General features: G+C 41.5%; 2 protein-coding genes across 4 annotated transcripts; one reads left to right on the top strand and one right to left on the bottom strand.

Moving 5' to 3' along the window:
- Nucleotides 1-8,305: 8,305 nt before the first annotated feature.
- On the bottom strand, nucleotides 8,306-20,925 carry SDE2 (SDE2 telomere maintenance homolog). The gene is made up of 7 exons (XM_054997228.1): nucleotides 20,799-20,925; nucleotides 18,640-18,757; nucleotides 16,962-17,073; nucleotides 15,841-16,010; nucleotides 12,033-12,141; nucleotides 10,993-11,350; nucleotides 8,306-8,906 (listed from the first exon to the last, which is right to left on the bottom strand). The coding sequence occupies exons 1-7, from the start codon at nucleotides 20,904-20,906 to the stop codon at nucleotides 8,691-8,693; spliced, it is 1,191 nt and encodes a 396-aa protein (XP_054853203.1). The 5' UTR covers nucleotides 20,907-20,925; the 3' UTR covers nucleotides 8,306-8,690.
- Nucleotides 20,926-53,501: 32,576 nt separating this feature from the next.
- LOC129329823 (histone H3.3A) lies at nucleotides 53,502-59,919 on the top strand. 3 transcript variants are annotated; one of them, XM_054979513.1, is made up of 5 exons: nucleotides 53,512-53,615; nucleotides 54,902-54,989; nucleotides 55,152-55,306; nucleotides 56,295-56,448; nucleotides 59,266-59,919. In XM_054979513.1, exons 3-5 carry the CDS (start codon nucleotides 55,179-55,181, stop codon nucleotides 59,392-59,394), a joined length of 411 nt encoding a protein of 136 aa, XP_054835488.1. In that variant the 5' UTR covers nucleotides 53,512-53,615; nucleotides 54,902-54,989; nucleotides 55,152-55,178; the 3' UTR covers nucleotides 59,395-59,919. The 3 variants fall into 3 exon arrangements, with proteins under 3 accessions (XP_054835467.1, XP_054835488.1, XP_054835478.1); XM_054979503.1 differs by having other exon boundaries at nucleotides 54,902-55,015; XM_054979492.1 differs by lacking the exon at nucleotides 54,902-54,989 and having other exon boundaries at nucleotides 53,502-53,615.
- The last annotated feature ends 12,170 nt before the right edge of the window (nucleotides 59,920-72,089 follow it).

Genomic DNA, 72,089 nt, shown 5'->3' with positions numbered 1-72,089 from the left:
GAAGGATTAGGTTTCTACAGTCTCCTCTTGTGATGGTGTCCTAGTTGGAGAGTTCATGAATAAACAAATATCAGAAAACAACTGGTGATTCTTTATAAGACTGAAGAATAACTAGCATTCTTTATGGCATATGGTAGGACAACTTAATAATTTAACACACACACACCCATTCATATACCCAGCTCATGACTGGATTGAGATTCTGCCTAGGATAGAGAGTCGGAGTACTGTTGGAACAGGGCACATGAATGAACAACCTTGCTGAAGCTAAGCAGGTCTGATTCTCTCCAGCCTGTACCTAGATGGGAAATTCTATAAATGCCATCTATGCTACCCTTGAGTTCCATAGGGAAGAAAGGCATGAGCTAAATCTGATAATGCTTCTGGTTGTTGTTTTCATATTATTGGTACATTGTGAATATTCAGTATTAAAGAATAGTAATACTACATGAAATATTAAGATGGCAATGATTTTAATGGATGCATAATTTTACCAGGATTTAGGGAACTACTAGACTTCTCTCTTTGCACTGTCTTCTTATATTATCATTTCCTATCAATTACATTATATTCCCACCTCTCCTGACAGGAGCTCATGGTTCTTATGTGCTTTTCCTCTCCTCTGTCTTATACTCATAACACAGTGAGTCACTCTGGTGACTTCAAGGCTGAGTAAGGAATGGGATGCGGGGCTCCTCCATGCAAGTCCAATGTTCTAACCATTACACCCCACTGGCTCTTTCTTGGATGTAATTAGTTAAAGGATTATATTGTTGCCCTTGACAGGCTGCCCTATTTGGAGTGGGTTGCTAGTTTGCTTCTTGACTTTACCACTTCTATGACAAAAGCATACCCTTCCGGCAAGTAAGACTCGACACTATTTGTCTCCTCCCTGCCCACTTTCCACTCCTCTTCATTTAGCAAGGTCCTCCAAGGGTTGTCTGGCACTTAGCTTTCCCAGGCTGCCCTTAATTGGTAGTTGAAACAGAAAAACAAATGCCCAATCCACATCCAGAGAAGATGGGAATTAGTGCAGCTTCATTTGGTTGCTGCCTAATCCATCTGGAATACTCAAAGAACGAAAGCCCCACCAAGAAGGTGGTCTGTATGTACAGGTTTCAGGCCCCACAGTTTAGCAGCACGTGCTAACAAAATACATTGTTTGTATTACTGTACATTAGGTATTTAATTTTTAAAGTGCCTCTATCCACAGAGCATTTTCTGAAAGGTGATTCATTCCAGATTTGGGCTTTTCCCAAATGATTTTTAGCATAATAGTTATGTGGTTGTGGGAATATCTATGCCATTTTTCTTGGCCCTCCAGGGCAACTGGTTGGCTGCTGTGTGAAACAGGATGCTGGACTAGATGGAGCACTGCTTATATCTAGCAGGGCTCTTGTGTTCTGATATTCTTAATATCAGAACATAAGGAAAAACTTATGCTGGACATTAGGAAAAACTTTTTCACGGTCAGAGTAGTTCAAAAGTGGAATCAGCTGCCTAGGGAGGTGGTGAGCTCCCCCTCACTGGCAGTTTTCAAGAAGAGGCTGGATGAATATTTGTCAGAGATGCTTTAGGCTGATCCTGCACTGGGCAGGGGGTTGGACTAGAAGGTCTGTATGGCCCCTTCCAACTCTGTGATTCTATGATCACATTTCCCCAGCACTCTAGCCACAATATGTTCTCACTTGGAAAATGCTATTAAATAATTTTAAAACATCAGATGCCAAATGCTCCCAAATAATTATCTTTCAGCACAGAAGCACTCACAGTAGGACTTTTATAGGGAAATAATCCAGCTTGGGATCAAAATTATACGTCTGCCGCCATCCACTATATTAAAGAGTTAGCACAATATACTCTCTCTGTGATTTGATTAAGAGGACCAAGGAAAACGGTAGCAGGGAGGGTGGTGGTGAAATAAGACTTAAGTAGAATCAGAACATACAGGTTTACTTTAATGGCAGTCAAGGAAATAAAAATAGCAAAAAGCTAATTCTAATAATTGGGTTACGCAGTTTACCAGCTATCAGGAGAACTTTCCCTTCACTGAAGAGTTGAGATTGTTAGTGTTAGCGCTCCCCTGAAGGGGCATCTCAAAGATGAGGAGAAAGCTTTGTCATTTTGCATTTGTGTGTGTGTGTATGTTTGTTCCAGAGCTTTCTGTTGCTCTGGGATTTGTCTGTGATGAAACTCTAATTTTTAGATCTTATTTGATCACTTTAAGGGAATTTTTAAATGTAATTCTTATGCTTTGGCATTTGTTACAAGTGATATTGGGTCTTCTGAAGGAAAAGCTGGATATAAATAGTTTAAATAAACAGATTGCTTTTGCAAAGTCTGGGCATACGTAAGATGCTATAAAAACATAAGAATATGAGCTGCCTTGCCAAATCAGGCCAGTGATTCACCTAGTCCAGCATGATGGCCGAGAAGTTGTCCTGGAGGGCCAAGAAACAGAACTTGAGGCCAAGGTTTACCAACACCCCTGCCCCATCAATGGTATTCAGAGGTTTACTGCTTCTGGTTGTCGAGGTTCATTTAGTCACCATGCCTAGTAACCTCTAATAGACCTCTCCTCTATGAATCCCCTTTAATGCCATCTATGCTGGTAGCCCTCACTTCATTGCAGGAAGTACTTCCTTTTGTCTCTCTTGAATCTACAGCCCATCAACTTAACAGGATTTCCCTGAGTTCTAGCATTGGAACCTGGAGGAAAATGCCTTTTTCTCCACCCTCTATTGTGTCTCCCGCCACTATCTTTTCCCTAAACTGAAGGTCCCAATTTCTTTTTCTATTAGTGCTACAACATGTTGAGGGCTATGACAATGGCTAGAAAGAGTCAAGCGTGAAATTGACAAGATTGGCCTCTACAAGAATCCAAAATCTCCTTGAAGGTACAGGAACACACAGAACAGATGAAGTTTCTTCCAAAGAAACGGCCTCTCATGTCCAACATGCTCTGTTTAAAACTTCTGAAAACTTTGCAACAATGCCATATAATCCTGTAAAATTTCATACTGAAAATTACCTCAAATGTTCACTCTCACCCTGAAAACATAAAACAAATTTTAAATGGACATAAGGAAGGCAATGGTAACCCAGGAACAGCAGCAAACATTAGCAAGTAACTTTTACTGAGAACCTTTTGTCCTGCAGGGCTGTAGCACAGCGGTTAAGTGGTTCAGTTGCAAATCAGCCTTCTACTGGTTAGAATCCCACTACTGCCATGAGCTCAGCAGGTGGCCTTGGGTCAGCCACTCCTCTGTGAGCCAAGCTACAAGTGACGCCTTACACAGGTTGGACACTTGTCAGCTTACCTCAAGTTTTGATGGGAAATGTAGGCGTTCTGGCTTTACAGCTTGGCTCTCCATTACAGCTGCAAGACCAGGATGCCTACATTTCCCATCAAAACTTGAGGGAAGCTGACAAGTGTCCAACCTGTATCAGGTGTCACTTGTAGCTTGGCTCAGTCTCAGATCCCCAGCTATATTGTGGGGATAATAATAACGCTAACTTGTTCACTGCTCTGGGTGAGGTATTAATCTGTCTAGAAGAGCAATATATAAGAGCAGTTATTATTGTGATGATGATGATGTTGATGATGATGCAATAACAGATCAACTGACACTGGACAATGTTTTATTTTTTTGTTTAATTTACTGCAGGCTGTTCCATAAAATGGGGGCCACAACGAAAGCATATGTACAGTTGCTGATTTTGCCTATTTGCAGGTTGGCACCTGCAGAAAGCCCTGCTCACCTGAAAAAAACCATTGTGGCAGGAGCACAAAAAGAGAAGTGGTCCCACAGATACGAGGGACCAAACCCATGAAGGACTTTGAATGTGATAGCCAAAACCTTGAGCCCAGTAACCAATGGGCAGCCAATCGAGTGTGCATTCATTGGCTGCTACAGATCCCATCACATAGAGCAGGAGTACCCAATGTGGTGTCCATGGGTGCCATGGCACCCACCAAGTGTTTTAAGGAAGTGGCTGGGGCAAGGTGGGGTTCTTGCCCAGCACAGTGTCTAATTGGCTAGAGGAGATCTGATCAGTTGTTATGTCCCAGTATATCTTCTCTCCTGTACTTGGACTTCTTCAGGGTTTGTGTAGCAGCCATTTTGTGGTTGCACCTATCGCTCTATGTCAAAATTCCAAAGGCACCTACTGGCTCAAAAAGATTAGGGACCCTGAAATAGAAGCCCCCCACCTCCCACCCCACAGTCAGGCAGTGGTCTGTGGTACTGAACAACAGTAAAACACACACAGAGGAAGAATTTTTTTAATTTTTAAAAAATCATGAAAACAAACCAATCCATGCGATACTTCTGTGTAAAATGACTTACTAATATGTAAAATGATTTGTCCTAAACAAAATAGCCTTTTTCTTCACAGTCACTTCCTGCGACTGTGGTAGAGTGTTGGATCAATAAGAGACGCCACAACAGGGTAAATAAAACTTTCTGCTTGACTCTGAGGCAAGCACTGTAAAACAAGAGAGATGTGCATCTGTAAACACGGCAAGCATGGATGCAGGAGATTTGGCCAACTGCATCACATCTTTTTTTAACAAGTTTTCAAACTTGCATCTCCCATCCACACGTTGCAGTTGTGCAGCACCACTGAGAAACAGTCGGGCCACTGGGAATGACTTTCCAGTAGCATACAAAGTATATCTATGAAACACTTCCTTCTCTCTCTTTCGTAATTTGATCACTTGCGTTAATTATGTTCATTTGTGTCCTTGTGCTCAGTTTGTGGCTGCAAAGTAAAATCTCTTCCATTCCTGCTAAATAAAATCTCCTTATTCACCACAAATATTGATTGATCTTTGTACTTAGTACATTCTCTACTAAAAGCATTCCTCTGTGTGACAATAGGAATGCAAATAATATTACAACACTGCACACCTTTAATTTTAAGACACAAGTATAGGTAAAAAAATTAAAGAGACATATGATTGACTGAAAAAAAATATTCAGAGAACACTGAGAACCTTTATTTGGAAACTGCCCTTGTTCCAATAATGCCACAGCAAACAAACAAAGCGATCAGTGATGGGCAGTTAGGGTTAGTGAAAATTGGTGCATTTCCATTTCCTACCTCACTGAGGTGTCATGAATTGTAAAGAGGGCATGTTTGCAAGAACACACAGGGCTTCTCAGATGAAAGGCCCCCTCTTAGGTTTCTATATTAACACTTTCTATGTTCACAGAATTACTAAGTTACAAGCCAGATCAAGGATCTCCAAGTGTGGGGAGATTTCTCCAAGGTATACAAGACTGCTGTGTAATAGAGCTACCAGATCCTCTTCAACCAGAGTTTTGGAATGGATGTGAGTGGGAGGCAGAACTTCAGCCATACCCTACTGCAATATGCCCCTTCCCACATTCTCTCCACCAGTTCACACATGAAAATAGGGGCCTGCTTGAATCACCCCATTCCTTAAACTAAGAATCACAGCCTGAGCCTGTCCCCCTTATTCCCCAAGGCACTATTTTGTCTACTGTTATGTGTTTTACTTTGGAATGGCCTGTCTTCCACTCACTAAAAGACAGGAGGGGTGTTTTTTCAGTTAAGGATACATATGAAAAACATGGACTACTCAACAGCAGGTTATCTACAGCTGCAGTACATGAAATGGCAGGTTCTGTAATGCATGGTGCCTGGCTTTAGAGACCAGATATTACCACCGCACGCTCAAATATAATTTCTAGAGAGCCTAGGGAGGCAGGAGAACTTTGCAGAATGGCAATTACAGGAACCTCACATTACAAGATTTTAACAAAATATCCACAGAAATAGAAATAATGGCTGGGATCCAACCACAGAGTTAAGAAAACCTGACTGCCTTTTAAGTTTTCATCAGAGATGGTTATAATTGTCACTGATTCCTCCCTTCTACTGCAGCTTACTAAATCCCCTTGAAATTTTGTACTGGAGGGCATAAGACCATCAGAAACAACACAGTGGGGGTATGCAGTAAGAGGAAGAAAGGAATTATTTACTTACACGGTTTTTATCCTTTTCTGCCTTTACATGGCCATCAAGGTGGCTAGCAAATTAAGACATACAAATTAAAATATCATCTTGAAAGTCATTCAAACCAACACAAATATATCATTAGGACAATTTTAAACCAGAATTTTAAAAACGTAAGTTAAAACATTGAGGAGGGAGGATGGATCACTGAGGGAATGCTAAGTAAAACAAAAAACAAGTCTTCACACTGGCAGAAGCTAGCAACAGAAGGGGACAGGAGAATCTCCCTGGAGAGAGTTCAGAGTTTTGGTGCCACTACTGAGAAGGCCCTCTCCTAATCTTAGAAGGTGGGGGTACCCAAAGAAGAGCCACTGAAGGTGACTGCAGTGGTCGGATAGGCTCATAAGGGAGTAGGTGGTCCTTAAGGTATGTTAGTCCATAACCATATAAAAGATTTAAAAGTCAGCATCAGCTTCTTGAATTGTGTCCAGAAACAGATTGGGGGCCGGTAAAGATAAACTTGTGACAAACTCCAGCCCACATCCTGGCTGCAGCATTCTGCATCAACTGAAGTTTCTGGACACTTTTCAAGAGCAGCCCCATGTACAGCACACTGCAGTAATCTAATCTAGATGTAACCAGGGCATGTACTACCAGGTCCAGGAATCATTGGGATATAAACTGTGCAAATGAGCGCAACAAACAAGCTTCATCTAAGCCAGAGCTCATCAGAAATCAGCCCTGGAACTATTTTCCTAAGTTGAGCCTTAGCCCTGGGATGCATCTATGACAAGAGCACCTTGGAGCAGGAGTATTCTACTGCTCCAGTGGATGGACTAACCTAAAGGCTTCCCATATCAGAAAATTTTTAATTTAGGCTGGCACCAGAAATGGTTTGATTTTAGGCTGGCAGTGCTAGAGACATGAAACCATTCTTGTCACTATGTAAGATGTGGCTGCTTAACACTCATGGAGACCTTATGGCATACCATGCATTAAAATTCATGTGTGCAATAACACACCATATATACACACAGGGTTGTTGTGAGGATAAAATGGAGGAGAGAATAATCTATGTCACTTTGGGACTCCACTGAGGAGATCAGTGGGATATAGGTAAAGGTAGTCCCCCTCCAAGCACTGAGTCATTACTGACCCATGGGGGGATGGCAGACTTTTGTTACAGGGTGGTTTGCCATTACCTTCACCAGTCATCTACACTTTACCCCGAGGAAACTGGGTACTCATTTTACCGACCTTGGAAGGATGGAAGGCTGAGTCAACCTTGAGCCGGCTACCTGAACCCGGCTTCCGCCAGGATCGAACTCAGGTTGTGAGGAGAGCTTGGGCTGCAGTACTGCAGCTTACCACTGTGCGCCACGAGGTTCTTCTGATGGGATATAAATGAAAAATAAAAATGGTATTTAAAATAAATTTATCCCCTTAGGAAGCTGGACAGCCTTTACTAATCTGGTAACCCATACATTTGTTATATACAAGTTTCCAACTTTTGTTCTTTTTATTAGTTTCTATTCCACTATGAGCAAAAGGTATTGAATACAAATGAACTTCACCTGCATCATGAAACATTCATGCAATCAATGGGAAATGAAATACAGTGTGCTTACAACAGTAGACTGTATCAGCTCCCAATCTACCCAAACTTCCTCCCTACAGCCTTAAACACAAAAAGGGCTGGCAGGGCTGCTACACTTCTTATTGCTGCATGGCCGGCAAAAATCCAACTAGTAAATTATTTCCCAGGTTGAACAAGGGTTATGAACTCTTCACTATGTACTGTATTTTGATCCTACTTCAACCAAGGACTGGCCTCCAAAGCGACTCTCAGGGAATACAAACTGTTTTTCTGGGAGGGGATTCTAAAATGACCTGGATTCAAGCATGGAGACAAGATGCCTTGCTGCGAATGGAGAAAGGCTTGGATGCTCTGCATGTCTACTTTTATACTATTTAAAGAAAGAAGCTTCCATGAAATAACCTCTACAATAACATCACACATTAATGCACAACAAAACCATTGTAAAGTATCTTTGGACTTTGTAATTGAAGCTTCAAGAACTATTCACGGGTTTTGCTGGTGCATAGTGTCCTCTAGTGGCCTTCCCATTTGAAACTCAGCTCAAAAATCAAGGGAGAATGTTGGAGGCGGAAAAGCAAGACATATCATTTGGTATAAAGCTAAGTAGAAGACCATAACTAGTGATTTTTAATTTCAGCATTTTTAAACAGCAGATAGATCTAGTTGTCAAAGAGATGCAGATGGAGAAGGCTAATGGGTTGATGATTCATCACAAAATCAAAAGTTTCAGCTTTGCTTTTATTGAAAATGTGTGGTATTACACTGCATCTTCTCTCCACATAGCAGTCATTCTCTTTGGTGACTAATATCATCCATAAGAGTTTATTTCCTCCCAATATCATCTTTCAGATTTCACCACTTAATACTTTTTAGCACAGTGCTAGAATTGAACTATCTTCCTGGTCAGTATCATCTGACCCTGGTCTTCCAGTGCAAAAGGGTGCAGGCAGAAAAGTCAAGGATGAGACAGATGTGGGGAGAAGGATTACTAGTCCTCACTTCATGTAAGATGACAGCCGTTTCCAAAACATTCAGAGAGGTCATTATACAAATATCAGTATGAAAAATCTTGAAACCTCTATATCAAATGAAGTCCAGCACAGATTTATTTCTTTTTTCCTTTGGAAGGCTTTGCAAATAAGGCAGGGTCAATCTCACTTCTAGGCAGCCCTCTCACTGAGAAAAGTCTTGCTGCTCTTTCCTGCAATGTGCCCCCACATTTTAGTCCCCGAGCCATCAGTTCAAGCTTCAGCTTCTCTAATCCAAGAGCTTCCAGTTCAGTCACAGACTTGTATTCCTGCAGATTTATTGTTGCATTTCCCTAAAAATGAGAGAAATGCAATGTTGTAAATGTGCTTCTACAGACCCCAAAAGATAAAACATTCACTTTTCAGCAAAGTTGCTGGGTATGCCTGTTAGGGATACAAATGTTCCTGGGGCTCAGACTGGTTCCCAAAGAAGCAAGGCAATCCATCTGCCTTGTTTAGGTTAAGAACAAGCAGACAGACAGCTTGATTACTATTGATCTGGGCCATTAGTCTAAATCTCTGAGCTTCAGCAACCACTAGATGCCTCCTCAGGAATCCTCAATCATTTGTTTTAGTTCTTTGCATGACTTGTTTCCTGCAGAAACAGATCACTTACTAGGTTTTCGAGTTAAGCAAGGAGAATCTGGATTCCTAGAGAGACTTACTCCTTAAGCACTGGAGAATTCCTTCCCTCCCCTCCCCCAGTACCTATGTGCACACACCCCTTTCTCTGTCCTCCTTAATTTTTTGTTTCTTTAAACAAATCAGGAGTAACCCAAAGGGAATCTCTCTTGCGGGGGGGGGGGTGTCTTATGGAGGCTTTTAGAAAACGTTTCAGTGTATGTGTAGAAAATCCCCAGTGTAAATGTGGAAGATGATTTGGTTGCAGTGATATGAACATCATATAATTTTAATTTACGAGGGTCCATGATTATGACACTATGGCTGTATACCATGGGCAATGAAGCACCAACATGGTTGCCAATACTATCTGCAGTATTATCTCAATAATGGAAGAAAATCTGCAGTAGATCCTTTCAGCAAGTTCATTGCTTCGTGAGGCAAAATTCCTTTCTAATCATATTTTGATCATGTCTATATGAATTGCCTTGGACTCAACATATTCGTATTTGCCATATTCGTTATAAGGCTAATCCAGGATGGGGTGTCCAACTACTTTGTTCCTCAGTATATTTTACATTAAAATGATATTGAATTTGGTCCTAGGTTGGTAGCCATGTTTGTCTGCAGTAGAAAAGCAAGATTTGATTCCAGTAGCACCTTAAAGACCAACAAGATTTTCAGGGTATAAGCTTCCAAGAGTCAAAGTTCCCTTCATCAATCTCAAAAAACTGGCAAAGGAGTCTGAATAGAAAAATGCTTCTTTTCATAGAGGAATGAAAGCTCTGTGTAACAGCAGATAGGTGCCTTTAAAACTAAAGTTCTACTACTAATATTTTAATCCAAAGTCCTCTAATTTGAAATTGGGTACCACTGATTTTAATGGGTTTCCTTCCCAGGTACATAAGGATCACAGTTGTAACACTATATAAATATTTTATCTACCATAAGATACACAATGGTATAGGTGTAAAGTGCTGTCAAGTTACAACTGACTTATGGTAACCTCAGCAAGGGGCTTCCAAGGCAGGTGAGAAGCAGAGGTGGTTTGTCATTGCCTTCCCCTGCAGGGTCTTCCTTGGTAGTCTCCCATCCAAGTACTGACCTTGCTTAGTTCCTGAAATTTGATGAGATTGGACTATACTATGCCACCTTCCCTCCAAAGATATACAATACTGTGCCTAATATTAGGTATAGAGGTGTGACTGTGAACTTAACAGTAAATCAAAACCAGCATCCTTAGGTGCTTTAGGCAAGGGGGCATTTGGGGAATACTTGTGTTAGTTCCTTCCTTCTGAAAGTGGAAACACACAGCAGACAAATGAACATGTATGATTTTAAACAAACATTCAATATAACTGCATTTGTTTAGACTAGCCTGAACTCATAAGAATTTGGAAGCAAAGCAGGGTCAGCCCTTATTAGTACTTGGGTGGGAGACCAGGGAAATCCAAGATGACTACACACAGGCAGATAATGGCAAACGACCTCTGAATCTTGTCTAGAAAAATCTACAGTGTCACCAGAAATCAGCCTGATGGTAAAAAAGTGAAAGTGTCATTCTGCAAGCCATATTAGTTACTATATTCAGCCTTTGGCATAATATAGCAGTGCATTCATGAGGGTAAGTTTGTTACCAGGGTGAATCACATATTACCCCCCCCACACACACACACACGTCTCTTTTTAAAAGAAGCTCAAAACATTGAAATAGCAAAAGAAGTCCTTTTCCAGTTAGAAATATTTGATCATACTTACAGGGTCTGGTAACTGGCTCACAGCTTGCTGACAGCTTGAGTTTGCCTGCTCTAAGTCCATCAGTGTCTTGGCTGCTTCATGATTCTCATCAGCTGCAGTTTCACCAGTAGGAAAATCTTCTACCAAATCTTTCTCAGCAGGCTCCATTTCCTTGTATGACTTCTCAGCAGTGTCGGAGACTGAATTGCAACTTATGGAATCCTCTGAACCACCAGGCCTCTGTCCTGTGCTTGGAGCCATTTTGCAATAGCTGCTAGTTGAGGTCTTGTAGCTTTTTGATGAATTAGGGGATTCATCACCTTCACTGTCACTGCTGTCTGGAGAACTATCAGGATCATCCAATCCTTCCACTCCCAACCTGTCACAATCAACAGAAATCTATTTTGTAAGTGTATGAATATTTACTAAATGTCTTGATGAGGCACAATAGACTTAAGTGATGTGGTCAATAGCCAAGAGCATGCTTGCGCCACAGACAAGGCTTGGGAGCCTATGACAGCTGAGAAACTTTTGCTTTGATAAGACAGAAGTCATAATTCTTGGTAATGTTAACAGGAACATAACCAAGATCTTGTACACTAAGAGGCACAGGGCTATCAAGACAACTTTATAAATCTGATGCATCAACACAGTTCCCACACAACTACAAGTAGCTTACGAAGAGGCAAAACTCAAATTACACTTTTATTTAATCTTTTCAGCCCAACAATTGGAGTATTTATATTGCAGAGCTTTTTTGGTTTTTGGCTAATAAGTTATCTTTGACTCTCAAAAGCTCATACCATGGAAATTTAGTTCATTCTACTGGACTTGAATCTTGCACTTCTACTACAGTCTAACATGGCTACCCGCCTGAAACTAAATTCTTCTACTGAATGCTACACTGAATAGAGAATTCAGTGGCTGAAATTCGGATGATTCTATGAAACAGTTATTATTTCATAGATCCTTGCCCTTCACTTTAAAAAGAGCAATTCTGATCTTTTGTTTTCTTACAAAATTCTCCTCATATTGTAAGTAATTAGCACTATAATGCTTACCAAAGACATCTTTTTTTCTCAAATGGCATCTCATTCTCAGACTCATGTGGACACTTTTCACTTTCACAGCTTTCAGGTGACACCACCTTGCTGGAAGATGCCTGCATTCCTGAAGAGAAGTACAAACCTTCAACTCTTCATTCAGTTCTCAGCACTTCAAATGACATTTACAGAAACTAACCATAAAGAGCCCATAAGGATTTATGAGATTACATTTCCATTTCTTAAATCTAATCCTCAATAAAAAGTTTGTTTAACATGTTTATTTTTAATCTTGAATCATTTCTGTCTGGTGTCAGATCCTCTTATGATTAGGCATAAGCCTTTTTATATCAAACTGGCCTGTGATTCGCCTTTTTAAATCCAGCACCAGGGAACAGGACAGGAAGGAGAGCAGCAGGGCTAATAAATGCTATCTGCTCAGCCAGTCACTTTCTGGGAGAGATTCCTGGAGATGCTTGCATAACTGACAACTTCAGATAAATAACTGTAGTGTTGTTCTAACCTTTGGTACCATCATAAAACTGACTCCATGGCCTACAAGTGCCTACATGATATGAAAGCCAGTTAGCCATGGCAGCTGAGAGAGAGGTTGGACTTAGTGAACTCCTCCCACCCCCATATTGGGGAGAGAGGGTACAAAAGACCATACAGCCTGCACAGATAGCTGCCCCAATCCTCCTAATTCTGGGAACCGAACACAGCAACTCCAGCAATCAGGCAGGTGGGACACACTTACTTTAGTTTGTGAGGCTGAAAGCTCTACCTTCCCAAGGCCTTGGCTTTCCAGTCTCTGGGGTGTACCCATGCCCAAGTCATAAATTCCAGACTCAGCTTAATTAAAAAAAATATTTTTAAGGAGTGTTTGCAAAAGCATGAAGCACTAACACAGGCAACAGACATAAAAAAGAAAATCTCACTGTTGCTACATAAAAATCTGTCTATCTAAAACTTAAGAGCTTGCTACCTAGGATCTCTGCTTGGCATCCATGCATTGCTTATCTCACTAGTCCATTAGAATGCGAGCCTTCTCCTATGTCTGGCTGATCTGGCATAGGGACACGCTGAGGTGATGAACATCATATAGCTTCCAGCTTCTTTCTGGCATCCTTGTATGATGATTTCAGAAGGGATACTAGGAGCTGGGAGCTGGGTGAGCTGAGAAGCTATCTTTTTTAGGACTCAGTGCATCACTCAGCAACTCAAGAGCAGATCAAAGTCAAGCTATTAATTTGTGTTTTAGCTGTGTAAAAATCTAGGGAGGACATACAGAGCCTTTCTGAGAACAATCTCCCAAGGCCAAATCACAAAGGAACTTAGAGACTGCTCTGCAGGTGTTGTCAATTAGCTTAGCCAGTACATTATAAAGTCAGGCCAGAGCCTGAAAACACAGTTCTGAACCAAAGTCTAGCCATTCTTACTGAAACCCTGGCTTTAACTGGCAACTTCCTGACACACCTCTTTGGTATATGCTGCTCCAGTGAAGTTCTGGCACTAGGGGATGGAGGATAGGGATGGCTGGCTTGCTCTCCATCTCCCAGGTATCAGACACCCATCCTAAGGAGGATGATCAAGGTACTATGTGGGATCGCTAAACGTGGTAATTAGATAGTAACCATTTCTTTTTCTTTATTTTACATTGCTGCAAACATTGTGCAAGGCATACTTTCTAAAACCTGTGTGCTCTCTATAGTCTGTAGTCTGCAGTAGTTCAATAAAGACCTTTCTTGGTTAAAACAAACTGTGTGAAGCCTCACCTGCCTGCCTACTGTTCAGTCACTTGACAGAACTCTGCAGATGCTTAGAGGCTCATCAACTCCCCATCAGCTGGTGAAGGGAAAAGCCTCTTTAGTTGGGTAGTGACAAAAAAGAGCTTCTTGGGTGAATTTAGTAGATATATGAATTTGTCCAGAGGCAATCATCAGAATGAACACATTGAAATTTAACTCTGAATCATCAATGGAAAAGCTTTTCATGCTTGCAAGTATGCAATCTTTGTGCTTTCACTACAAGGCAATGAGACCACTGAGCTAATCTACCAGCCAACAAACACGATGCAAGAACCTCCTGGCATGGATGAAAAGTTCAATGTTGTATAAACTGCTTGCAAACCTCTGGATTCAGATAATTAAAAAAGTTCCCATAAGCAAGACTCCGTGATACAAATGCAGGAACTGGCAGCATGCGGCACCACAGCAAAGTAAGTGAGGGCCTCTAATAAAGTAGATCAGCCATTCAGAAACACAAATTCTATGGGATTCGGTTTCGTTTTCCCGGCCATGTTGGACGCTCCTCTCCGTAGGTCCGGGAGGAAGCGCCCGAGCAGCCTGATCGGGTGGTTGACCTGCGAGGGTTAAACCCCAGGACTCCCAGTGAGGGGGTCAGGGTCCGGAGTGCTGCGGGAAGAGCCCCCTGAAGTCGATGCAGGGGGTAAATTGCCCGTTTGCTCCTACGGAGGCCGGCAGACTTGTGCAGCACATCACGTGCTGCCAGGCCATGGAGAACGGCAATAAGCAGATTTAAGGTGAAAACCTGTAAGTAGCGAATCCCTTCTGTCATTCCAAGCGTATGCGAAGGATTGGTGGGAGCTGAAGCTAAGAAGGTTCGGATATCTTCCCCTTCATTGAGTTTTGGAACTTAGTTTGCAGACTCCCCCCACCCCTAAGATGGCGACGAAAAAGCAGAGCCCTGCTGTGGGCAAATCTGTTTCGGCTGCTTTGCAGGGGAAAGGAGAGTCTCTTGAAGAGGTGGTTAAACGGTCGGTTGTTGAAGCTATGAAGCCCTTTGTTGATAAGCTAAATGAAATCGGTCAAAGGGTTGGCTCAGTTGAGAACGAAGTGAAAACCATCAAAGACGTAGCGTCTGGGGCAGAGCAGTCTGCTCGGGAAAACGCAGTACTCATGAAAGCAACAAACAAAGAAGTAAAGCTTTTGGAGAATCAATTGATAGGATCAATTACAAGTGGATCGTGCTCAGACGGTATTGCGTCTTCAGAATGTGAAGGAGGAGGAAAGTGAAAACTTAAAAGGATTTGGTGTCAGAACTTTTGGCGTCATCCGCAAAGGCAACTAAAGAAGAGTTAAAAAGTGATATTCTGGAAGTCCGCCGGACATCTTCAAAATATGCAACGAAGCATCAGCTGCCTCGTGAGATTATTATCGATTTTTCATCTAAGAAGACTCGGGACACCATCTTATATAATTCGTACAATGTGGACTTGGACTTTCTGGGTAACAAGGTTAAGATATTGAAGGACATTCCATTTTTAGCTCGGAAAAGAAGATTCAAATATAAAAGGTTTGCAGCTCTTCTGAGGAAGCGCAAAATAAAATACAAATGGTTATTTCTGGAAGGTATCTGGTTCAGTTATAAAGACCAAGCCTACAAGATAACATCAGAAGTACAGCTGAGGGACTTTGTGTTTAATCATCAAGAGTTCCAGCAAGGAGAGGATTTAGAAGCTGAAGGGGGGGAATGGGGAGGAGGGAGTGAGCGCAGCTACTGTAGCTGTTCAGAGAGAGCTGCGACCGAGACGCAGGGGGCGGGGGGGAAGAAGACCTGATCCTGACTGTAGTTCGTATTTTATAAGATCTACCAATCTAATAGCATATTAGAAAGTTTAACTTTAAACAATTGTATTATGAAGGGAATGCAATACTTGTAGATGTAGTGTGTGTGTTTTTATATGTTGTTTCTTCCCTTTCCCCCTGTTCCCTTTTCCCCTTTTTTGTAGTTTTTGAGGTTAGTAATTAAAAATTTTAAAAAAATTTTAAAAAAAGAAACACAAATTCTATGTCTTCAGTACTACCTTTAAGGACAGAGTCCTCCAGCCTCTCTGCCATCTCATGACACTGCTGCTGGTAGTCTGGATTAGTGAAAAAATGCTTTGGCTCAGCAAGTTTGCGTTTCAGCCTTTCCAGACGCCTTTGTTCCTTTTCTGCTTCACGTTCTGCTTGCTGCTTCACCCATTCAGCCATTCTGGAAGGAAAGAAAGAGAATACTTTTCATTATCTCAAATAGTCACTAATTTTTGCCACTTAGTGCTGGTACAAAAAATCCTCAGTACAAAAGGAAAGCCTCCTCCACCTACCTACCTGTATAAACTTTGAAAACTTACTACAGAAAAAGTAATTCAGTGAAACTGGGCAAGTGTCTCATAAAAAGAGGTGGGGGGAGCATAATTCTTAAAACTTGTGGTTTTCACACAAAAATTTGGACGTAGGACAGGCCTGCCCATTAAAATCATTCTCCTCATACTCTTCATACTCTTCTTAGTTTCACTCCTTTCAACTCCTTGCATGTTACTAAATACCATGGAAAATGCAGACTGATTTATGAATGTAACCAAGAAACTACAATCCACTAAAACTGAGTTGCTTTGTAATGATGCCATATATGCAAGCTCAAGGCAACATGGACATTACTAGTGCCAGGCAACTACACCGAAACTGGAAGCACAATATTTTAACCAACCCTTTAAAACCAAAGCTGAGAAAGGACAATTGTTTCTGAGGCTTAGGTAGATTAAGACGAGATGATTGCGATCCAGTGCACTGAAATTTCATACCAGTTACAATCTTCTCATCTGAATGCTTTCATTTCACAGAAACTGAAAAATTCTCTTCTTCGCCAAAGAAGTAAAGTTGTGACAGTGGGAGGTGGGTATTTTGGAAGTTGGTCCATTGCAAACAGTGAGAATGTAGAAACAGTTTTTACAACCTTTGCTTTCTTCAAGCAGTCTCCTTGGCTCCCTTTCACCAAAAAGCCACCACTAAGCATGCGTGGGGCCCTCCAGAACAGTTTGCCCTGAGCACATGGGAGCTCCAGCAAGAAAGCAGAATCTGTCAAAACCACCTCCCTTCACTTTTGCAAAAGTGTTCAGGGAAGCCTTGGATCAACCCAGTATGTTCAAGAGAAAGAAATGCTCACGCTTTTTCATGGTTGACATCACGAAGCCTCCTTCCACTAAGATCTCTACAAGCTTCTCGATTGGTTGTTTTTTCAATCTGAGCACCAAGTGCTCGCAGCATAGATCCAAAACCTGGAAGGACCAATAACAGATATCAGCAAGAGAAATGAAAGAATAAGAAAACCCTCCAGAGGATCAAAACAGTGTTCAATTTAAAGAAAATTGAATGAGAATCAGTAATGAGAACCCCAGCTCTTTAACAGGCAGACTATTAGAACTTGATATTAATCGTATTATTAATGTTTACCCACACTAAGTTAAGACCAAAAGAATATAGATTTCAAACATCATGGTCTAAATTACATTATTTTGAGCTGCCCATGAACCAGCTCTCTGGATCAAGTCCAACACTCTTCTGGAACTCTGTAATAATTGTATGTAAAGCTGAAAGAATATTTACACTACACTTTCAAGTAAACTTATTTTAATCTGTACATCTGTTGAGTTCTTCCTACAGACAGATTAAGTAATTAGAGTCAGGTAGGCTTGTATTTGATTAGCTTGTTAAGTTCACTGCATTTACTTTAAAGAAAATATGCAAGACACCTGGTCACAGGGGATTATGTGGTCTAATGTACACTCAAGTAGTATGATGGAGGCACCAAAGGACTTCTGTCAAGTAATTTAAATTTGTCTGTTTTGCCATTGCCAGTACTTTGCCTACATAATACATACCTCAGAAACCTATAGTAAGTGTTAGTATCAGCAAAGTGTTTAGCAATAGCCAATTAATCCTTCCTATAGCAATGGAATCATACTGGAATGCTTTAAAGGAGTATAAAAGCAGTTTGTAGAGCCTATAAAAATGTATCAGAGAAAAAAATTATGAACTGCAAAGAAGTTCTGGCTCTTATAAGTGGGCAAATTTTTGCAAAGCTTCTTGCAAAAAAAGTATATGTGTACTTGATCACATATTATTGACTCAGTAGAGGTAGTTAACCCGGCACATTGTTTTTAAGCTTTAAACTTTCTGGTTTTTAGGTGGTGTCTCAACATCAAACTAAACAAGGAATATCGGATTTCCTCCTTCTGATGACATACATATGCTTATGTTTGTTTTAAACCAATTATATTTCAGCAGCTAAATAAAATTATTTTTTAAAGAACCATTGAAACAGTTGATTAGTTTCTAATGACGTCTCAGTGCCAAGTATGACATCACTGGGCCAAGTGAACTGCTTGGTCTACAAACAAATGATAATGAAAGAAGCTCTATCCTGGAAAGAAATTTCATCTGGTCAAAAGCTAACATTTAATGTACCTTCAGATTATAAGCACAAGTTTAAATACACCGTGGAAAACCAGCCTTAGACTTCAATAGAAAGGAACTAGAGCTAGTAATTAAATTCACTAAGTGTTTTTAATGCAACGGACATCATGTTTTTCATTGCAAGAATCAGCCTACTAGCCTTTTCCCAATAATTCACTCCCTGTTGCATTGGGTTCACTGAGCATAGAAGGCGCCTTGATATAATTTTAAAGGAAAAACATTTCTGGCACTATAGCTATAGACTAGCTGAAAGCCAGCCTTTACATTTCACAGCTACAGGTGTGAGTTACTTGCAGCCACAGCAAGAAACCAAACTTGTTTAAAAGTTTCAGCTCTTGTTTAGCAGAAAGTAGCAGCAGTGAACCAACCTCCCTTTCCACCACACAATTTGGGTTCCAGACTGTAGACAGCTCCATCCTGTAGCACATCCTCAGGATCAACACATCTGCCATTACACTTGACATAGAAGTGTTCTTCTTGAAAGCCCTAGACAGAATTTTTTGAAAAGGAAATGTGGTTAGAAGTGTTTGGTTTTAGTTTACAATAGTACACTTAGAAAAGAGCAAGATACCAGTAGCACCTATAAGGCTAACAAAATTTATTGTAGGATATGAGCTTTTGTCAGAGACACCTCACTTTTTTGGATACAGCTAGAATGTAAGTCCATCTGTCCTTATATCTTGGAGAGCAGAGTGATTTCAGAAGCTGAATTACAGTAGCAGGTAAATGTAAATAGTCCACTGTAATTGCTATTTAACTTACTTGTAGTGCAATCCAATGCAGTCACTCTAATCTAAATCCACTGATTTAAACAAGTTTACACTGGAATAGAATAGCACAGCTATTTAAACTAACATTTTAGTAGTCCTCTCAATGGTATTAGAAAAGTTTGGGACTTTTTCTGCTTTGAACGTAAAAGCACAATCAATTATGCAGCCTAGACCTTAAAGTAAAGTACAGATAAATTACACTAGTACTAAATTGGGAATGAAATATTCTGCTAGCAGTGAAATACACGAAAGAAAAAAAATTAGATTGATTATATGAAAGCAGGTATGAGTTAAATGATCACTGATAGTGCCTTGGCAGGACATAATTTAGCAATCCATATATTTAGGTCCTCTTTCACTGACTTCTGTATGTGACTTTGGAATATTCAGTTAGGATCTCCTTTTTCCAGCATCTCTGTAAGCTTTATTTGTTTAGTAACCAAGCTCTTTGGGAATTTTGCTAGGAAACCTCCCATCCAATACTTCATATGACACCAATCAGAGACCAACTGTATTAGATCAATAGTACACTTTAATAGTGTAATCCTAAGCAAAATTACTACAGTCTAAACCCATTAATTTCAATTGCCTTAGACTGGAGTAACTCTGTTTAGGATTGTACTATAAGTCACTTAACTGTAATACTCCATTACCTCAGAAGCCCAAAGTTGGCTGGTGTACTTTCTGGAAAAACCAGTACAAAAATAAATGGAACTTTCCACATTCACCTGGCATTCAAAAACTAAAAGATATATAAGTGTGAAATAATATAACTAAATAGTTTGTTTTATTGTGAATGTTTGATTTTTAACAGTTGCTATATGTTCAAATCCAGTCTAAAAAATGAAGACAAATCAGAAGCTTAGAGAACAGCATGATTATTACCAAGAGCAAGAAAGAGTGAGCATATTAACACCTGTACTGCTATCATTATTAGTGATGAGTTTCTAAGTTCAGTTCAAGATGCTAGTTATTCATTCATGGCCTGGGATACACATGGCCTGGGATACACATACATACATCTCCTGATACGCTTCATTACCAGCATCTTCATTTATCTGAACAATGCCTTTTGAAGGTGCTGCCCTGAAAATGGTCAAGATTAACAGCACCAGTGCCTAAGCACCTGTTGTTTTAACAGCTGGTGAAACTTACCTGATAAGCATTCTATTGAATGCTTTTCAGGATGGAATTTTATTAAGCGAGTTTCTAGCTTTTAATGCTTGCTCAAAGTTTTTAATTTTTTTTTAAATCTTATATAATGTTGACTTTTACTTTTTGGTAAGCCTGCCTTTAGTCTCTGTGAGAAAGGCAAACAGTAAATGAAGAAAATCAATAGTAAAAATGAAAGTACATAACAAAAGCATTAATTGTGGAACACCAAGGATACATTCTAAACATCTGTCAATAGCAGCACTACATTACCACAGCAACCTATTGCCACCCTATGATTGGCTGTCAAAAAGTGATATAAACAATAACACACCCAGTACGCACTTTCGGGCAAAAATTTCCAAATCCCATATATAACTAGGTGAGTTATGTTATTCTGAACTAAGGCACAAATAAGCTATATTGTTCGTGTAACATAGCAGAACACGTGTACACCATTCACACACTTGAGTGTGTGAATGGGAAGCACAAGTCTTCTGTCTACATAATACTCCTCAGCCTCCCCTCCGCTTTCACTTCCAAACAGAAAGAACACAGGAACTGGAAAGCTTCTCCTTCCACCTATTATACAGCCACCCACTCACCTGCACCTCGCAACGGGTGCGGAGCAAACTCCGCACTGAACCTCCTTCAGCAGGCAGCGACACCAATTCCGTTCTAGAAGCCAACGGATCCCTCACCAGCAGCGCCATTTCTGCCTTCTGTTCGTTTCCTACCAGAAAGACAAAGCGACACCAACCCTGGGAGCGGTCGGCGGCGCACTCCAGTGACGCAAAGAGACGAACAGGAAGGACATATTTGTTATTCCAGACCGCCTGCTGAAGACGGAGTGGCCCTCCTCTGCCGCCGTCTTCCCCTCCCACGTGACGCGACGGGAGGGCTGGTAGCGGGTAGGTGAGCGGGGCTGGGCGGCTGCATAACAGCCAAGGGAAGTGGCTGAGTGGCGCTGTAGAGCGGCCGGAGCTGTTCTCTCTCGGTTCATGGTGGAGTTTCGGCTTGTTGCCCTTTTTCAGACAGAGGCGACAGTTTTCTTCCTGGTTGTCTTTTCTCCTCGGGTGCCTCTCCTAATCGGCCTTCTGTTCACGCCTGGTGCTGTAGTGAGTCTGAGACTTCCATGTTCTGCAGTCGAAGATTTCCCCACCTATTCTGCTTTCCTGTTGAGGGACAGCTAAGCCACCGGCCACGGTGTGCCTTTTTTAATTAACTGTATTTCTCTCCCCCCTCCCCTTTAAAACGGAGTCCGATTAGAAAGTGTCAGGCAGTGTTTAGGGTATTGTTTCTCTGTAGCAATCCCTCCCCTTATTTTATTAATCCCATTCTCCCCGCCCCCACACTTCTCTGACTGCGCACGCAGTTCATTGTGTTTGCACACGCCATATTTCCAGCGTGAATGCCAGCTTGGGACCAACGATGTGGAGAGCTGTGGGGCAACGGGTGTTTTTTTCCGGGCTGTAGCGTAGCAAATGCAACTGCCTGCCATGCCATCATGCCAGTGGCAACAGGAACAGAAAAGGAGAGCAATCGTTTGGAAGGCGAGCTACAGCAGCAACTGGCAGCTGCCGCCAGCCACCTGAGCTAACACGACTGAAAAAATTATAAACGCAGAGGAAGGAGGGAGGAAATAAACCAGCCTGAGTAAGGCTCGAATTACACAGTGGTCAAGCAAGCCCAGGCTTCTCCTGCAGTTTTCTTCCAAAGACACATAAAATGTTTATGCCTTCATACACAGCACAGCCTGAACATTCAATACATGAAGCAAGCATGCTAAAAATTTGAGTAAATTGCAAAGGAGATTTGAAAGAAGGAGGGGGGAAATCACCAGAGTCAAGCAACAACCTCACATTCCATACTGAATGCATATGTGAAAGTGTGGTTGGATGCCTCCTATGCTTAAGCAGTCAGAAGTCAAATCAACCAGAGCTTGCTGCAGTGTGAGGAAAGAGTACTTCACACTATTTCAGTGCTTACCTCTCCAGTCTTCGTGTAAAAAGGTTATCCCATATAATCTGAGAGATTTAGGTTCCAGGGCCAGAATTCTGCAGCTTCTGGCACTAGTTCTTTCAGCCTTGGACTACTGAGCCTTCAGCAAAATGGGTATCATAAAAACTCTGTAAGTGGTGGTGCTGACAGCACAGCTGCATAAAGGGACTACACACAGCTTGAAGTGCAACAGAAATTGATACTGTTATGACACCATGGTATGAAAAACGGTTATAAATGCAAGATACGTTATAAAGAAGTGCTGAACCATTGGCAGTTAAGTCTGAAACCTGGGAAGAAATGTTTCTAAAAATAAAGGCAACAAGGCTCAAGTATACCTGAAAGGTGCTCCAGTGAACAGGAAGTCTTCCCACCAAACCAGCTGTGCTTGCTCAAATGGCAAGGGACACTACACATTCTCAGATTCACACTCATGAATTCATATTTTCCAAGGTAAAGTTCAGGATTTCAAAACAAGTTCTGAGGATAAGAAATAATATCTTGGCTCAAATTTTGACTATTTTGGAAATTTGCATTCAGTTTGTCCATTGCCACAGCCATTTCGTGCAAATGTAGCAATTAAGAGTTTATATCAGTAGGGTTTCTGTAGCTTGACTATAAGATCAGGTATGAACTGATTTCCGCCCTCAAGCCTCTTCTGTATATCAACTAAAAAGTCAAACAAAATGGCCAGTTGAAAATAAAACCTATTTAAGGCAACAAAGAGGGCCATCCTAAACTGGTCTACTCAGCTTAATAGTGGAGATAATAATAGCATTAACTTCTCTGCTGTTCACTGCTCTGGGTGAGCCATTAATCTGTCTAGAAGAGTGGTATATAAGTGCAGTTATTATTACATATAAGTTCCATGTTCTTCAGTGGTGCTTACTCCCAGGAAGTATCCTTAGGCTAGCATCCTAAAAACTGGAAAAAAGCAACCCATACCAACCATTAAATAAAAGGTCCCCAGCATAGTGCCCATAAGTGCCATGGCACCTACTGATGACTTTCTTGGTCCTTGCCAAGTATTTTTAGGAAGTGGCTTTTGCCTAGCAGGGCTTCTGTTAGGCCATTAGAGAGCTAATCATCTGCAGAGTTTTAAAAACATTGCTGTAACAAAAGCTGCACCACAACACAAGGATCTTTAGTGTGTGACTCAAGGTAAGCTGGGTATATGTAAGAAAATATTTTTAAACAATGTGTTCATTTAAAAAGGCATCCTGTTAAACAGCCTTTGCTTAAAGAGTTAACTATTAGATAGAATTAAGCATGATCTCTTTCTCTACCTCTCCCATGGCAGTTATTTTGTAGTTGTGCCCAGCATCCTGTGTCAGAATTAAAAGGTACCTGCATTAAGTGCTTAAACCACGGGTCTGTGACCTTTTTGAGCCTCTGGGCACCCTTTGAATTCTGATGTGGTAGTGTGCACAATGGCAAAACTGCTGCTGCAAGAGGTGGAACCAACAATGATACGGCTGTGCAGGAGGCAGAGTCAACCATAAAATGTCGGAGTGAGATCATGCATATCACTAATAGTAACTCTTCAACATTTCAAGCACAGCTGTGTTTCACAAGATGTCTTTTAAAATAAAATATTGTTTAAAACATTTTCGTGCTTACACACAGCATATCCTTCAGTCACACACTGATCCTTGTGCTGTGGTGGCAGCTGCTGCCAAAGCAGCTTTTAAAAGATCTGCACAGCCAATCAGATCTTTAATGGCCAATCAAAAGCCGTGCTGGGCAAAAGCCCCACCTGGCCCTGCCCACTTTCTAAAAATACTTGGTGGGTTTTAGGAAAGGTATTGGCAGGTGCCATGGTCCCTATGGGCACCATGTTGAGCACCTTTGCTCTTGATTCTCCTGGACCAACCAGTGGCCCTTTGATACCAAAGGCAATTATTATAATTGTTGCTTTTATAATTTTATTATTTTTTAGTTTCTGCGCTGCTTTAAGCAGGTATCAGAAGAGGTTGTATAAAAATCTACATATATACTCTTAAAAATAGTTTTGGAGAACTGAAGACATTGGTAAAGTGCTGAAGGTTCAAAATTTCTTATTAAGGATGTTCATGTTATAAATGTATAACATAACCATCAGGAATATAGTCAGCCAGAAGATATGTTATACAATATAAACTAATTACTGTATTTTGGACTAATAAAACAGAGAAACAATTAAACTGAAAGAAGGCATTACAAAAATTATTAGGGTGCTTGGGGAAAACATGGAAAATTATTTTAAATATTGTATACCAAGCTGTAAGCCAAAAAAGTGTAATCAGATTATGTTGACGGTTTAAACCAGGGGTGCTAAGCCTTTTTTTCAGCCTATAGGCACCTTTGGAATTTTAAGAGAGGCTGCCATAGGAGACAGAGCCAACACAATTCCCTCCCTCTTTGCTTTGAAAAAGAATTGCATGACAACCATTCTCAACACAGGAAGCAGCTGCCTTATTCAGAGTCTGGCCAAGGTTAGTATTATCTATACTTTGGTTGGAAGCATGGCCCAGCCACTTTCTTCCTCTCATGTAACAGCTCAGGTCCATGGACTCATGGCTTTGGTTTGCAAAAGAAGATCATGGCAACTGCTATTGCAGCCGTGGAAAATCCATAATGAGGACAGCCAGTACTAAGCCTTGCCTTGCAGTGGCCCCACCCACTTTCAGAAAAGCTTGGTAGATGCCAGGGGAGGTGGTAGCAAGCACCACATTGGGAAATCCTGACTTAAGTAATTGGGTTTAAGGACACTTTCTTGAACAAGGGTATAATTGGGGCTACTTTCTAAGCAGCTGGAACTTCATCCCACAGTGTTCAGTATTCCCTTGACCCACCTGGCTGATCCAACATAGCTGGATACTATCAGCCATGAGGTGCAAGAGTCAAGCCTAGATGTGGGCTGCACACTTTGAAGCAAATTATCCACTTCATCATAGCATTCTGAATTTCAACTGAATGAAGCTGTTATGGATGCAAACAATTTTATATGCAAAATGTATCACAAAAGAATCACCATGAGCCTGTTATATCTTCTGAGTCTAAATTATTGGGGGCCTGAAATACAAGCCCCTCAGAGTCTGGAAAAGTTTAATCAAATGGCATTGCAGAGATGCAGTGGCAGAGAAGTCTGCCTGCTTTGCCATCATCACTGCCAGTTTTAACTCACATTCTGTGAATTTGAATTTTCCTCTGCTTGTGCTCTAACCATCTAGCAAACCATTTTATTGGCCTTGGATCCTTGATAAACCAAAGGACATTCTGGGCTCTGCAGGTGGGGAGAGGACACTAACAATTGTGCCCCCCCCCCCACCTGGGATCATCTTTACATCCTTCGGGTTGATCAGGGTTTTGAGAGAAATGTCAGTATTGTTGACTGGAAAACCCCCAAGAAAACCCTTTGGATCCATCAGCCTCCCAGGATGGACCAGCCAAACAAGCTGTCCATCCTTGTGGAGGTTCCCCCTGTTTGTGATGTATTGGTTGGTCTATGACAAAGGCAGAGTGGAAATTTTCGCCATCACTAAGCCATGCAGTTTCTCTCCAGAAAAAAACAATCACATGCCCTCCTGTGTATAGGGACCAGAATGTTCTGGCACAGCCCCATGATTGTCATGGTGGCCATGAAGTTGTGGGCTGCTCCTGAGCTGCTAATGAAACTTAGCCAAGCCCTAGTGGTATGGAAGATGATAAATATCATCTCCCATGCCACTAGGCCTATACCTGCGCCTCTTGAACCTGCACCACTGATGGCTGGTTTCAAATTGAGCCCTGCCCTGCAGATCTGTCAGTGGCACTTCCAGGGCTCATGTCACTCTTGGATGCGGGTGGTAAGAAAGATGATGGGCATAGGCTGAATCCATCACCTCCCCGCTCCATGCCACCATTAGCTAGTCTTGAGCCAAATTCCAGTGGTGATGCTGAAATCTTCATTTTTACATTAACACCATCTAAACTAATTTCATAGGAACATAGGTATCAGTAATATCATAACCTCTTTTGTTTCCCTGTGCTATAATTTGTTTACAGCAAAATCAAATTAAAATGTAGATAACTGGCTTGCATGCATGCAGACATCAGTTCTAAAATCGGGGAAGGTATTCCCATTTTTAAGTATTTTATATTTTACTGTAAACTTGGGAGGTTTCCCCTAGTTTGTAGAACTGTAGCTCAGGCTAGCCCTATTTTGTAGATTTTTTAAAAATCTGTAAAGTGGCCAGACCTTGAATATTAAGATATAAAAGATATTTGGAGTTTTCTGTGAAGACAGCCATCATGGTTGGTTCTTTCCCAAGTCAAACATGTAACACAGCTTCTTAGGCCATGATCTGAGAACAAAGAACTACTTGTAATGTATTAATCTTGCCTGAAGATAATCTAGAACCAGGCAGTCCAGGAATGATTGTCTTTTTTATTTTTATATGTGATATGCTTTTTACTTTTTAAAATGTTCTATGTAAATTCATGATTTGTCTTTGATAATAAGAACAGAACTCTTAATATATAATAATAACCTGACTGGCCCCTGTTTGAATGTTGAAGGCAACAAATCCAGACCATCCACAATCAAGGTAGAGGTCCGAACCTATGCAAGGGATGGCATGAAGGGAAAAAAAATACTTTATAAAGTATCCAAAGGGAGGGGGGACTCTCCCAAAATAACCTGATGAAGATGATTCTCAAAAAGGGACAGCATGTTGAGTACCGCTGGGCATCTATTGAAAGGAGAATCAGCTGCACCAACCCCTGATAGAGTATAGAGTCCTGCAAAGAAAGATCCTGGGCAAGATTGTTCTTCGTTCTGTGATTCCTTGCCTGTTACTGTAACTAATAGTGAAGTGGCGGGGCTCTATTATGATCACGAAACAGTCAAACCAGACCACTCACAGGCAATATAAGGGTTTCTACTTGGGGGGCTTACCAGAAACAGAAAAATACAAACTTGTAAATGAACCAAAAGGGATGAAAAAACTCAAAAACAATTTGATGAGAACCAGGTGTCCTCAGAACTACTGAATATTGCAAACTGCTGAGTGTTATTACAAGGAATAAATAATGGAGAGGCAGTATTAGCCTGCTCAAGCTCTCAAGAGCTTAGAGAAAACTGAAAGGAGAGATCTGGGGTGGGATATCGAGATTCTATGACTCCTCATAGGCATTCATCTTGTGTGCATGTACCTGTGTCATATTTAATGTCTTATTTATTTGCACCCTGTTTTTGTCCCCAGTGGGGACCAGGTTGTTTTACCTTTTAATATTGATGTGTGTGTGTGTTTTATAGTAGCCACTAGTCAATAACCACTAGCTAATAGCCACTGATAATAATAATAACAACATTCGATTTATATACCGCCCTTCAGGACAACTTAATGCCCACTCAGAGTGGTTTACAAAGTATGTTGTTATTATCCCCACAACAAACACCCTGTGAGGTGGGTGGGGCTGAGAGAGCTCCAGAGAGCCGTGACTAGCCCAAGGTCACCCAGCTGGCTTCAAGTGGAGGAATGGGAAATCAAACCCAGCTCTCCAGATTAGAGTCCTGCACTCTTAACCACTACACCAAACTGGCTATCCTCCATGATACTGTTTAATCCCCTTTTAAAGCTGTCTATGCCTGTGGCCATCACTGCTTCTTCTGGAAGTAAATTCCACATATTAATCACCCATATAAAGTATTTCCTTTTGTCTGTCTTGAATCTACAGCGTCATTGGATGCCTTCAAGTTCTAGTATTGGAGAGGGAGAAAAAGTTCTCTATGTCTACCTTCCCTACCCCTGCATAGTTTTATAAACATCTATCACGTTCCCCCTTTGTTGTCTCTTTTCTAAACTGAAAAGTCCCAGACTCTCCAGCCTTAGCTCATAGATTGATATTTTCATTAAACTATTGACTACAACCCCAAGATCAATTTTCCTCTTGGTCTCAGCAAGTTCAGATCTCATTAACATATACTTGAAGTTGGGATTTTTTGTAACAGTGTGCATCACCTTACACTTGTCTACATTAAACCTCATTTGCCACATTGTTGCCCGTTGTGTGTTGTATTCAGTCTTGTGGCAATGTGTCTTCTTAAAAAGTTCTAGACCCTTTACTGGGATCAGGAGGAATCAACTTCTGTAAGAGATTCTGCATGCCCCTGGAAGCATGTCCTCCATTGCACACCCATTTCCAGGTGATCTCAGAGCTCAGCCTGTGCGCTGTTCACTGTGCTGTTACTCACTGGAATTAGAGCAGTGTGCATATGCAGCTCAGCACCTAGTCATTCATGGGGGGGGGGGGGCGGGACATGAAGGAACTGGGGGACATCTTTTTAAAAAATCAATGTTGGTTGCATTTCTAAGGAAGCTCTCCTGTTAGTGAGTAGTGACCCACCTCTGCCCTGTTCCTTTCACTTTTTCCACTCTGAGCCCCTGACTGTAGCACACTTACTTTACATATATAGGGAGTGATCATTAATGTTGCCAGTGATGGCCCAGTTACAAGTTGCTGCTCTGAATAGACCTGTACTGATGATGTCAGTAATGTCAGTGTTAATTTAGTTTTTTTTTTCCAAATGAAGTTCAGTGTAGAAAATGTAAAGGAATTTGAAAAGAATAATCATTCATTTAATGCTTTTAGAACAAACTGATAGTTTTAACAGTAATAAGTCACTAAGGAAACAATCCTAAGCAAGTGTATTCAGAAGTAATTCCAACATTATTCAATGGAACTTACTCCCAAGCAAGTGCCTTTCAGATTGAAGCCTAAGATTTAAAATTCAAGAACAGTAATATTATGATAAAATAACACAACTTTCCAGTATTTTCTAATTTATTTTTTATAGAAGATACAGACCTGGATAGCCCAGAAGAGCCTGATCTTACCAGATCTCAGAAGCTAAGCAGGGTTGGCCTTGGTTAGTAATTGGATAGGAGACCTCCGACAAAGAACAGGGCTGCAGAGGCAGGTGATGGCAAACCACCTCTGATCGTCTCTTGCCATGAAAATCCCACCAAGGGTTGCCATAAGTCAACTCTGACTTGAGGGCTCTCTCCACCACAGACCTCATACAACATTTTTAAAATGCCAAAAGGAGGGGCAGGTCATAAGTTTCTACGAAAGGTTTCCAAATTTCCAAAAATAAGTCCATATGCAATTGTTGTCTCTATGCCATATGTTCAAATATTGATAAAGTTGTAAGGTCCTCAATCCATTGAATTATAGAAGGTGGGCTTTTGTCTCACCAATGCTGTCATATAAGTCTTTTAGGTACTATAAGGGCATGGATGGTCCATTTTTGTCGACCACCAGTTAGGATCCAGGAAACAGACAAATAGTCTAACGATGCAATCTGTCTGCTATACCACTGTAAACCTAGTTTACAGTGGCAGTTCTCTTCAGCACCACTGTGCCTGGTTTCCTCAGCTGTGCCCAGCTGCCATAGCCGGGCATAGGTGGATCTGCAGTGTAATTCCTTGTGCTGGCTGGCCAGGGGATGGGGCATGAGTTAGTCAGCTCCCTAAGCCATTTTGTACATGGGAACACTCCCTGCAGTGGTGGAAAGTTATGCCACAAAAAATGATGGTGTAGCCCATAGGTACTTGTTGTGCAGAAAAAGTTCCCCCCTCCCCAAACAGCCCAGAGGGGCATAGGATGCTGACTACAGCCATGACCAGTTCACTTGTGCCCCTGCAGGGATCAAGTCCCTTCCCTGGCATCCAATCACAAGCCCCCCTCCCATCCTACATAAACTCCAGCCAGGGCGCTCATTAACACAGTTAAGTCCAGACACAGCACTAAGATCTGTTCAAGAACCCTCTGCCTGGGGGACTTAGAGTGCAAGGCTGGAGAGAGTGCACACAGAGGAGCAAGAGCGCACAGGGGACACTTTGCGAAATTTTGGGAGTACTTTGCACTCACACAAGGGAGGAGAGCTAAGTCCAGAATGTCTAACAACCCCAATTTAAATTCCCTATCTCCAGAGTCTTTGCTTGGGTGACAGGGGGACAAGCAGGCAATGACAGGTTAGAAGGAGCTGTGGTGCCAACTGCCCCGGCTTGTTCATTCACACTCTCTCCCTGCTTCCCTCACACACAGCCCTGTGCCTCCTTCCAAACGCGGACTCTGTGGTTGAGGCTAGCTGGTGGCCTGGGGGAGGGGGGACAGGCCCTGCCCTCAAGGTACCATGGCCCATGCCTGCCAAGGAGGCAGTCGCCCAAGGAGCTGCACTCAACAGAGCTGCCTCAGATGGGGTGGTGGGGATGCTAGCAGCCCATATTGGGGCTACGTGCAGAATCTCTTGATTGCACTCCCCTGTCATGCAGTGCATGGGTCAGGGTGACTGGGTTCTTGCTCTCTTAACTCCCTGTGAGGGCAGCCATGCAACTCTTTGACTGTCTCCCTCACAGGATCAGAGCTCCAAGCAGCCATGACAGCAGTGAAACCAGTTAAGGAGCATTTTCTTGCCGGAGGGGCTTTCATTAGCTGGTTGACAGCAGCACCTGTGATGATGGAGCCACCACTGCTGCCCCCGGCCATGGACAGTACATGGCAGACCTGGCTGTGGCTTGAGTAAGGCCAGACCCCTCGCCACACACATCTCTGCTTCCCTTTCAGGCAGGTCGTGACCCATTAGGGAGGCCGAAGAGAATGGCTGTTACAGCCCCCAGTAATCCTTCTCGACTGCCTTTGTAGGCCAGCCCCAGGAGCGGTTCCCTAGGCAGCCCACAACTCAACCTTGCTCCAGAGAAAACAGCATGAGAAATGGCTTTCTTGGCTCCAACTGCTGTGCAAACAAGCACAGCTCCCTTCCTGGGCGAGGGAAGTTGGTAATGCACTTGCAGGCATCTGCTTCACTTTTGGCAGTTCAATAAAGTCTGTGTCGAACAACAACTCCCTCCCTATCCGTTTGCTTGCCTGTGGATGACAATACCTCCCCCTCCTCACTTTCCCATAGGGCTGCCTTTTCATACATCCTGGAGAATGGTCTCTGGCTAGACTGGTAAGAATGATGCTCCAAAGAGGCTCCAGGTGCCTCTGCACCTTTTGTGGCTCTGTTGCCAAAAAGAACGGGTTCATTGGCACCTTGGAGGCTCCAGCCCCACTTAGCTTCCCTCTCCTCCCTTTCAAATTCACTGCAGGCAGCAGGGTGGGACTTGGATTGTTGCCTGTGTATGTCTGATGGGGGAGTGGGGCACCGCCACAGAGAACTCTTATTCTCTGACAGTGCTGCTGGCATCTGATAATCTATGCAGAAGACTGCTGCATGCGGAGGGCAAGGTTGATGCCGGGATGGGGGGTAGGAATGTGGAGCGATGTTCTGGGATATCTCAGGCTCCTCTCAGAGCCACACCACTCTCCCTTTTTGTGTATGCAGAGGCATGGATGGATTTTGGGAATTTTGCTCTGGGGATGGGATAACAGCCTCCAGAGCAGTTTCTCTGGTCCCCGGGCCATCATTCCACTCTGGGGGCCATAATCCCTGCACCAGAGCACAACTCGAGGTCCACCACACATCTTCCTTGCATCTTTTTGATACAGTAATATATTTCAATGGAGCCACTGCAAGTCAATGGGCATTTATGCCTCCCATCCTATCCAATGGACCTTCAAGTCTCTCCCATTGTTTCCAGTGGACATTCTCATTATTTGTTTCAGAACACACACACGCTTGTCTCAAAGGAGCTGCCTTCTGAGACTTTGGGGTCTGATTGTTGATAAAACAGCATGAATACACTCTGATGTAGATGCTAGCTGCAATGCAGACAAGATGGGAAAATGCTTAATGCACCATCTGGCTTACATTTGGCCTGCCTTGAACCAATTACAATGACAGATCTTAACAGGATCCTGACATCTGTAAAAGCCACTACTTGTGTGCTCGATCCTTGCCCATCTTGGTTGTTAAAATCAAGTAAGGACTACATAAGTGAACCACTGAGGTCTACTGTAAATCAATTGCTAACTCAGGGAACCTTCTCCTGGCCACTCAAACAGGCGGTTATCCATCTGCTAATTAAAAAACCATCCCTAGACAAAAATGATATGGCCAATTATTGCCCAGTCTCTAATCTGCTCTTTCTGGGCAAAGTGATTGAGAGAGCAGTAGCTGACCAACTTCAGATCTTCTTGGAAAATGCTAGTGCTCTAGACCCTTTCCAGTCTGGATTCAGACCAGGGCATGGGACAGAGACAGCACTAGAAGCATTAGTGGATGATCTCCGTGTGAATATAGACAAAGGTCATGCCTACTTATTGCTCCTCCTGGATCTATCTTCAGCCTTTGACACAGTAGACCATGCCATCTTTTTGAGGCATTTAGAGACAGAAGTGGGCATCAAAGAATGTGCCTTGGACTGGTTCAAATAATTTCTCATGGAATAGACTCAAAGGGTTGCCGTTAGAGATCAGCTATCTCCAGAATGGGAGCTATCTTGCAGGGTTCTGCAGGGTGCAATCTTATCTCCCATGTTATTCAACCTCTACGTAAAGCCTTTAGGAGAACTCATCCACAGCTATGGAGTTGGATATCACCAATATGCAGATGACACCCAACTCTATATCTCACTATTCAGGTCCCCACAGGATGCAGTAGAAATCTTGGATTGCTGCCTGACAGCTGTGGTGAAATGGCTGAAAATGAACAAATTAAAATTGAACCCAGACAAGACTGAAGTGATGCTTGTTAGGAAGGCAGAGGTCTTGAAGGACATTGTACTCCCCACTTTCAGTGGAGTTTGTCTGACCCTTGCAGACTCGGTTAAGAGCCTAGATGTTATACTGGTACTACTAGAAAAACAAGTTAAGGCATCCACAAAAAATGCTTTCTACAACTTCACTCTAGCCTGGAAGATGGCTTCTTACCTCGAATTGGCCGACCTGGCCACCTGGATCCACGCTATGGTAACATCAAGACTTGACTTTTGAATGCACTATACATAGGTCCCCCATCTAAGTTAACTAGGAGACTCCAATTGGTACAAAATGCTGCGGTTCAACTGTTATCAGGAATGAGCAGGAGCATGAACATCACTCCCATCCTGCAGTCACTCCATTGGCTACCTATGAGTTAAGGTATTGGTTATAACATACAAAGCTCTTCACAGCCTTGGTCTGGCATATCTATGGGACCACCTCCCTCATGTTCCTCCACTGCAGCTTTGCTTATCTGAACAGGGTCTCCTGCAGGTGCCACCCTGCTAATGGGTGAAATCAACAATAGCCCATATACAGGCTCTCTCTATGGTGGCCTCTACCCTGTGGAACAGCCTGCCTGAGGAGGTCAACAGAGCTCCTATTCTCCTGGCTTTCCGCAAACGATGCAAAACTGAATTATTCAAAAAGTCTTTTTAGTCAGAGAGGAGGGCTGTATTGTAGGGAGGTGGTCTCAGATGTTTCACTAATGAGTTAGGGAACATAGACTTCACCATTATGTTGCCTTACACACTATCTGTTGCTTAAATATGTGCTCCTATGAGCTACCTGTGCTTCATGTTGTCTAATGTCAGTCCCACAATTGCTTAAGCTCTGTTTCAGGATTTCTTCAGCTCTGTATTAGATTCTTGCTAATGCTATGTCTTTGTAAACTTGTATTTATTAACCCCATGGCATTGTTTATGGAAATGTCCTTGATATTGATTGTACTAATCTTACAATTTGTAATCTGCCTTGAATCTCCATGAGAAAGGCAGACTATAAATGACATAAATAATAAAGAATTAATAATAATAATAATAAAATTAATATGAGTACTAACTTCCTCCCCAAAAGACTGACTGAGCATGCCCAAATATGTTTAAAAGATGCATTCTGTAAGTTACATCTCCAGCAATTAAACACTTTACTTAAACCCTTACTAAAAAGGTACAGTGGTGTCCAGTATATCCAATGCATATTTTTTGCTGAATAACACAGCTAAAGATCCATAGAAATAATAGGTATAACGTTTAAGGCCATATTCCATTGCTATGGCAAAACTGGGCAATCAAACACCTTATTCCATTCATTCCTAAGATACTATAAATTGTATTTATTAAACAGCAACAAACATTTATCAACAAATATTGTAGGTCTCATTTTCTGCGTTGATTCAACGAGTTTCCTGGAGTGAGGCTTGGAAACAATTCTGCAGGACCTTATTTAGATACCAACAGATGTGGCAGTTGCAAATATTGCCATTCAACAGAAGTTGACAAGTCATATTCAGATCTCAGCTGAAAGAATGACAAAAACTCATCATATCCTGTCAATTGATCCAGAGTAAAAATCCTCCTGGCTGCCCAAGCCTTCCATAAAAAATATTTATTCTCAATTTTGAGATCTGTATTGGTCCATAATGTTAATTTAAAATGTGAAAATGGGTCAAATTGATACTGTGGTGACATTATGAACCATAATTCTGGCATTGCTAATTATAGTGTTCACAGGGCACAGAATATATCATATGCTAGAGTGCTTGTATTATAACAGTGTCTAAAAACATAATTATAAAATGTAGAAAAGGAAAAGGTAAAATTGTACCTTGTGTACGATCAGGCTGCATGATTCCTGCCTGTTCCTGAAAACCAACCCTAGGTAGATTTTTGCATCAGACATAGTATTTTTCACTGGACACCACTGTACCTTTTTAGTAAGGGTTCTGTGAGGTAGCATCCGCTACCTCACAGATTTTTTCTAAACCGTTTGCATTGTAAGCAGCCCTTCACGTGTGGAATTGGCAGCTGTCGCCGTTTCTGACAAAGAGGGCTTCAACAAGATACTCTGGAGGAGGCCGGGCTAGAACGGCTGACTTCTTGAAGCCCTTGCCGAAACGGAAGATTTTCTTAATAATTACCGCTACCACAGAAACTCTTCCCGTCTAAATAGGATGGTAAATTGGCAGCAACGTTTCACTGGAAATTATAGATACAGGCCTTTCAGTGGTCGTTTACAGAAATGACTTTGGGGTGTCAGTGGATTTCTTTCCAGTCATAATTGGATACGAACAGAATTGCCCACGAAAATGGAGCTGAAATCTATTCGTTGCTCGTTTCCGGCCCCCACAAGCAGCCTTGTTTCTTTCTTTACGGGAAAATCTCATGACAATCATCAGACTGCGTGCCACAGAGTCAAGCAGCGGGAGGCTCACACGAGCAAAAATCCAGAGAGCATTCTCTCCGGCGTCTGTCAGCCACGGCCTTTCTGCTGTCGGAGAGTGTAGCCGCAGAGGCAGAAACCCGCCTGCGCAAAAGTGGCAGCCGAACGAAGGAGCAAGCCCTGGAATGGAAAGCTCCGCCCAGGCCGATAGCCATATTTGGCAACTAGGCCCCCGGGGGTGACGTCAGGGAGTCGCTGGGCTTTAATGTGGGGCAGGGTTTCTCCTGAATGGGAGGCTGCTAAGCAGTCCCGGAAGGCGTTTGTAAGAGCTTTCGAGAGAGCCTTTCAAAGGTCAGCCAAGGGGAGGAAACGAGGGGCCTGTATGTTGGAGAACGGTGTCTGCAGGGAGGGATCTCGAACGGAGGCACCTCCGTGATGGCTGAAAAGGAAAACCACCTTGGCTGATAGTTGGAGGAAAGGAGTTCTACTTACAGGCAGGCTGAGCTGTAGTGGGATGCCCTCCCACAGGAATTCTTCTATTTTTAAATCGCGCTCCTTACTACAGCTTTACTACCAGAACAGAAAGCAGAACAGAGAACGGAGCAAGCAAGAGACCGCAGTCCTAGGCTTAATCAAATGCTAAAGGAATCAGTTAAGTTTTTAGATTGATCAGGATGCGAGATAACGGTTTTGAAAACTGGATTTCTTCAAGAGAAATCTAGTGAGAATTCCTGAATGCAAAAAGGTGCTCCCTGATACTACTGATAATCTTCTGAAACGATTATATGTAGCTTTGCGCTTAGAGGGCATTCACAAAAACAGAGATCTCATCTGGAGGTGTCCTCCATTTTTGCAATTGTTTGTGGAAATGAACCTGATCATTTCCCAAAGAATAAATGATGGGTCAAGAGGTTACATGCTTTCCAGATATTTGCCAGAGAGGTGTTGTAATATTTTAATAGGTTTATTAGTAACAGAAGGATTTTGCTGAGTATGACCAAGTAATCTGTACCGTCCACCTGGAAGCTTATGAAATAACAGTAATACAAACATTTTTCTGCCACCACTACATTAGCAAGCTGTTTGGACCCTTTCAACAAAGATACTAAATTGTAATTTTTAGATTGCCTTTGTAAATTATGAACATTTTTAGTGTACAAAATGGCACAGGCAACATACAGGTTTTTCATTAGCCATACAGTGAATCTAGACTGATGTGGTGGTAGAAAGTGCCATCAAGTTGTAACCAAGTTATGACGACCACTGATAGGTTTTTCAGGGCAAGAGACTAACAGGTAGTTTGCCATTGCCTGCCTCTGCATAGCGACCCTGGTCTTTTTTGGAGGTCTCCCATCCAATTACTAACCAAGGCCAACCCTGCTTAACTTCTGAGATCTGATAAGATCAGGCTTGCCTGGGACATCTACAGCGCATTAATGCATATTTATTTGGAAGCAAGTCTCATTGAGTTTGCTGTGGCTTACACTCAAGTAACTGTTCACAGGATTGCAACCTCAGTGGTTCCTAAAACCTTTTTTCCTTAACAGAGTGCTTAATTGATTTAATTGCCTTTCACTGATCAACAGATTTTCCTGATGTCACTAGGCTCAAACCCTGGAAATTCTTTCAAAGGGTCCACTGGCACATTTTGAGGCAAGCTTTGTCATCTGCATTTTACCCATCAAGTACCCATTATGTATTTATCAAGAAAGCAAGTGCTTTTAGATGGCAATATTTGCTAGAGGGGCTGATAAGCGCTTTAAAAATACAATGTAGACATCAGGAGTGGTATGATGTCCATTCCATACTACTGCTGATGTAGTGTCAATAGAACATGCCGTTTAGCTACACTCCGTCACTGAGGATATACTGCAGAAAGAATCGTTTACATATGTATAGGAGCCCACAGGATGTCCCTCATTGAACTGCTAATTTTAACTACCCCTTCTGGCACCCAAAGAAAGTCCCACAAGTGTCTTAGGGTAGGTACAGCTGGTTAGGGACACAGGCACATGAACATCCAGAAATCACCAACAAGTCTATGTTGCACTCTTCAAGCCATACATATTATCTCTGCCTTGGCAAGTCCCATGCTCACTGTCCTAAGCAGAGTCCATTGAAGTCAATGGGCTGAGAATGGTGTAACTCTGCTTAGGAAGAAGCAACACTGGCTCCCGGAGATGGAACGCTTAATGCATCTAGACCCGGTAGCTATCTAATCCCTTGTAGCAGTCAGGCCTATCTCAATGAAAACCAAATTAAAGCCACTGTAAAATGGGGGTTTCCTTGCCAGCTTCTGAGGCTTAAGCTTCTGATAAGGGAAACAACACTTTCTATGAATCGAATCTTTCAAAGTTAAGCTATTGTGTTTTTATCCTGCTGCAAGCCACATGGTGCAAATGGTAGATCATTTGTGATCCATACACAGTTCCACATGATAGGGTTCAGCTAACCCTTGCTGATTCAGTTAAGAGTTTGGGAGTTATACTGGACTCAACATGTAATGCACTCTACATGTCTGCATTTGAAGACAATTCACAAAAGCCAGCTGGTGTAGAATATCACAGCTCATTTACTGTCAGGAGCTAGGCAGAATATCCATACTACACTGATTCTGCAGTTGTTCCACTGGTTACACAATAGGTTTGCGTTCATTTCAAGGTGTGTGTTATTATTTATAATGTTCTTTCTTGTCTAGAACCCACATACTGTATTTACTCAAAAACAGGGCAACCTTGAGTCTTGCATTTGAGTGAATACTGTATCTACAAGTCTGCTCTGCACTCATCTGAGCAAAGCCTTCTGCAGGTGCCACCCTGAAAAACAACAGTAATTCTGGACTTCCGCTGGTGAAATAGCCTGCCTGACAATTCTGCGGAATACAGAAAGTGGAATTGTTCAGGAGGACATTTTTATAAAGGGAATAGGGACCTGGTAAAACAGAATTATGCAGGGTGGCACTTTTAATTAAAGTAATAACATTAGATTTTAATTTCCTACAAAAATTTTAGACAGCTCTTTTTCCTCAACCTTCAAATTGTTTATTAGATTTATTATATAGTCTTTATTTCATTTGTGTCTAATTGTGAAATACAAGTCCAGTGAATCCTGTAATTTGTGAAATCCAGGCTCTTGTACATATTATACTGTTTTATTCCTTTGTTCTTTAATTGCGTAGCCAAGTTTAATCGCCCTGCTAATTGTATGTATTATTCTGGTCTTTTTCCGTCATTCTGTCCATTGCACTCTATAAACTGCTTTGAATCTGAACAAGAAAGGCAGGCAGTAAATTTAATAAATAAATAAGCTAGCAAGCTTTGGTACTCGGCCAAAATGTGTGGATCCCAGAACCTGCCCTCTCGCAGAGTCTTGTATTTGATATCTTGCTGAGTGCAGCCCAAGGTCACTCCCTCCAAGCTCCAGAGGAGGACTGGGCTTGTATATGCCATGCTATACTTCTAAGTTGCTTGGAGCATCTCCAAAGTGCATCACAACACAGACTAACCCCAACTCCTCTCTTAAGGCTGTAGCTTTCCATAGTTGTGCTGCATGTCTAAGGTTCTTTCAGTACCTCAAAGTGCAGCATGCCATGGATGAGCCCCAGCCCTCTTCTGGAGCATGGAGCTTGGGGATTGCATAGAATTGTCCCAAAGTGATGCTCTGCTTTGGAGTTGTCATCTATGTACTCGAGGCACTTAAAACATGTTGAAAATACAATGTGATTGTGCAGACAATTCCATGCCCACCTCTCCATTTCCAAACTCAGTAGGAAGGCTAGGGCTAGTCATGCTTGCTAGAGGTAGGTATGTGGGAGGTACCCTTATAGTGCAATCCTAAACCCTCCATTGACCCTTCTAATTAGGGTTGCAGACCTCCAGCTGGTGGTTTACACTATATGGTGTAAGAATAAGAATAGTATATTACTTCTGCATCAATACTACCCCAAAGAGCCAGTGTACTGAAGGCTTCCCAGTCAGGGATCAGTTTCCCAGTCTCTCTCATTCATAATTTCCAATGCACAGAATTAAGTTTCATTCCAGGTAGACAATGAACAGATAATATTAGCAGATCACTTAATATACCTTTTTGTAGACCAAGGAAACTGGAATCTTTACTGCTAGCCTTGGACATCAAAAAGACTTTTGATTCTTTAGAAATACCTTTTCTCTACTCACTACTCTCAAAAATGGGCTTTGGTGATCACTTTCTAAGGGCAATAAGCACAATTTATAAGGATCTGTCAGCAAAGGTTAGAGCTAATGGTTTCCACTCTTCTAAATTCTGTCTTTCACGTGGCACATGACAAGGATACACTCTATCTTCTGTATTGTTTGCGCTGGTCCTAGAACTCCTGGCAGAGGCTCTACGACAGAACACCAACATACGGGGTGTCAAAATATGCAATAAAGACCACAAAATCAGTCTATATGCGAATGACATGGTTCTTTATGTAACTAACCCCCTTAACTCATAACCAGCAATTCAAGACACTATTTTACAATTTAGTCAATTAACAGGTTTGCAAATTAATCAATCTAAAACAGATTTATTTCCAATAGTTTTATCTGACAAAACATGTTCTACTGTTAAACAATTATATCAATACAAATGGGTTCAAACTTCTTGGAGACACTTAGGGATACATGTCCCTCTCAATTTATTAGATATCAAAAAACTCAACTTTCAAAAGCTTCACCAAGATATTTCCTTAAAATTGAAAGAATGGAACAAGCTGAATCCATCTTGGCCTGACTGTTTACACCTAATTAAAAATTTCATTTTATGAAAATTTTTATTTCTGTTTCGAACTCTGCCTATAATGCTCTCAGATAAAGAACTACAGCAATGGCAGAAAACTTTGAATGATTTTGTGTGGGTGTATAAAAAGCCATGAATTAGAAGCCAGATTTTGTTTCGAACAGCATCCAGAAGAGGTTTGCATCTTCCAAATCTGAAAAACTATTACAAGGCTACAAACTTAACTAACATAATCATGATGTTAAAGAGAAACCATTCTGAGAATTGGATACAAATAGAACAGGAAATGGTCAAACCATGGTCTTTACTAGAAACTATATGGGCTAAACCTTGTTGTTTAGTGACCCAAATAAAAGATAGTCCTTTTTTATACACTTCCCTGTGAATTTGGGATGCTAAAAAAAAAATCTTGGCTCCAGCTATTTCTGTTATGTCTTCCTTGTACAATCAGCCCAGGTTCCCACCAGGGATGGAAGTGGAAGATTTTAAAAAATGGAAACAGGCTGGAATTTATCAACTACGTGATCTGACATACAACGGTCATTTTCTTGAAAAAGTCCAACTAGAAAGAATAATAAAATTTCCTATCTCTAGGCTTCAGTATTTTCAAATAAACCACCTATTTGTAGATTTTTAAAAATGACTTCCCGTTTTGAAATATATGGCTGAACAAAATATAATCCCTCTCAATACGATCTATAGGAAATTGTTATATTTATGAATGAAACTCTGACTTTGATTGTAAACACAATTTGAATTGAGATAGATGGACCCTACGTGTGTATTTGGTAATTGGACAAGGTCATAGTTCCCTATTAAATGCTAAAAATTGAACTAGAAGAAGAACAAGGGAAGGACTGTATGGTTAAATGGGCTAAAAAATTTTGATATAATATCCATATGGAGCAATGGGAGAAAATGTGGAATTATGGTCTAAAACTTACATTATGTTATAACTTGAAAGAAAACTTCTATAAAATGATGTATAGGTGGTACATGACCCCACAAAAATTAGCTAAGATGTTTAATGGGGTGTCAAACAAATGTTGGAAGTGTCAAAAAATGAGGGTTCCTTCTATCATGTGGTGGTCCTGCCCAGTTGCTAAAAAGTATTGGAAACAAGTACATCTAACAATGCAAAAAATATTAAAGAGCAACCTACAACTAAAGCCAGAGATGTGTCTATTTAGTGGATATTTCAATAGAAAATGAATTTGGAATTTTGATTAAATATATGACAACTGCTACAAGAATAATTTATGCACAATATTGGAAATTGAATAAATTGCCAGCAGTAGATGATTGACTAATAAAGGTGTGGGAGATTGCGGAAATAGCAAAATTAATGGAACTGCTGAGGGACAAAACGACTGCAAATTTTGTGAAGATCTGGAAACCTTTCATGGACTTTCTGTATATAAAAGAGAAATCAGAACTAATGATCTGTGGATTTGAAAATTAGAGTTATAAGGTTGGCAACAAATGATAGGCTGAAATAAGTGGGGAAAATGCAGATATCTTCGCAGTAATGTCCAAGTTATATGTTTAGTTAAGATACGGATATTACAGAAGAGTTACTAAGTACTAAGAAAAAAAATTATGTAAAATGTTTAAATGATATGTCTCCCTCTATGTTCTTTTTTATTTGTTTGTTTTTATGTTTTTGTTTCTTTATGTGAACCTTTGCTTGTTTGCTGTAATAAAATAATTTTTTTAAAGGTCGTCATAGTTCCCTATTATAGTATAATATATATGCTATTCACTCTGAAAGTTATGGTTGCATGAAACATTTTACAACTTTGGTAATATGTATCTCTTTTGGAAAACTTTTAATAAAATCCATAGCAAAAAAACCAAAAACAATTTTAAAAATGCTTTACAATTCTTACCTTATTTATTTGCATACAAGTCCTGTAAAGAAGATTAGATTGAGACTGAGAAAATGATAATTTACCCAAAGTTGCACAGAGTACTTCACAGCTGAATGGAATTTGATCCTGGATCTTCCATACCCCAAACCAATATTCCAGGCCATACACCACACCAGCTTTTCATCTTAATGGGAAAAGTGCTTGGGACAGATAAATTCTTATATAAAGTCAGAATGTGCACAAGTAGTCATAGTTAAACGATTTAATGGCATAAGGACATCTAGACCATATGCACATAGATATATATTGTTACAAAACTCAGTATATCTAGAGCTGGTGTAGTCTAGAGAACTGTTCAGATCCTATCTCGAGTTACCTTAAATCACTATCAACATTGGCTGATTCCACACACGTTGGATAATGCACTTTCAATACACTTTATCGTTTGAGGTGGATTTTTTGTTCTGCACAAAAAAAATCTGTTCCAAATGATCTATAAAGAGGATTGGAAGTGCATTATCCAACGTGTGCGGAATAATCCATCATCTTTTCTATTAAATGGGAAACCTGTGACCTTGTTGGATGAGGCAAAGAGGCTAACAGCTTTAAACATAAAAAAGCCAGTGTATTCCAGTGGATATTAGGTGAGGAAGAATCTTCTTCAAACTGTAGAATTCTTTCCAGTGGTGCAGGTTCCCTTCATAGACAGAATTGTGCTGTACCTTTAGCCTTTAGATTGGTATTGTGTAAATCACAATATCTTAGTCTCAGTTCCCCATTGGTAAAATCATAATAGCATAATAATATTAGTATTATGCTATATTTTACAGGATTTTTGTGAAGATAAGGTAATAACTAAATTATTTTATACAGCTACAGAAATAATAATTAGATTCATGTAGATGATCATTAATAATATGCCAAGCTTAGACTTGGGGGATATGGTCTCTAGATCAGGCTCCCACGTTCACTAGCTTGAACTCTGTTGGTATAGAAAGCGACAGTTTTGTTTACAATAATAATGACAACAACATTCAATTTATATACCACCCTTCAGGACAACTTAATGCCCACTCAGAGCAGTTTACAAAGTATGCTATCATCCCCACAACAAAACACCCTGTGAGGTGGGTGGGGCTGAGAGAGCTCCAGAGAACCATGACTAGCCCAAGGTCACCCACCTGGCTTCAAGTTGGGGAGTCGGGAATCAAACCTAGCTCTTCAGATTAGAGTCCTGCACTCTTAACCACTACACCAAACTGGCTCTAGAATCACAAGGCAAAGATTGAAGTCTAGGATTCAGGTATCTATAGCAATCCTGGCCAATCCAGAAGCTTCACATTGCTTGCAAATCACAGAGTCTGAAGTTACACACCCCTATTCTCTTTTACACCTAGAGAAGACTTAAGTACAACACTCTGTTATGTACACTCAAACCCTGACATTCCTGGATGAAACTTCAAACTCAGAACCTTATTGGAAAGTCACTATTTTAAAAACTTCATGTTACTCTACCAACAAGGCCTCAATTTTCCTTTTGTCTCCTGAAACACAAGTCTTGTTTTGAATCTGTTTCAATTATAACAGAGCAGGAAGACTTGGTGAACCATCGATATATTCTATCAAGTGTAAGCAATGCCCTTCTACTCTCTACATTGGACAAACAGATAAATAATCACGCAAAAGAATAAAGATATAAATCTGGCATTAGAATCACAATACTCAAAACCAGGGCTTTTTTTCAGCGGGAATACAGTGGAACGGAGTTCCGGAACCTCTTGAAAATGGTCACTTGGTTGGTGGCCCCGCCCCCTGATTTCCAGACATAGGGGAGTTTAGATTGCCTTCCGTGCTGGCGTGGAGGGCAATCTAAACTCCCCTCTTTCTGGAGATTAGGGGGCGGGGCCACCAGCCATGTGACTATTTTCTCCAAGGGCAACCCACGGAGTTCCACCACCTCTTTTCCCAGAAAAAAAACCCTGCTCAAAACCCAGTGGGAGAACAAATCTTCCAGGACATTCCATGTCTGACCTAAAAGTGGCTGTCCTCAAATGGAGAAACTTCAAGGGGAAATTACATTGCTAAAAATGAGTTTATGTACAAATCAGAACAATGGATCCCTGGGGCTGAACAGAGACTTACGATTCTTATCTCACTATTGATGCTAATTTCTGCTCTAATCAAATTGTATTGTATCATTACATCCTGACATCTCCCTCTGCTATACCCCTCCCATACAATCAAGCTGCATTGTACCTTTACATCCTGATGTCCTCCTTTATAATACCCCATCCACCTTTGGTTGGAATATAAAGGCTCAGGGATCTTCATTCCTACTTGTCTCTGAAGAAGCTTACACTAAAAATCTTGTTGATCTCTAAGGTGTCACTGGACTTAAATCTTGGTGAACCACTGTATCACAGACTTTTCAGAGGAAAAAAATGGCAAAATATGTCTCCACCCCTCTTGATTTTTTTTCTCCCTGAACACAGGCTCTCTGACTTTAATTACAGTTTACAGGGAGACACAGTAGAAAATTGTTTAATCTCTAAATCAAGACTGTATTCTAGTTTTCCTAATTAGTACCTGAATATTTGCTATGTTGCCCATTCAGTCGGTCTGCAAAGGATCTAGAGGGCATTCTACAGGCTCCCAGTTAGGTCTGTAAATATCACCAGGTATGAGGGCAAAACATCAAATGGCCTTGTAATATGTCTCCTGGAACAGAGCTTGACACCATTTGTAATCACCTGAAGTTTGCAAAACAGAGTTAATGATGTGGTTACTGAGATGATCGGCTGAAAAGCCTAAAGTAAAATAAAACAAAAAATCAACACAAACACAACACAGAGATGTTTCCTTGTTTTGCAAGTGGGATGAGAACTGATTTGTAAACTCCTCCCTTGTAACTACTCAAGTTGAATTTCCAGTAGCTGGGAATAATTCCCAGATTACAGAAACCACACCCATATCCGTTTGGCTCACCTAAAACACTTGCATACAACGAAAGGACAACAATGAAAAATCTGTCCTTCATCTTTCTCTAAGTGTAGAATGAATTCAGAATAAAAACATGTAACACTGGAACCTTGATTCTTAATTAGATACACTCCTGGGCAATCAGGATCTCATCATTAAAGGATTTAAAGAGGGCCAAGTTTATGCTCTAGGTAGAGTGTCAATATAGGAAGTGAACCAGGAAGTCCTGGGTCAAAATCCCTGCTCATTCATGAGGCTCACTGCACACTATGCAGTTTTCTTCACAGGATTATTATGAAGATAAAATGGGATAATCCTCATGTATGCTGGCCTTGGAAGATGAGGAAAATGTATATGTGACAATATGAGGCATTGGCAATGCTCTTTATGCAGCAAGGAGGATCTGAAGAATGACAGGGCAGATGGAACCACTCTCTATGACTCCATGCTGCACCATCAAGGAAATTGCAGGGAAAGAGTATGACTCCAAAGTCTGCTGTCTGCACTCCATTACTTTGGGTTGTTGGTTGGCAAGCCAACAATCAGAACAGTTTAGCTAATATTAGAGAAAAGAGCACAATTCACTATGAATGTGTTTTGTACAAGCCACATTAAAATAAACTGGCTTTGCACAAAAACATAGATATGCTTGTATGGATTTACCATCTTTTTGTTTGTTTAAAATGGGCAATATTTGATGCACAATCCAGCCAAATTGAAGCACTTTTCCCTTTTTCATGTCAATGGGAAAGTTAAACAAAAACTTAAACATCCACTATTGACATCAATCAGTCTTCCAAATACTTAACTTTGGCTAGATCATGCTCATTGTTTGTCAGGAACATATTATTATTGCTAAATGCATTTATGGCACATTTACACTGATCAGGGTAGAAAAACAGTATTCTTGAAATAGCATGACACCATCTCATCTGAATAATGGGGGAATCAGGAAGATGATGGGAACCAAACCACATATATATGTTTCATGGAATAGCAGAATTGTCCTGGAGAATCCTGCAAATTTGGTGCACCTTCTTAATATCTGCACAAATCATTTTCAAGTGTTTTTACTGTCATGTCCTCTGTTCTGTGCACAAGATAGCCCTCGAAATTTTGTAGGGGGCTAAGGATCTAACAGAAAACATTCTCCACCCTTACATGACTCCAATTGCTACTTTCCTTTGTATTGCCAATTAAACAGGTACGTCCAGTTCTCAAGGCAACAATGCAATTACTGAGAACTACTCACCCAATAATTCTCACAGTGAAGTTTCAGTACTACTTCAGGATCTTACTCCTGTGTTTTCATAATGTAAAGAGACTGACATAATAGGGAAAGGAACGTTCCTGATAAATTCTTACATCCTCATCATCTGTGCCAACACAACATACTGACAACATACTGGTTGGCTTGCAGCAGCAAAACAATAATAGCATCCTGTTTCTAGCTAGTGGTGTGTCTTCAGCTATGCAGCCTGTCAGTTGCAGTCCCATTATACTAGTTAGAATCAGTTATTATCCCACTATACTAATAGGTTAAGATGACATAGTTGGCATTGAGAGTATATCTACATTTCTATCTTAAAACCAGTTGACCTTCTACCTGTATTGTCTAATCTGTCAATAAAAAACAAAGGAAATGCATGAAGTTGGTTACACCCATGCTACAACAAGAACAGCAACAAAAAAAGTTACCATTGGGTTTCCTCTTCAAGTTGATTTCTTTCCTTAAGGGTCAGACATTTTCTATCCAAACATCAAAGAATACTCTTCATTTGCAGGAGTCTTGGAATTAAAAATGTTATTATAATTATTACTGTTGAGAATTCTTCTATATCTTAATTATAATTCATTTCGTTCTGGGGCCCAGTTATTTATTTATTTATTTATTTATTTATTTATTTATTTATTTAGTGCGGGACTCTAATCTGGAGAGCTGGGTTTGATTCCCCACTCCTCCACGAAGCCAGCTGGGTGACCTTGGGCGAGTCACAGTTCTCTGGAGCTCTCTCAGCTCCACCCAACTCACAGGGTGATTGTTGTGGGGTAATAATAACACTTTGTAAACCGCTCTTGAGCGGGCATTAAGTTGTCCTGAAGGGCGGTATATAAATCAAATGTTAGTAGTAGTAGTAGTAGTAGTAGTACCACCACCAATGGACATGTATTGTGGAATCAGTTTAATGGATATTATAAGGTGTTAAGAAGTATCATCAATGGTAAGTATATGTAAATATGAGTAGCTGACCTCATGAAATATGCTGGGATTTCTGGTTTATTTATTTATATCAGGAGTCTCATAACCCAATTGACTTTGAGAATAGATTTCAAAATGCCAACACTTTCAAAAGCATTAAAAATAATTCACAAATGCTCATAAAATTGCAGTAAAAGAAACGTCACAATTAAGGCAATAGGTATAACCTGAGGTAACCCCACACAAGCATCAGATAAAATTTAAAAACATCCGGTACCTTACTATGTAAAAATAATGTTTTGATTAAATTTTGGAAGGTGAGAACAGAACTAGTATGGAAAGCTTCCCTAAGGAAGGAATTGCAAAGCAAAGGTACCACTAATGTGAAAGCCCTGCCCTTTAGCCCTGCCAACCTGACCTCACAGAGAGCCAAAATTTCAAGCAGTGTCTCCCATGATGACATTACTGCAGAGATGGATTGAAACTGAGTGCATCTGAATTGAGCATTTGTTTATGGTCATAACTGATTCGGTTAATATGGCTTTTAGATGACTGGAGCTCTGGCTGGCTTGCCGAAGGTTTTTATCAGTTCTTGAGTTTTAGCCATTTTTAAAGCTTCGTCTGTGATTTAAGTGCAATCATTTGAAACCAGTGTGATGAAATGGTTAAAGTGTTGGACTAGGATCTGGGAGATCCGGTTTTGAATCCCATTCTGCCATAGAAGCTTGCTGGGTGACCTTAGGCCAGTCACACACTCTCAGCCTAAATGGAGGAAACTGAGGAAAGCAGCTTAGGGTCATTTGGGGATCCAAATAAAGTAAATAAAATAAAATCTTTTACTGATCTAGTGCTATTGGCACATCTAATTTTTAGGGATGGTTTGTAACATGATGGGTGACGATTTCAAACCCTCTGTCCTGACCTATGCCCTCTCTGTATTTCTGTCCTGTCCTATGCTGTCCTATGCATCTCTCTATATCCTGTCACCTGTATCTCTAGTTTGAAACACAGAATCTCCCTCTCCTGTCCTATGCTGTGCCATTACCTGCTCCACAATGCAGTCTGTTTCTGCCTTTACATGTTCTCAAACATATGCTTCTAGTTGTTTATTTTTAATATTTTTCCTTTAGTAATTTTATCCCATTTGAGTAGGCTAACATATTTACAAAGGAAACATTTTTTAAATCCTATTAACTAATACACTTGTTTTATATGCTCTTGGACATTTGCACATCAAAGGCAGGGAACCAGGATTCATTTTTAAAAAGCAATAGGGACCTCAGTGTGAATGTGTGCCTAAGCACTTGCAGAAATTTCTTTTTAAAAACAGTCATTTCTACAGTGGTGAGTATGCCAATATCGCATGGACCTCACTGCATACAACCACTTGTGCACATGTCTTACTAGGATTTTTTTCCCCAAAGGAGTATGCAATCAGAGATTATCCACAAGTAATAGGTTCTCTAATTTAATTTATTTTTTTAATGGAAGTTGTTGGAGATCACAGGGGATGATATCAATTTAGCATATGTGGTGAATTAACAGGAACAAAGTCAATTGCAATCAGTTGCACAAAGAATGCTGAAAAGTCCCACTGTGAAGCATGCAAAGAAAATTTAAACTGGCCTGATGAGGACACTATCTTACAGATTTAGCAATATAAACCAAGACTTTATATTCATTATCTTCTAGCATATAGTCAAATACAGGAATGTCCCCAGTCCAATATCTTTTATACTTTATAGTATAATTTTTTTTAATATTCCTGCACTCCCTCCCCTTATAAACCTAGCATTATAACCAAGACAATTTTTAAATGATTCAAATTTTTTTGGCATACATTTTAGTGTATTTTTCCTGCACTTCATTTTTAGTCAATGAACAATTTATATCTTCTCAAGAAACAGAAAGGAACAATGGCCAATTATCCCTACCGCCACCCTGGATCAAAAAACCTCATTTTTCATCCTAGTTTACCTAAGGACATTTGCATGTCTATAACGGTTGTTGGAAGACGAGCCAAGCAGACATGGTCCTTCCTGCTCAAGGAAAAATGTAACCAGGTGCTTTCCCCTTACATTCTCTTGCAAACAACTGATTTGAGCAATTTGTTGCAGTTTAACAGGATTTATGAGATGCTGAGCAAGTGCACGATGGGACAGGGACCATAGTGTAAAAAGTGATAAAATGTTTAAAAAATATTTTGGTTTACTAAGCTACCACTGTCAGTTTTAAAATTTCCAATAAAGGACTAGTTTTAAACCTGTTCTTGAAATTAACCATCTAATGATCATTATAATCTCATTACCATAATTTTTTCAGGTAGCGAATAACATGCTATTTTCTATTTTTTAAAATCCAAGCAAATCAAAGAGCCAAATAGCTGTGACAAGTTGTCCAATGGTGGAGAGATTATATGGAATGTAGATTTCTTCTGCACAGCTATTACTTTCTCCTATACAAAATCCTTGTGGCCATTGGACCATGCAAATACTAGGGATTAGTGAATGCCACTTTGAGCAGAATTAATCACCCATGTTTTGCAACTCACAATAGTAGGGTCACAAAGAAGAGAGTTGCTCAGAAACTAGTTAGGCACATGAAGGGGGGAAGGAAGTATGTTCATGAAATGAAATGAAAACACAAAGTTGCACTTTAATTCAATAAGCTGTCTAGAAGATAATAGTAACAGGAAATCTATTTTAACGTATTTCAGTACTAGTATTGATCAAGTGCTCCAGTGTGCCTGAAGACAGAATTTAGTTCTAAAGGTATCAGTGTTCTAGGGCTATCTATCCTATATCTAATGCTGAACCCAGCTCACAAGCAGATTGATAGACCCAGAGAATCAGGCCAGATTCAGACAGGGGGATTCTTCTGCAAACCTGTGGGACCCATCCTGTTTTCAGACAAATGTGGAACCCCCCCCAATGGAGTTTAACTCCACCTTCTGCAAAGAAAAGAATGTCCTCTGTGCTTGTCAGACAACATAATGGAGAGTACCTTTGGGGTGGCTGTGGGGCAGATTAAAAAACATGAGCTGCTGCCACTGCCTAAATGAGTTAGGAAGGTGAGAGAGATGAAGCCACTGCTGCTTGTGCCAGGCAAGCGAGGCAGTGGTGATTTAAGTGGTGGTAGTGGTGGCTGAAGGCACCACCTCTCTGCTGCATAAGCCAGACAGCCATTTGGCTACGGCTCTGCAGGCAGGGTGGCCTAAATGGTGAGTGGGTGACCCACCAAGTGGGGGGGATGGGACCCTCCACAAATGTCACTGGACCCCTCTTGTACCTATTTTCCTCTATGGAGCTGATTGCAGCTTTGGGTGCATGTGAGTTACTATGAAACAGCATGAGAGGAATGGTTAAACTCAGCCTCCCAATAGTCACTGCCTATTAAATCAACTCTGCCCTGCATTCAGACATCAAGTCAATCCTCTATCTGTGAAGGGCACAAATCTGGCTTGTTTCCTTTCTGGCATGCTTGCTTACCTTCTCCTCTAGTGTGCAGAAACTGAAAGTGTTTACAGTGCCAAGTTTACGGGAAAGAATAAACTCCAATCTGACCAGGAACATGCATTCAGACATTGCAGAAATTGGAAATTGTCCAGCATAGATTACAGGTCATTAATGTTGTGTCAGACTGGTTTAAGCTAAGAGCTGTATGTGACCACCAGTGGCGTTCTGTTGTTATTGTATTTGGGCCTATCTTGTAGCAGGTTATTCCTCGGTATCATTCTGGTTTTCTTGATCTGTTTATGTACTACATTGGGCATGTATTTAATTCTAAAAATGTCTGTTGTAGAGCCTGCATGTGAGAATCTCTGTCAGACGGAGTGGAAAAGATGGAGCTGTAGCATACAGCTTGGCTGAAGATAATGGATTGTTCGGTGCATTTAAGATAGTGACTGGAAGCATGTAGATATGTTTGTTGATCAGTATATTTCTTGTATAAGGCATTTTTATACTTCCATTGTATTTTTGTACTTCCTGTGTGGATTGATTCATGGTCAGGTTGATGCTGAGGAGGAAGTTGATGTATTTATTATTATTTAACTGCTGATGGCTTGGTGAAATTCCTCCAGTGCTTCTTTCTCATGAGTTCAAATGATAAAAATGTCATAGATCTCAAGTACAAGAGGGGTGTTAATGGGTGGAATCTGTGGAAGGACTGCTCCAAGTCTTCCATTAAAATGATGGCATATTGTGGTAACATAAGGGTGCCCACAGCTGTGCCATTGATCTGAAGGAATAAATCATTACAAGTCTGAAATAGTTGAAGGTGAGGGCAAATTGACAGAGCTTGGTAGTGAGGTCAGCTGTGGCATTATTAGAGATGGTGTTCCTAATGGCTGGTAGTCCATCTTTGTGAGTGATGTTGATGTATAGAGATGTCCATGGTGGCCAAAACAGTGTTACATGGAAGACTGTCAACAAATTGTATTTTTCTCAGAAAGATTATGGTATCACACACATAACTGGGGGCAATGATGGCATAGGGTCTGAGAATGGAGTCCATATATCCAGACACCCCAATAGTGATAGTGCCGGTATCTGAGACAACAGTATGTCCTGAGTTGCCAGACTTGCGCATCTTGGGCAAAAGATAGAAAGTACCTGCGCAAGTTTTCTGTGGTGTGTCCATATAATTTTTTTCCTGTATGTGTGGGGGTAATTCCTTGTAACCCTGTTTAGTTCTTTTTGGTATTTCTCATTGGGGTCTGAGGATAGTTGTTCGTAGAAAGTGTATTGGAGAGTTTTCTTTCAGCATCCAGAATATAGTCTGATTTGTCCATGGTAACATGTGCTCCTCCTTTATTAGCTTCTTTAATCAGTGTCTGGACTTTTTTTGAAGCATTTTTATCAATGTGCGTGAGAGATGATGTTTGTTGATCACATCAGTTTGAACTCAGCAGTGAAAGCATTCTGTGTATAGATCTAACTTGGCACTGTGACCATCGTGGAGAGGCATACAGTCCTTTTTCCCTTAGCATTGGTTGGTTAGCAATTAGTGTTGCTCATTTGTGGGTTGGAGAGATGGCAGCTGTTTGGCAGTAGATTGTGAATTGTTATGTTGTGAAGATTGTCTGACCATCCATGTTCTGTTGCTTTATGAAAGTACTCCTTCAGACGCAGACTACAAAAAAAAAAAGGCCTTCACAGAACTGTATTATCTGTGTGGATTTAGTGGGACAGGATAGTCCTCTTGAAAAAACAGATTCCTCTGGGAGGCTGAGTGTACTGCAAAAGATTTCACAATGTTGCTGGAGGAGTAGTTACTATGGCCTACAGCATGCAAGAGCTTAGAGAATTTCTTGTCTTTCTGTTTCTTGGATCAACTAGAGGTTGCTGTTGAGACCTGTACAATATGGTGTCTGGTGGTTTGTAGAAAGCAGAGTGTCCATATATTTTTCTTTTATGCCCCTTACTAGATTTTACTCCTTTGGATTTAGGATTAGCACTGTGTCATAATCTCTATTATAATAGGGAGATAAGGAGGCATCATCAGTATGGTAGTTGTACAGACAGGCAAAAGGATAAGAAGAGTAAAGCAGGGATCTTTGAATCTCTCAGGTTACTAGACATGGCTAAAGCACACGGTGTTAGCCTTATGATGCACACCTCGCTGAAAACAAGCTGGAGAATCAAATTGTGGAGCTGTAAAAAAAGTGAATCCTGACTTTAAGGGACAGTTCATATTTGCATAACACATCACTTGTTGACTTGCAGGTAGATGTCAGCATTAAAAATAGTGGTGAGGTAAAATGTTAAGTAAAATGTCATACTTTCAAAAGTTATTTTAAAAAACACACACACACAGCTTTTAACAAACACCAAATTTCCTTTCGTGACACAACTTTGTCCCCTCCTCCCACCACAGCGAATAACAAAAATGTTATGGACACCCCCGTTGGTTTCGATCTACGATGACTCATTCACTCTCGTCTCTTCCTTCAGTCCCCAAGTGCTTAAGGTGCATGTCCAAACTTGCCACTCAGGCTTAGACCAGGGCCGCTTTCGCTAGTCGTGACCCTCACGTGGGGGACCCAGCAGCGACGGTCGCGAGGCGCGCCTCCCTTCCGTTCCTACAGGCCCCCGGACTAATGGTGAAGCGTACTCAAAGAAACGGTTGGCCTGTCCTCGCGCCGGTCCTCGACAGTTAGAGCTGCTCCCGTCGGAACGTTGGCCGTGGGATCGGCCCCCGCGTTCCCGCCAGAGAGTCGCGGGAGAGGACAGAAGCAGGGAATCCCCTTCTTTCTCTCGCGCTCTGGCGGCGTGTCTTTTGTGTTTGTACACACAGAGGCGGCCACAGGCAGCCGAGAGTAGGCAGGGAGGAAGGCTCGTGGGCGTGGCCTGGCTTTCCCTCCATTGTGTGCCATTGGCTGCAGGGAGAGGCGGAGGCGTGGCCTGGGCGGGTGCGGGGCGTAGCTAAGCGGCGACGACGGCCCTCACGAGTCAGCCATCTTTCAATTGTGCTCTCCGCTGCCGTCGCTCCCCTCAGTAGCTTTAGCGCCTCCTCGCTCTCCTTGCCTGCTCGGCAGCCGCGCTCAGCCTAAGCGGACGGGGGTAAGTCGCCAGCCGTTTTGCCAGGGCTCCCCGCGCCCCCCGACCTCGCCGGGGGCTGCTCCCGGAGCTCCCTCGCAAACTTCCAGGGGCAGGAAAGAGGGGCTGCGGGGCGGAGGGAGCCCCAGTACCCTTTCTCTCTCCACCTTCCCCGGCACCTTGGAGGAGCTTGGGCTGCTCTTTCGCTCAGCCACCCCGGCCCCACTTTGCTCGGCCGTAGCCCCCCCCGGTGCCTTCGCCCCCACCCCAGATCCTCACCATTCGCCTCCCCAGCCCCCGGCCGATCTCCTCAGCCCATCGCCGCCCTAGAGTGGGGCTGGGAAGCGGCTGGAAACTAGAGGCAGTTGCAGCCCGGGGAAACTCTCCTGCCTGCCTGCCTGCCTGCCTGCCTCTGCTCCCCACAGTTGTTGCTCAGCTTCACCATCTTGTCTCTTTTCTCTGGTCACCGACCATATTTTTTCCCTATTGCATAAAAACAATAAAAAGGGAAGAAATGTGCCTCGGAAACGGTCGGAACCCGGCTAGATTTGAGGGGATTCGGAGCACAAACTTTTCCTGTATCGCGCAACCGGTCATATCCCGCGGAGTTTGCCTCTTCGGGAGGATTTTTTGGGTATTATTTGTTGCTGTTTTATTATTTTCCCCCCTCCTCCTCTCTGCCTTCCTGTAAAGAGACTAGGGCTGCATTTCGCGATTGTTTCCATTTTGTTGGGGATGAGTTTGCCAGAGAGAGGCGCTTGGGAGCGAGTCTGCCTGCTGGAATGGCAAGGGTACGGGCACAGGCAGCACCAAAAAAGCCAGCCCCCCAAAAGTTAAGAGGCTTTCTTGCGCTCAGAGCCCGACTGGGTTTTCCCCCTTTTGTAGAGTAAAATCCGATTCCTGCACAGCTTTCGTTTTTGTCTTCCTTTGCGGGCACGGCACAGCTCTGGGAAGGAGAGCTCCTTTGCCCGAGAGCCCTCGAAGGCTCAGGGTCCGTTTCACCACCCTCCGATTTCGCTCGTCTGGAAGGGGGATTCTTCTACTCTGCGTTGTCCGGTGTAAGCTATCGATCAGTTGCAGGCTCCCCCGGTGTGTTCGGTAATTACTGGTACTTTTTCGCCGATCGGGTGGGGGTGAGAGCTGTTTCTTGTGTGTCGTGTTGGAATCGCCCTCTAGTCTTGCCTGCTGCATCGCTCCAGTGGTAAAGCTTGGTCAGAAGGCTGTATTTTAGTAATATACGAAAACCGCCGACATTTATTTTAAATAAATTGGAACGATGGCTCCCCCGTCCATTTTATCATCCAATCCAGGACTTGTAAGGCAAGGATTTCTTGATGTGGCGAGCTGTTAGCTTTCATTTCGCACAGGCGGAGGAGGCTGATGTGCTTGAGACCGGAGGTGTGGATCTTCAACCTTTAAATTGCGTGAGGTTTTGGTGATTCTTAACATACGATATTTTAAGTCTTTTTAAAATAAAGAAAATTAGCACTTTCGGAGAACGCTTCCGAGTAGCTGACATGTTACGTTATAGTGATCGCGTGGGTTATTTCTTGCCGATAGGTGTAAGGAAGAGAAGTTCACAGGAACATGGCTCGTACCAAGCAAACTGCCCGTAAATCCACCGGTGGGAAAGCGCCCAGGAAGCAACTCGCAACAAAAGCCGCACGCAAGAGTGCGCCCTCTACTGGTGGGGTCAAGAAACCTCATCGCTACAGGTACAGAAAAGACCGGGAACAAAGCAGAGTGATGCAATAGGCTATTAACAACACGGAAATGTTTCTCTAAGCCGAACTTTCTGCTTTGAGGAAAAATTGATGCTTTTCTTCTTTTTTAAAAAATGTTTAATTATGACTATTTTTGCAAAGGCATCCTTATTTTTTCGTATGACTTAGAAGAATTTATGGACAACCTATAATGTATTTTAAATTGAATATTTCCATAAAGTCGTATAGGTGCCTATAATGATAGATGATTTTATTGATTAAATTAGTTTATTTTAAAAATGAAAATAATGATCTAGATTGGAAAAAATCCATTCATTTTGTATTGTGCTTACGGTGTACTGATAATGACTGCTGATTAAGTAAAGTATTGTAGCAATGCTGGTTGTTTCTAATTTGTATATGCCTGATAATTTTTGTTTATTTAAATTAGTTTAGTGCCTAAGTTGTTACTGTAAAACAGATGGTGTGATTCATACAGTATACCACTAGAGGGCAATAGCTACATACAGATAAGCAGGTAAATCGTCAGTTTTGCACTTTTTACATAATTTTTTAAAAAAACACTTAAGACTGCAATGGACATAACCAGTTGCAAGTTATCATACCAGCTTCTCTGAAAACCTTCGTGGTTGAGAAGCTGTATGAATGTCAGAACAGAGAGAATGGCCACCGTTTCTCATATTTCACAATATTCTCACCTCTTAAAGAGGGAGGGAAACAAAATAAGAATTATAATCAAATTCTTGAATAATTTTTCCTGTCATTCTCTTTGGAATGGATTTGTTTACTTATACATGAGAGAGTTTTCACATTAGGCTCTGGCATCATTTTGTAGAAGCTGGTTTTGTACAGAATATATTTGTATACTTGAGTCTTAAAGGGAACAGTGATGTACACTTTTTGATTTTGTCTAGAATTTCATATACTCATTTTTTTCAGAGTGATGGGAAAACCTTGTTAATATTTTGTTTGTTTAAAGGCCAGGTACTGTGGCTCTTCGTGAAATCAGGCGTTATCAGAAGTCAACTGAACTTCTGATCCGCAAACTTCCTTTCCAGCGCCTGGTGCGTGAAATTGCTCAGGACTTCAAAACAGATCTGCGTTTCCAGAGCGCAGCTATTGGTGCTTTGCAGGTATGTTGTGACTTTGGGTTGCCTTTAAAAAAAAAAAAAGTATTCCTCCCCTTTCATAGGACCAATGATAACAGATCTTAACTTGTTTGAACATATGAATGATTGAGTGCTTAGTGCTAATAACTTACTCTTTTTACCTAAACCTTTATATTGGCTATTTTTTGTGAGTGATTTCATTCTAAGCAATCTTTTAAAGAGCCACAAGTGGAGGAAAGTACTCAGACTTCTTTATTAAGTCATTTAGCTAGCTTTCAAAAATATAAACACAATTTACTACTTATAGATGACATTTGGGGCTATAGATTTACTAGCAGAAATGACATGCAGAGCACTTGCTAGTGCAGCCATCAACAGTACTATGCTGTTGGTACGTGAGAGTGTGTGTGATTGGTTACTTCTGTACACTCATGTAATTGGCTGAGCTGTTTCTATGGTCAGTCAAAACTTCACATGATTCGTAGGTTTCAGAAGTGAGCATCCATGTATTTGTAGGTGAGCTGCTAAGTGCTAGCATTTAATTCTTCCAAGTAATTGTAAACCTCAAGTTAATTTCCTTTATCTTCTAAATTGAACGTAGGAACTCTCAGATTTCAGTACTGAGCTGCTGAACAGTTTTCATTCTAGTTAATTTATTCCTGCATCTTTTAAAATGCATTCTCTTTGGTTTTTTACTTAAATGCAAAGGTACACTACATAAATCCAACCCTTTTCTAAGTGGAGAGAGAGACTTGTTTGTATGTGCATTGCTTCTTTGCTCGACTTCCTGTAGTGTCCACTCTAGAAGTCCCCTTTCTCTTTTCCTGTATATCACTAGGAAGATGGGCATATGGGGGTTATGCTCACTTCTGGTATGTGACATTCATGTAATACAGAAACATCTTTTAGACTGTTTTAGATTTTAGCTAGACAGTTGAGAGAATGCTGGATTTGATCTGTTCCAGCAAGTCAGTTTTTATGTTCTTGAATGAGATGAAAGACTTCAGTATTTGAGGTGGTGATTTTACAAATATGAAATGGTATTTGTGTTCTACAATAGTTAAAGTGATGTTTCACAATATCTTCCTCATTTGTGGTGATTTCCACAAATGATTGTGTCAAATGTTACATATGAAACAGGAAAGTATCTTGGGGGCGGGGGGGGGAGCGTAAGTCATAGTGTTATCCTTTCACATATGATGTGTCTATGCACAAGACTAATTTCTGGGAGGATGACTAGGGTGAAAAGCCAAACAATGAGAAGCATCCCTTGGTTTCACAAGTATATTAAAGAAGGCTGTTGTGCTGCCTTTACAGAAGACTGCATAGAAAAGACTATCTCGTATACCTGACGTGGGATTCAAGCCCTGCCTATTTTGTCCTATATAGCACTAACACTGTCTGCCTTAAGTGGACAGAGCTTCAAGCAGGATGTGTTCATAGCTTCAAAAATGAAAAGACAGGCTAACTTATAGAGAGAGTAAGAAGCCCATAATGAAGGTGCCAAAAGGGCAACACAGCATACAGTTTTGTAGGATCTATGTAGGGTCTTGACCAGAATTACTCTTGACAGTGCTGAATTTCAGCAGGCAACTTGTAAAAACAGCACGGGCTACCTGGTATGTACTGGGGCCTGCCTGGTGTCTGACAACACCTTGTAGCTCCAGGCAAATGACAAAACCCAGAAGGTTTAAGGAGTCCCTGTTGAGCTGCCAGATATTGATGGTGGCCTGCTGTATTGGGCTTTTGGGCCAGCTGTGAAGGCCTGGCTTAGACATTGTAACCAAGATGTTATGGCTCCACCTGCCTATCACAAAATGGTGAATTATAGTTTTTAACCATTGGGAAGACTAAACTGTTGTGAAATTAGTGTGCAACATTATATCCAAACTTCAGAGACAGTGCCCTAATATTAAGCACTATATTGTTAAGCTGCTGCTCCATTAGCTGTAATTAATAATCTACCTTTGCTTGCTGTGTATTGCCTATTCCTACACTGTATCTATTACTAGTTTGCATTTCATAAAATTAACTTGAAGACATTTTGTCACTTCTGTTATTACTGCTCCTGAACAGTGAAAGTTGTTTATTTTTAAATAGAAAGGCAAGTATAACCTTCGTAATAAATAAAAACATCACAATTCCAAAATATTAAAGTTGGAGGAGACTTAAAGGTTATACAATCCAACTTTCTGCACTGATGTAGATACCTCGTGGCCCCCAAATACTGTTTTTTAGAAGACAGGTATCTGAGTTACCCTAGTTACAGTTTGCAACAAGCAAAGAGCAAGAAGGACCAAGCCTTGTCTTTAAGGCTAAGGGATTTGTCTGTAAGTCTTAATTGTCACAAATCATGATCCTTCATTTCCATCAAGGATTTCAAATTCTGATTTCAGTTGTGGCTTAGGTTTGTCACACACAGGTCAGAAAAGAGTTAACTTGCAATGCATTGCCTTGGCCCATCTCACACAGTGGTTTATGAGATAATAGTGGTGTATGAGTAAAATGATGAGCTGCCAGTAGAGAGGACTGGGAGAGATAAAGTAGAAACAACTAAGGATTGCACTTAAGATCTCAGGCCAGTAAGTGGATCCTAGGAAAGACATCATGTAGAGTTCATTTGTAAAGAGCACAGGAGCCAGGTGATTTAGCACACATAAGCCAGTGCAGTGTAAGTTAACTGTTACAGAGGAAATGAAGGAAACCTAGCACCTTTTACAAGACCAACTTTTATAACCCTTTTCTTTAGAAGAAGGGTATAACACAAGAATAAATGTTTGTATTTGCTTGAGGATCTGGTTGCATTGTTTTTTAAATCTTCTAAACTCTTTTCTTCAATAGGAGGCAAGTGAGGCCTACCTGGTTGGCCTGTTTGAAGACACCAATCTGTGTGCTATCCACGCCAAACGTGTCACAATCATGCCAAAAGATATCCAGCTAGCACGCCGCATACGTGGAGAGCGTGCTTAAATTCTACTAAGATGGATTTTCCATTCTCAAAACAAATAAAATCTCTTCTTCCTGTTATTGGTAGTGATGAACGTTAGATATTTTTTTTCCATGAGGTTAAAAGGTACCTAAGTATATGGTTGCAAACGAAAAAATAGGAGACAGAATCGGGTATTGGCAAGCTCTTTTTTCATTTTCATTTGTGTGTGGATTTTTAATATAAACGTGGGGACATATAAAGCATTATTGCTATCAGAAACCATTTCAGTGAACAAATTTCAGCAGTTCAACTTTATAACAATTATAAATATGCCAGTCAGACTTTTCTGGACAATGCCAGCATTGGATTTTTAAAAAAAACAGAAAATAAGTAAATTTCTTATTGATGGCAACTATATGGTGTCTAACATTTTTATCATACAGTAGATTCCATCCATTCACTATACTTTTCTAACTAAGTTGTCCTACATGCAAGTACATGTTTTTAATGTTGTCTGTCTTCTGTGCTGTTCCTGTAAGTTTGCTATTAAAATACATGAAATAACATTTGCTTATTGTCTTAATTTTTAACCCTTCCATTTTGATTACTAGTTACATAAGTCTGTGCCAAAATGAAATTTAATACACTTGTATCTAATATACTCAGTCTACACTGAAAATATCTAGGGATGTGTGCTACCATGTTTGGATTGAATTATGAACAGGATCAAGCATCTTGTACAGAAACACAATTCACATGAGTAGAAATCCCTCACCGTGGCTGACGTTTCCCCATGATACTGGCCTTTGAAGCAGCAAGGCCATATGTTTAATCCAGCACTTCTGCAGAGGATGGGATATGCACAGAAACTGCTGTTTCTGTGGTAGCAGCAGCATTTTTCAGGCTAATTCAGCCTCTTGTGGTTTACAAGGTGTACAAGTGGCAGATGTGGTTAGGATCAGCACACACCAATAGCCTGTACTGTGTGAGCAGTAGAGATTTAGGACTTTGAATTTCTCTCATAGTTCAAAATAAACTGGTAGCTGTGGCTGCTGGTTCAAGTTACTATTTTCCTACCTTACCTTTTAAAGCCAGCCATGGGAGGGCGGGATGCATTCCTAGGCTTCACAAACTGAAAACTTCACTTACTGTGGCTATGTGAATCAACCATTGTGATTGTGTGTTGGTTCCACTACTGTATACTCGCCTCTTGCTGCTTTTAGTGATTATAGGTAATGCATGTATACTTTACCACTTATCAGACCCTACCCCACCCCCTCATCAGTAACTAAGGAGTATTTTGCTGAAGCAAGAATCAACCCACTGGGTTGGATGGGATAAATGCTGTAAAAAAAGTAAGATGTGCACAGTCCTTTGAATGAACAATGGTTGCATTATAGGCAAGATGACTTCTGTGAGGGCTTTGAAAACTTTAGAGTTGGAGCCTTCCAACTGCAAGTAGGTTTAATCTTGTAAAAATTGGGCTCCTATAAGATGGGGGACCCTCTGAGATGGTGTTGATACAGTACAGGCAACTTTCACCTCACCAGCAGAGGGTCATTTACACTAGCCTCCTTTTGGATCACTTGATCCTTTGAATCAACTTATTTAGAATTTGCTTTTCCAGTTAAATACTTAGGTATACAATTTTTAAAAGACTATTAACAATAAGTATTTGCTGGATTCACTGATGCAACACAGTCACTAGCAGACTGACTTTACAACCCTTTCTGAACAAGTCAGTGAGGGCAAAAATGCTGTCTCCACAGACCTGCCTAGCAAATCAGATTGGAAAATGGCCCATGTTACAGTTGTTTGTGCATACAGTTCCCTATCCAGCCATGATTACCTGCTCCCTTGTATATATGACCCCTCACTGGATTATGGAAAATAAATTTACTATTCCTTTTTTAATGCCTAAATCCAGCAGCATCCATAGTTGGAAAAGGTTTAAAAATCCAGTTTAGAAGTAATAATTCAAGCTAGAGTTTGCATGAGTATTTTTCTCAAATTTATTTTATCTCCTCAATGTTCCGTAGATGAAAAATGAGATTTCCAAAATAGAGAATGCTCCAAGATGTCTCTGTACTGAAAAATTCAACAGTGCAAACCTAAGCAGAGTTTCTTCAGTATAAACCCATAGAAATCAACAGGCTTAGATTGGAGTAACTCTGTTTAGGATTGCACTATAAGGCTAAATGCTGATATAAGGGGTGGGGGCATAGAAAGTTTGTAGAAGCCTTGTGGTTTCTTGTTAAAGTACATTGAAGGAATAATCTGGTTCGTTGACGGGGTATTTGTTCTGTTTATTCATTTACTACATTTATATCCCACTTTCTGGATTAATTTTGCCCTGATTGGGTTTTTTAAAAATATCTTTGTGAACTTGTGTGAGAAACCACTATTTCTAAATTATGGACTAACCTTTGGATTTTCAGTGAAATAACAAGAAGCTAGATTTGGCCTACACTGACTGTAATTCTTTAAACAGGCAGTTGCTGATTCTTTTGTAAACAAAAGAATGAGCAGGACTAGAATTTACCATCCTGTTAGAAGCATTTGTGCACCCTCTGTCTTCATTAGAAATACTACTTTTCTATTCCGTTTCTCTCACACTACCCTTAAAGTCAGGCTTTGCAGCTCTTTTTTCCACAAAATGACCCCTGCTAATGTTAGAAATCTAGTACAACACCCATGAGCTGTAAAAGCCTGGCATGAGGGCCCCATTTAGGCAGAACATTAGCCCTGCAGCAGCTGTCCTCTTTGCCCTATTGACCCATATCTAGCACTATTCACAATGTGCCACAGTGACAGAGAAGTTACCTTATCTCAAAGTCTAGTCAATAGCTCCACAGACAAGCAGTACTGTCAACACAAGTGGAGAATATTTATTTTACTTATAGCATGTGCTGGCTTGAGAGGGAGGATAGAACTGATTTAAGCACTGTTCGGTCTTGTATCTATTCCAAATGTGTGTCCATGCGCCCACTAGCATAAGACCTGGGTCACCAAGAGTGTTCCTAAAGGACCATTTGAACACCCCTACTGAAGAAAATGTCAATTCAGCATGATCTGCCAACAGTCACCACTACAGTAGCCATAGCTGTGTTCCTTGTTATGCAAGGTACTAAGAGTTCATGAAACCATTCATTTGACATTACATTTTAAGATTCACCAAGCATTAAATAAGAGCATAATCCTCCTCTCAGAGAATATCAATTGCATTGCAGGTGATTGTTCCTGCTTCAGAAATCTGATAATTTAATCAAAAAACATTAGCTGGGATCAATTGTATGCTGATACTGAACACATGAGGCAGCAGTGAGGCATGACTTTGTGGGTACGCTTGTGATGAGAGCCAGTGTGGATACCTGCCAAACAGCACATGACAGGAAGGAGCAGCTTCCCGGGCAGGGAAAGCTGAATTCAAGACCAAGTTGGAAATGATGGGGTGAGGAGTGTGGTGTGTGTGCTTGCAGATGTGACCTGAAAATTTCACCAGACTGCTGTCTGCTTAATGGACATTAAATGGAGAGTGTTAATATGGAGATAAAACTGTTGGGTTAAATTCTCTGCAAAAAACAAAAAAATTGCAATATCTACTGGTATCTGGGCAATTGCCAGGTGGTATCTGAGCCTCTGCAGGGGACAGTGATTACATGGTAAGATGAGAAGAGGTGTGGGAGTAGGGTAAAAAAGACAAAAATGAGAAAGAATTCAGGTTACTCCCACCATCGCAATCATGAGATAATGAACGTTTCTCCTGGGACATAGTAGCAAAATCAAAACAAGTTGACGTCCATGTACCTTGAAAATACGTTATCTCTGCCTTTGAGTTGGATCCAGCAGGCTTTTCAACTGGGGGAAAGGGGAAGGGGAGTTCCCTTTGACTGCCAACAGTGCTATGCTGACAATCATGGAACCTGCATTGACAAAAGCCTTGTTGAACAGGGGCTGTAGTAAAAAGGAGGAAAATGAAATTTGATGTCCCCCATATGGTTGCCCTGTGCTCCAAATCAGAGGAGTGACTGGGCTGAAGGCAATATCTCTAAAGCAGGAGGAACTGATGTGGTATGTATGGAATTTCTGCTTTGGAAAAAAAAAAGGCTCCCCCCATCACCACACCAGTGGGAGCAGAGAAGCGCATGTGTGCATTGCCTTCATGGTGCTACTTAATGTCGACAACAGAATTCAGTACCCAACTGTGAGTCCTCATCCAGAGCCTGGTAAATGTTTCTTCCCAAGGGAGATGAAAGTTGTGATAAGATACCTTTTTTTTTTTAATTTCAGTTTTTAATGGTTGTCACTTTAGTTCTCTTTTTTATAACTGCCTATGTCTCAGGCAGTTAATAGAGAAAGCTGCAGCTCCAGCAAATGAACTGGTATCTCTTACAAAATTGTGGTCCAGTGTTGTCTCTAGAAAATATTTGCACAGCTGAGGCAGGTGCTTCTGGAATTTTGACACCTCACGTGGTTGCCTACTTTGACTGCATGGCAGGGCTGGACTACCCTCATCCAATGGGATTAGGAATAAGCCTTCTCCATGCTTCACCTTTCCCCCACCCAGCCTAATTTCTTTCATCAGCAAGGAGGAACCCTTTCCTAGTTCAAAGGATGGATGAAACAACACCTGATTCATGTTCTCCGAGGCTGATCTTCTCAGAGCAGCCTTTACCTTGTGAGAGGGGGGTTCCCCAGGATTGCATCGTCATCAGGGCAGCATGTGTTCCGGAGGCATACATTCCCCAACTCTAGTTCCCTCTCCACTGCATCCATCAAATGGTAAGGGAAATGGCCCTTGTGGTTTAAAGGACTACAGGTAAATTGGATTCATATCTAAGGGCCTATCCACACTGCACTGCTTTCAATAGAATGTGCCATCAAAATGTGCATCCCCATGAAAGCAACGCAGTGCAAGCAGACTGCACCTGAGCACCAAAGGACACTGAGTTCCTGATCGGTCAAGGGATTGTACAAGAGCAAGCCTGCTTCTGTGGTATGGGACAAAAGTGAGATGTGAGAAGAGTGGGGTGGTGTGCAGAAGAAAAGTAAAAAGAGGAAAGGTTTGCTCCTCTTTGCATGAACTCTTCTATTTGCAGTAATAAAACCAAATGCACAAACCAAGCCATTTATATGGGTTTTCAGTGGTATTTAAACAATTTAGATCTCAAAAGCCCTTTATGCTGCTGGATGCTGGATTCATTTATACTGGCAGCACAGAGTATAAATCATACAGCTCAGAGGACCTAGAACACTTGCAGTGGTGATAAAGAAGAGAGTGCTTCTAAGCATCTGCTGAATGTTTTTGTGAACTGAATGATCATGGGCAGCTCCTAAATATGAACTGTGGTTTTAGAACTTCCTCATCATTTAGTATGAACTGGAGGCAGTCTTTGGCCCAGGCACTTTTTATTTGAAAAAGCAAGAATTGCCAGCTGGGCCGATTCTGCACGGCTTACCTGAAGCCGGGACGCTGCGGAACATGCCGGAAAAAATCCAGAAGATCGCGTTTTCTCGCACAAGTTTTGCACGATGTCGCACAAAACTCGCGTGAGAAAACACGATCTTCCACATTTTTTCTGGCATGTTCCGCAACGTCCCGGCTTCAGGTAAGCCATGCGGAATTGGCCCTGGTGTTTTAACCATCTCCAGGAGTTACCTACTTACTTGATGATACCTTCTACGGTACCACATTATGAAGGTTGCCAAAATAACATCTGAGTTGGCCTGCTCCTGTGCCTTTAAGAGCAGCTTGAGCTGCTGGAATTGGCAGGTGTGGATTTTCAGAGCATGGAGAGAAGCATCATCATCCAACTGTCACAAATGAAGCCGCAGTTCAAGGTGTAGGAGAGAGACAATATGTGGCATCACTATCTCACAGAACGGCAGGTACCAATATTTTTTAATAAACGTAAGGATTTCATTTCATCAATGAAAAGCAGCTCTGGGTAGCATCACATATAGAGTAGGGTTCTGTGAATGAAAATAACCAGGGTATTCCCTTTGTGAGTGCAAGGGGCCCTATGTAGAGGGAAATAAGCCAAAAATGTATATGCAAAGCCGAGAGCAATGTCACAATAAGGTCATCCTGTGCAATGAGTGTACATTTTTAGACTTTTTGACCCCTCATGCTCCTTCCTGCTAAATTGGGCTAGGATGGACTGAGGGGTGTGCATGTGTGCGTGCACACACAGAGAGATTTTTTTTGTACCCCCATTGTCTTCTTGATGCTATGAACCAAGGGGCCAGTTCAAATATGAGTGCTGAGAATGTCTCTCTCAAGCAAACCTGTGCAGATAGGGTGAAGTGATTGTGGTGATTAACCCACCTAAATCACAACTGAATGTCTATTTACTGTCCCACCACAAAATTTCTAAATGTGAGTTAAGCCACAAATAGGAATCCCTCAACAATACTGTTGTGTACCAAATTTTACATTTTAAATACTGTGAGTGATAACATTGGCTGCTTAATCGGTTGGCTCACAGTCTGGGTAGCTGTTTCTACAAATATGTCTTTTTCTGTAGCAGACTAGTGACCTTTTATAGCAGAGCAAGGGACAGACGGGAGAGACAGCACCGATGAAATTAGTCAAGAGTCATGTGGGATTCTGATGGCAAAGAAACCCAGCAAAATGGATGCAGTTCACAGTTGTGTGCACAGTGCCTCTCCTCTCAAAATGCATCAGCGCCTGGCAGCTGTGACCTTGTCAGGCAGCTTGTGAAGGGGTCTTCACAGATAAACACATGGACTTCGATGCAGGCAACCAAGAGGCTGTCACGTGAGCTCTGTGTGCATTCTTGCTCGAGAGCAAGGCAAGGAGCCCCATCTGGAAGCAAACTCAAGACAGATTATGGAGAAGAGCGGCATGTCAATCCACAAACTGGCTGGAACAACTTCAAACAATTTTATTGTGTGCCTGTTCATTCGAGACTTACAAAAGGGGCTAGGCAGAGGCAACTGGGACCCAGATACACACAAACACACCCCAGGCTTCTATCTAGCTTCAAGCAGGTACGGAATTGGCAGCAGTGAGCGGTCAACCTTGCCAAACTGCCTGACTCAAAGGATTGGTTCCCTTTAAAGGAAAATTTGTCTTTCAATCCAGCCTTTTTGCTAACAAGAAACCACACTGGGAACACAAAGAAGCAGGCTGCATTCAATAGCCCTGCTCCCATGATGCCCTTCTTTCCCTTTAAATTGTAGGCCCAGCCATTGCTTTCTCTTCTGGGAAAATAATATATAACAATTTGTCCTGAGAGGTGCCAGGGATCGAATGCACTAGAGAGTTGCATTTGCTGGCAACCCAAGCTATGTGGGATCTGGTTGTGGTTATCCAGTGATGAAGGAAAAACACTGTACGCATCCTGCACTGCACTTAAATATATATATATATATCTTTGTGACTCCCAAGACAAAGCCCTTGTACCTGAAAACTATTTCTTAGGCTCATCCCTAATTAAATTTGAATGAAATAGAGTGCTAACCTGGCCAGCAAGATTCAAGCAGGAGTCAGAGAGGTACATAGTATGGAAGCTACCACAGGTGCTACCTGTTTCTTCTGGCCTTCCTGGAAACCGGAGCTTGATTCAAGGAAGCAAAGAAGATCATGCAAGAGTTCATATATCAAGGTCTCCAAGACCATTTTGAGTTTTTAGGCTCAAAGCTAACACCTGACTGTGCAGAGAAACTGCACAGACACAGATAACCAGACTTTCAAAGCTACTGCAACTGAGGATCAACACCAACCTATAAGTGCTACATTAAGGACCATCTGCAATTTCCCAACAGACCTTAAGAGCAGCTGTACGTGCAGGGGCGGCGGGCCTATTGAGGCCAGGTAGGCGGTGGCCGCAGGCGCGGGGTGCCGGAGGGAGCGCCGGAGGAGGCTCGGCGGGTGGGAGCGCGTGCCACAAAGCACCAGCCTCCTATCCCTCCCACCCCGTGCTGCTGCCGCTGCCAGCACAAGCCCCTGGCCAGGTGCAGCCACCACGGGCAGGCATCTGCGATGGCGCCGGCAACCGAGCGGGAGAGCTCGGAGGCCGCCCACCGCAGCAATCGGGCCGGCGGCGGCGCGTGTGCTCCCGTGATAACGTCACGCGTGATGTCAGCACGCAGGCTGGTGCGCACGCGCTCATGCGTGCGTGGGGGCGCCCGGCCGGCCGGCCGCGAGCGAGGTAAACCCTTGCTCCGCCCCTGTGTACGTGACATGTATTGCAGTCTGGAACTTACAATATATGATAGTGAGCAAATCATCAGTGGTCAGAAGACAGTGCAACTAGTAAAAGGAAGGAAATTCTAGCCATGGTGGATGTCTTCTGGATTTCCTTGTAATGGTGGTAATTCTCTGCCAGCAAGGCCAGCTGTCCAGTCCTCCAACCATTTATGCCTCTGTCTTATTTCTCTGAGCCTGAGATGCAGCCCACACTACCTTAGATGTTCTGCTTTTATTTCTAGATGGAAGATAAGGAAAAGAAGAGCTGGGTGTACTGCAGACATGCTCCAAATCCCCTGAAAACATCTCCCAGCAGTTTCATGTAGATGTTTATTATCATGGGAGACAAGAATGATTCTTGCAGGATACCATGAGATAATTCCTGGCATATTTGGGCTTGGTTATTATAATAATTACAAGTGGGGTAATAGCACAGACTTGCATGGGGCATCTCATTTCTCCCTTCCCTACCATGTCCTCTTTCTCTTACCTGCCCCCATATTGTCTCCCCTTTTCCTGCTTCCTTCTCTTCTTCCCACCCACCTTTGTCTGCCCCCTGTCTCCACCTTTCTCCTTCCGCCCTGGCAATCTTCTCCCTATGGCCCAGTTGTGTGGTGCCAGCTGCACTGGACCCAGTTGCACAATGGGGAACTCCAAGGACTTGTGGGGGGTACTTCACTTAACCCTGTATCTCCTTCCTATGCTATTCCCTTTTTCCTCCTCCTGGCAGCCTCCATATGCTTACCTTTCACTACATCATTCTCTCCTTCAAACCCACTACACAACTTACCTTTTATCTGCCCCCCCAACTTACCTTGGCCTGCATAAGTCATGCAAGTTATGTGATCTGTTAAGGGATTATATAAGTGCATGTCATCCCTCAAAGGCCAAAACAGCCCTGAAAAGGACCCTTCCCCCTCCCCCTGCCTTTTACTAATAGAATCCAAGCCCAGAATTCTGGCTAAACTGTTATGGTTGCCTAGCAACAGCCACTGCTGGTCTCTAATTCTTAAAGCTGCAGGTGCTCCTTTCATGATTTTGTTTTTTAAAGAACCCAATGGTTGTTTTTTTTTAATTTCAGATTTTTCTGCAAACCTGAAGCATTTTTCAGGTATGTTGGAAGATATGTCTTGCCAGCTCATAGCTCCAATCTCTGGATTTAAGTGTCCTCAGATCAGGGCCAATTGGCTATTAGTACACAAAATAGTAGGCATGTAGAAATTGCTTAAATCTGTGACCTTGAATCCATGCAGTGAGTCTTTCAAGCAAAACATCTTGCCATGCAGATTGGATTATTTCTCTGCACTTCCATCAACATTTCCACAACCAAGAGTTTATAGAGATTCAGAGAAAATGATCAAATCCATATAGCAAGCTGTTGCATAAGATGCAAAGACCTGAAATAGGGAGCTGCTTCCATGTGGTGGCCATTTTGTGTGCGCTAGCCCTGGGCATTGTAATTAAAATGTTAGTGAGTAATAGCCAAGCCTTTGTATTCAGATTTTCTCATGTGAATTGGCCTTTACACATACACACTCTCCCCTACAGTATTACCCTAAGTACTACTACTAAGCAGAGGTACCTGCTTGGTAGGGCAGCAGGAGAAAAAATAAAGGAAAAATTGGCATCACACTGATGACATTAAGCCACTTACAGTGCAAACCTAGAAGTGATGTCATCACTTTGGAGCGATGCTCTAAGATTCCACTGAAATTCTATGGGTTTTATTTTTTATTTATTTGACTATATGTATTTCCTGCCTTTCTCCCCAATGGGGACTCAAAGCAGCTTACATTGTTCTCCTCTTCTCAATTTTATCCTCACAACAATCCTGTAATGTAGGTTAGACTGGGAGTGTCTGACTAGCCCAAGATCAGTCAACAAGCTTCCGTGGCAGGGTCTTCCAGGTTCTTTATGGTTTTACCATAGCATTACAGTGGAATCCTAGAGTGTCAATCCAATGTGATCATGTCACTTCCAGGTTTGCTCCAGAAGTGATGTAACTGCATTGGTGCAATGCCAGTTATGTTTCCTCCTTGGCTGTCAGCCCTAGGTACATCCCTCTAATCACATTGACTTTAATGGATTTAGGAGAGTGCAGCTTTGCTTAGGACGATTCTGTCTCCTCACTTTTTATTGTAATAGTTTATGGTTATTTAAAGTGACTGTGACTATTAACAAATGTTTTGTTTAAAGAATTACAGGGGTCTCAGAAACACATGGCAGGGATTACTAGCACTTTTAAAAACATTTTAATATAACAAAATAGTATATTAATCTGTAACAGATTAATAAGGAACAGATTAAGAAGGAAAGAATATTAGGAACTACTCTGCTCTTTCCTTCTTTCATTTGCCTAAACTGGTACATTTTCCTTGGGTTTGGGTGGTTGGTCTTTGTGCTAAAGCTCTGATGTAGTAATGCAGGAAGACCTTATGTGATGATGAGGGTTGCTGTGATAAGCCCTTTCTTTCTTTGATGAGGGGACTCATGCTGCATCTTTTGAATTTGGGGAACCTGGGCCATCGTCACATGGGCTTCTATTTAGCGCAAAAATGGCGCAATTTCCCGGCAAACACCCACCTTATTCCAACACTGATGCGATTTTCTCTCTTCTGCTTTGTGCTTGATAGTCGCGATATTTTGCACCTCAGTGTGAATGCCTCACATCGATGTTTTTCGCCTCACCACGCCATAGGCCCACCCTTTTTTTCTCTCCTCAATCCCAGAATCCATTTCTCCCACGACTCCTTTTTTTTTTGTAATAATGTCCTTATATCGCTATAACGACATCACACAATGAAAATTTTCTGCTGAAGAAAACAAGTAAAAATGACTGAATTGCCATTAGAGAAATTTTTTATTTTAACCCAAAACCACACCTCGCTAAAAATGGCCCCATTCAGCCATTTTCCTTTTTTTTTTTAACATTATCTAATGTTATTCCGTTATAGCGGAATTAAACACCCAAAAATTTTTTTTAAAAAGGGGGAGGAGCTGCTTCTGCGCCCATTAGAGAGAACGGAACAGAGTGCTTAGGTGTGGACAGCTGGGAGCGGGAAGAAACGCGAGGTGACCCAAAAAAACATTACTGTGCCGATATCAGCGATGCCGCTATATACTGTAAATTTAACGGAACAGATGCCCGTGTGACGATGGCCCTGGTTGATTTTGAGATATAACCTTCCCTTCAATTACAAGATATTCTTAGGGTAGCGAGTGTAAAAGACTTTTGGTTGCTGCTGTGAGGTAAATTTTGTATGAAGAGTACAGAGATTACTGAAGCAGGAGGTTTTAAAAAAACAATGCAGATGTATTAAAATACAATGTGGTGAATTCTCTTTAAAGCTTGAAGTTACCCTGCTTGCTCTCCACCAGAGACAGGCCTCACAACTCTATCCTCTCCCAGAGGTGGAGTTAAACTGCTGTGCCTCACTGTCAGGCAGAGCTACACAGGGGAAATATCCGCCCCTTTTTCTGAAGCAGTTCCCAGCTCTTCTTTCTGCACTCTCCCTGAGGCAGAACGGACACCTTTTCCCCATTCACATCCTCTTTGACGGTGGAGCAGCATTCCCACAGGTTCAAGTGTGAAACAGCAGAGTGGCTGTTTTTCCTCTCAGGGACAGAGCAGCCTCCTCTCTGTCACAGTTGTCAACAGGCTTGGAGAAAAATATTTTATCCCTTTAATAGAGGCATAATGTGAAGAAATGGGTAGCTCAAACTTTTCAAGGCATGGAGACAAGTAACGTCCTATTAAGACTCTATTAAAGTGACAGACAGTTTTTCTGCAGGCAGTTCATGCTGAAAGCCTCATTGAAAGCAATGAAATGAAATGGTGCTCCATTGTTTCTGTGAGGCTGCAAGAAACTGGGATCTTATTCACACTTTCTTGAAAGTGAATCCCATTGAATTCAGCAGGTTTTACTTCTTAGGAAATATGCATGAGGTTGCATTGCATGCTGCCTCAAATTTCTGTTGGACTGTCCAACAGTGTCCATTGAGTCCATCCAAATGTTATGCTTAATTATAAAGCTCAGGTGCAGACAATGAACAAATATAATCTATGGGATTCTATGAGAGGTTCTATGGGAGCTAACTTTGGAACAGAACTTGCAAGACAAATTTAGGTTTAACAAAATTCTTTAACTCAAAGTCCTGCAACATACAGAACAATACAACAAAGATGTATATAATTGAACATGTAGGTGTAACAACTTGCTGTGTGTGTGTAAAATTAAAGGAAGCAATTTGTTCTTACTAGAAATAACTCACTGAGCCCAGTTCAACAATTCAAGTGCTAGGTTTTTCTAAGGCAGGGGTGTCCAGTTGTGCCCACTGACATCTTTTCTGGGGCCCACAAAGTGTTTTCAGAAAGTGGGTGGGGATAGTTGGGGCTTTTACAAAACATGACCTCTGATTGGTCATTGGAGTATTGATAGCCTGTACAAATTTTTAAAAACATTGTTTGGCAGAAACTGATTTTACAGCACAAGGATCTTCACTGTGTGACTGAAGCAGCCA

This window comes from Eublepharis macularius, chromosome 1, assembly GCF_028583425.1.
Source record: "Eublepharis macularius isolate TG4126 chromosome 1, MPM_Emac_v1.0, whole genome shotgun sequence".
Taxonomy (NCBI): Eukaryota; Metazoa; Chordata; class Lepidosauria; order Squamata; family Eublepharidae; genus Eublepharis; species Eublepharis macularius.
This window is presented reverse-complemented; position numbering and strand designations above follow the sequence as displayed.

Coding starts and splice junctions, on each gene's coding strand:
- LOC129329823 (XM_054979492.1), top strand. CDS start 55,179: ATGGCTCGTACCAAGCAAACTGCCCGTAAATCCACCGGTGGGAAAGCG. Junction 55,307..56,294: donor AAGAAACCTCATCGCTACAG/GTACAGAAAAGA, acceptor GTTTGTTTAAAG/GCCAGGTACTGTGGCTCTTC. Junction 56,449..59,265: donor CAGCTATTGGTGCTTTGCAG/GTATGTTGTGAC, acceptor TTTCTTCAATAG/GAGGCAAGTGAGGCCTACCT.
- SDE2 (XM_054997228.1), bottom strand. CDS start 20,906: ATGGCGCTGCTGGTGAGGGATCCGTTGGCTTCTAGAACGGAATTGGTG. Junction 18,758..20,798: donor GCACCCGTTGCGAGGTGCAG/GTGAGTGGGTGG, acceptor AATTCTGTCTAG/GGCTTTCAAGAAGAACACTT. Junction 17,074..18,639: donor ATTGTGTGGTGGAAAGGGAG/GTTGGTTCACTG, acceptor TGGTCCTTCCAG/GTTTTGGATCTATGCTGCGA.